The following is a 72,089-nucleotide window of genomic DNA, read 5'->3' as shown; positions in this document are numbered from 1 at the left end:
GTTATTATTCAATGGTGGGAAGTGACTAGGAAAAATAATCAAAAGAATTAATTTATTTTAATGTAAATACTTTATTATGATTATGGAATGACATTTGACTAGGTCTTTGAGTGATGGGTCAGATTTTTACTAATGGAAATAAAAGAAAGAATATGTTAAGGTTGGGGGAACCTTGTGAACAATGACTCAGAGAAAAGACATTATTTGGAGAGTGTATAATATATCCATATATTTAGTGTAGAATTTGTGTTATGGAGTAAAGGCAGGTATGAAGAAGGCTTAAAAGAGGAAGACTGAGCACAGGAAACAGAGTTGCATGCTAGGATAAAGGGTTTGAATTTTAATGTCTAGGTTGAGAACTTCTAGGGAATTTTTATGAATTAAGGTATACCATAAAAGCTGTAGATGAGCAAGATAACTTAAGTAGCACAGTTGCTTGGGTGAAGTGGAAGCAAAAGACACTAGAACTAGAGAGACCAATTATGAAGGCAGTACAATTCTGAAGGTGATAAGTAAAATGACCTGAGCAAAGACTATAATAAGGGAAAGAGAAAGGTGGGGGGAAATAGAGAAGAACTAGTAAAAACAGTATCCTGTTATGTTCTACCTTGACAACTTCTCCTATAATTTCCTTCTTTCCATCCTCACTTTAGACTGAAGAATTAAACTGAGTGAGAGTATGTTACTGAAGAAAAGTAATCTATCACTTATATTCTGAACAATATTAGGGATTCGGAATAAAAAAAGTGCCAGTCTGTAAAAGAGGGTACCACCTACAAATTTTTGCTCAAGCCTAATTTCCATGTAGGATAATCAAGAGTCAGGGCAAAGGGGATCATTTGTTTAGAAGAAACACATCTGAAAAGTTAAAGACATACAGAATGAAATTGAGAACTAAAAACATTATTATTCATTATAGGCATTTTGGGGGATGTCTCCCATTCCTGGTACACTCCCTCCTCTTTTCTCACTACTAACTACATAACTTCCTTTAAGTCCCACTTAAAATCTCATCTAGTACAAGAATCCTTTCCCAATCATTCTTAAGTCTAATGTCTTTCCTGCATTAATCATTTCATATTTACCCTGAATATACCTTGCTTTGTAGATATTTGTTTGCATGTTGCCCCCCACCCCATTCAGTTGTAAGCTCCTTGAAGGCAGGTACTATCTTTTGCCTCTTTTTTATATCTCCAGCTTTTTCAATAGTGCCTGGTATACAATAGATACTCAATAAATTTTTATTGATTGATTGAAAAGGCAGAAGCTATGAAGTTATTTGACAAATAAAAAAATTCATAGTACCAACAGAAATAAACACTGTTTATAATACCTTTAAGGAACATAAATAGTGAAGCAATAAAAGTTTACATATATAATGCAAATGCAATAAAGACAATAGAGTAAACAGTTTTAGTTTGTCCTGAATTTTGGAAGAGGACCAATGACATCATAGAGTGATGTCTTGACTTGTTCATGAGTTGAATTTATGTGAAGCAGAGTTGCACAAAGTCAACAGCCTCATTCTCTCTTCCAGAGTCATCAAAATCCAGTGGTAAGACAAAAGTCAAAATGACTGGTGATGACCCAGGATGCAGTTGATGAGCTTGGCATCCTCAATGTCTGGCCAAACTCTAAAAGCTCCACAGTGACTACTTCAGCTTCCTTAATAGCCATTGGAATAAATTGTTCTCATCAGCCCATTCCACTGGAGGAAGTCTTCACATACATGAGTTAAATAGACCCTAACTCACCAACAGGTTTGTAGCCCAATATTTGTCCTCAACCTAGTTTAGCCCATCAACTGTGATGATTTAGTGGGGTATGACTTCTATGCATGCTATAACTTCTTGGTGCAACAAATGAGAACTGAGTGCCATTTGGACACCAAAGGTGGATGAATAGCCCTGAAAAGGGCTCAGTAGCCCTCACACAGGAGGTGCTAGTCCTCCTTGAATATGCATACACCCCAGAGTAAACAGTAACCACAATAGTAAAAACATACACACTAAATTCACAAAGAAAAAAAATTAACTTTATTACAAAGAAAGATAGATAATAACAATAATAGTAGAAAGCTTTAATTTTCATTTCCAAGGGCTAAACAGAAAGATATTTTTTAATGGGAAAAATCTAGAACAGAACAAATTATTGAATAACCTAGGGCTCAAGTCTATTGGCATAAGAATCTCACCAGTCATGAAGAATGACTGCTGTTTACTCTATATCTGAGGGGCAGAGCTGTTGTGAGCTTGGGAGAGGGGCAATCCTTGTTTTGACTCCCATCTTTAAGAGAAAGAACAAAAAGTTCCAGGTTCTCTTTGGGGAGAAACGTTAGGAGTAGAGAAAGACTCTAGAAAGATATTGACATGTTGAGAAACCAGCACCATATTGGTGTCCCTAACCCCAGTTTTTTACACTAAGTATTTTAGTGAATTTTCCTTTGGGTGAGATCAGAGACTCCCTCACTCTCAGCAAGAGAGCTTGTTTACTATGTATGTTGTCTTGTATAACCTAATTTGAATAATTTCTCTGATTTCCATTTACTACTAGCTTGGACAGTTTTATTCACTATTCACTACATGTGATGATGTTTGCTGAATTGACACAGAGAAGGGAGCTGAGCCTTTGCCTTAGATTCACTCCTTCCATGTTAAAGGGGTAGTTATCAGTGGGTTAATTTGATTATAAAATTTCCATCTCTCATTGGCAAACACAAGGGGTCAATCTTGCAGCTCCAACATCACTTAATATCACCTCAAGGGAAATTTCTATGAAGTCTCTACTATTATGAATTGGGAAAAAAGACACACCTGGGGTACTAGCTCTGTTACATGTCTGTTTCTTCTTAGTGTTCATCTCTCCCTCCAGAGGTCTCTCCCTAAAGGGAATTAGAAACTATATGTGCTCTCTTTCAAAGTTGGAAGACAGAAGAACAAAGATTTCTCCTTTTCCACACTCTCAGCAAGTCCTTCCCTCACTTGGTCAAGGAGCATGCAGCAACAGTTCTCTAGTCATGAGGAGAGTTTTATGCAAATGGTCTTGGCCTCAGCTTATACTTGGGAAATTTAAAACTGATAGGATTACAGACGTGTATTTTCATAGCTTTGGAACTGGGAAGGACAGTAGAGGTCATCTAATTAAAACTTTCATTTTACAGATGAGGAAACTACTACAAAGCACTAATCATCAAAACAATCTGGTACTGGCTAAGAAATAGAAGTGTGGATCAATGGATCAATATGAGATTGGCCAAAATGACAATAAAGGCAAAATGATAAATGTTGGAAGGAATGTGGAAAAATTGGGACATCAATGAATTGCTGGTGAAATTATGAACTGATCCATCCATTCTGGAGGGCAATTTGGAATTATGCCTAAAGGACTATAAAAGAATGCATACCCTTTAATTCAATAATGCCATTACTAGGTCTGCATCCAAACGAGATTTTTAAAAATGAGAAAGACCAATTTGTACTAAAATATTTTTAACTGCTCTTTTTGTGGTAGTAAGAATTGGGAAATAAAGGGATGTCCCTCAGTTGGGGAATTGCTGTACTAATTGTTGTCTATGATGGTGATGGAATACTATTGGGCTATAAGAAATTATGAACAGGATGACTTCGTAAAGAGCTGGAAATACCTTTATGAACTGAAGCAGAATGAAATAATCAGGAATACATTGTACATAGTAGCAGCATTATTATGGAACAATTAAATTTGACAGACTTTGCTACTAACATCAATAAAATAATCCAGAACAATTCTGAAGGACTAATGAAAAAAGGATGCTACACACCTCCAGAGAAGGAACTGTTGGAGTAGGAATGCAGATGAAAGCATATGATTTATCACTTGATTATTTGGGTATATGTTGTCATAAATAAAAAAATAATGTTGGAGGCGTATTACTAAGTTTACAAGCATTTATTAATAAAAGAGAATTAAGGTTTCATCTTTTCCAACTTAAGGTAAGATCAGGTCCCAGCTCCCAGTCCAATGAGGTTCCCTCTATGCTGCCCCTTGCTAGAGATCAAAAGATGAGATAAGTGCTCAGAGAGAGCAAGTCCAGAGATAAGTACAGAAGTAAAGGGTGCTCCTCAGCTTTCTGAGCTGACTTTCCAAACCTCTTTCTCAGCCCCAGAGAGCTTCCATGGTGACATCAAGGCTGTCAGACACATGATTAGGTGACTCCTCTGTCCCTCCACTGGAGTGAGTCTTTGGTATTGATATTTAGTCTACGTACCCACCCCCATCTGATTCTTTGGGAGATCAGCGTTTTAAATCTCCCCCTCTTGGTTCTCCAGGAGATGAACATGTAGGTCTTCCCAATGAATTATTCCATATATGGAGTTGATACATTCAGGATTTTCTCATGAGGATGCATAAGAGTACAAAATATATTGTATCTTTCATGGAAGGTGTTACTATAATTTAGGTAATTAAAAGAAAGGAGAGAAAGAAAAATAATCGATAGGTTCATTAACAAAGGGCCATTAAGGGCCATTCCCCTTTTTGGCATAAGTGTTTATAATCAGGATAAATGGAGGGCTCAACCCCATTCCAGTTCAGTTTCTTATATCCAAAGATTCATTCCAAATCTCCTAATGTAGAGTTTGATTTCTGCAAGTATCCTTATAGCATCTTCTCCAGAAGGTCTGCTTTCCTGGTTCAAGGTATTGGAGATTATCTTTTCCTAAAATTGCTTTAAAAAATCTTAGAATTTGAACTTTTAGGATAACTACAGTCTAATTGACAAAGAATGTATGGCTTAGCTATAAGGTAGATTATTGATTTTTTTAAAAAACCATTAAATAATAAATGAATCAATTCTCCCAAAAACATGAAAGGAAAACCTCTCATTTCATCCATTATATTATATCTCTTCTTCTTTGTCATGTCTTAACTCCTTGATAAGGCCACTCTCAAAATCAGTGACTATTTCCTTTCCTCTAAGTCTCTTTTGAACTCACTACAATCTGGCTTTTTACCTCAGTATTCAATTACAAGTTTCCTCGTCAATGATTGCTTATTGCTAAATCTAAAGGTCCTTTCTCAATCCTCATTCTTTTTGACCTCTCTACAGTCTTTCACACTGGCAAACACTCTCTTCTGCTCAATACCTGCTCCTCACTAGATTTTTGTAGTACTATTCTCTCCTGGTTTTCCTTTTATGTGTTTGATTTCTCCTCTCTATATATGCTGAAGGAGAATTCATTTAGTAATCTTTTAGTAATCATTTACTAATGATTACTGTAAATGATTTAGTAAAAATCATTTAGTAATCAACTCCTATGGATCCAATTATCATTTCTAAACAATTAATTCTCATATTTACTTAGACAGCCTTAATCTCTCTGCTGATCTTCAATTTTGTCTCTCCAACTAGGCATTTATACCAAATATTCATAGACAGCTTTAACTTAAAAAGTCCAAATTGGAACTTTGAATCTTTTTCTCCCAAACCCTGCCTTCTTTCTAAATTTCTTCTTCTTATTGAGGACACTCCCATCCTCTTAGTTACTCAGGCTCAAAACCAAAATTTCATCCATGACTTCTCATTCTTTCATCCTTTCCCATAATCAGTGACCTAGTCTTTTTGATTCTATCTTTTCAAAATATGCTGCTTATGTCCCCTTCTTGCCATGACACTGCCACCACTCTGGTATAGGTCCTCATCATCTCATGCCTGACTATTACAATAAGCCTTCTGATTTTTCTCTCTGCCTTAAGTTTCCTATTCCATCCTCTAAGTTCTGTTATGGTGAAAATCACCTTTAAAGGTTATTATAATATTAATTTATGGTCGCCAAGGAATTTACCTGTGAAATTCCTAAAATGAAATACTCAAGTCAGAATGGAGTTTATGATGGTTTAATCACAACAGGAGTAAGAAAAAAAGGAGAGGGAGAGAAGGAGACAGGAGGAAAGGGAAAAAAGTTAACTCAACCTTCTGGCAGAGCCAGAGGGAGTTTAGGCCCGAAGGCCAAGGTAGAGAAGAGAATCAGTCCTTGACTCACGTGACAGATCTGAGGGAAAGCTGTCTGAGGGCCTCCTCCCTGCTCAAGCTCCTAGCGCGAACTTGTGTCTAGCCCTGTCCACAGGAAGTGATTGAATTCTAGAGGCTGTTCCCTACCTCACTTCCTGTGCCTCACAAGTGCCAATGGTGACTCAAGCTTGGCTTAGGACAGCCCAGGTGGGTAGTTAGTTATTTCTGCTTTGTCATTGACTAGCACATGCCTGTGTAGTGTGGGTGTGCACAATTTTGGGTGCTAGACCAAGCAAGATGGAGATTTAAAAATTCATGGTTCCACTATCAAAGAAATTTTAAAGTGTAGGTCTATCATTTTCCTATTCAATGAACTCCAATGTTGTTCCTCTGGCTATTAAAACCCTTCATAACCTAGCCCCTTTCTATCTTTGCAGTATTTTTACACCTTCCTCCTGATTGTATACTATATAGTCTAATGACTGTCCTTGCTGTGCTTCACACAAAATACTTCATCTCCTGATTTTGTGAATTTTCTCCAGCTGTCCCACATGCTTGGGATTCTCTCCCTCCTCATCTCTCCTTCCTGACTTCTATAGCTTCATCCTTCAGATCTCAGCTAAAATCCTACCTTGTGATCCTCCTTAATATTACTACTGTAGGATTTTAATTAATGTGAAATACTTCAAGTATTATTTTATAAGGTTTATTATGTGACAAAATAGAACTATGTGATTAAGTTTTTCTACATGCTCAAATAGCCGGCTCCACCAAAACCATGACAGGAAGAAAAGAGCCAAAGGCAGAACTTCAACCAATTTATATCCTGTCTACATCACACATAATGACAGGAAGTGAGTAGGGTGCTGGGAATTGTAGTTTTGCTGGGGATTGTAGTTTTTAAGGTAACAGATTCTAATTACATACTATTTTGCCACTGAGATTATCTCCAATTTATCTCTTATTCATCTTGTTTAAACATAGTGCTTTGAATATTTTCTTCCCTCCATTACATTTGAGCTCCTAGAGGGAAGGAACTATTTTTTTTTTTGGAAAGGATTATACCTACATTTTAAGGCTTGAGCAGTGCCTGGCACATTATCTTAATGAATGCTTGTTGACTTGACTTTAGTAATGGAGCACACAGAAGAAACACAAGATAGTTTAAAGAGGGTGGAGTTAGAGCTTGGGGAGGAAGTGAGATAAGAAAAGGCTTAATGTTAAAAGTGAAGCTTGAGATGAATCTTGAAGGAAACCAGGGATTGATTCCTCTATTCCAACTCTGATATTCTATAGTTCTAAATAACTCCCTCTAGTCTACTTATTCAGATGAATAAGCCTCAAAGTGGGGTCTTTTCCAAAGCCATACTTATGGGGATTTCATTAGGGGATCATCATTATGGAACAATATTGTGTTAGGTGTATATAAGAATTAATACTATATATACTGCCCACAACTATGAGCAGGGCAGGTAGCATGATTTTCAACCCAGAGACCCATTACATATCCAAGGGAAGCCTCTTTAGCTCCAGTGCTCCAGTAGAACAATGTGGCAAATGCATCAGGGGCTCAGCATTGCCTGAATGATTGTGTGGGACAAAGAGACATCACAGCTACCTTTGGTTCTGGGCTCTCATCTCTGGAGCTACCCCAATGGCCCAGTTTTCCAACAGCTTTCCAACTGGACATTCCAATCCTCTTTCACCTTTTCCCTTTAAGAAGTGGTTGTTCTCCTCATCCAACTTGCCAGTATTGCCAGCAACTTTCAAGTATGTCTAAAACCTTGATGACAGTAATTAATGTGTTCCATCAGCACCCATGTCTTGCAACCAGCTGTTTATGAAATCTGCCAATTCCAAGAATCAGAAAACTTGCCCACCCCTTCTTTGCAGCCCTCCTTACACCCTCAAACCCCTTCTGCTTCTATCTGATACAATTTTCATGTAGTGATTAGTTATTTGATTCAATCCATCAACACTGGAGAGGTGTACAGCAATCCCTTGGGCAACCAGAAAGAAAACTTACATGATTAAAAACAGTCCACTCAAGGAGAATTCCCAACCTGAGGACTGATACCTAAGGGTAATAAAAGAGTAAGCTAACAACAAAATATTTTTGATGAGGAAATACCAGTTCAGTCCTATAAGGCCATTATAATTCAGTACTGAATTAACTTCTCCAACCAAGAGGCAATGGCCTTGGAGCTACTTCCCCTGCAGAGAAGAAAGAAGAAACTGTATTCCCTCACTAGGCAGGAGCTTTTATTCATGACCTTTACTGTTAGGTAGATGCTGAAAAAGCTGTTCCATTCTCAACCAAGGGGTCATTTGTACTGATTTTTTTTTTAACTTAGAGTAGGAGGTTTTCTTTTAGAGAGTAGTGGCTGCCTTTGGAGACATGGATTTAATGCAGATGAAAATTCTAAATCCTATAAAAATCAGGACTTTATTTAATCCTGCATAACTAGTGACTGGAAATAAATATAGTAAGATAAGAACTTTGGTGGCATTTTCCCAGGATTGACTCCAAAGGCCTTCCTCCAGGATTTCAAGAAAGTTAGAGAGTAGAATGAAGAGTCACTTTCACCAAAAAGGTTTAAGTTATTTTGCATCTGTTTTGGGATATGGTAAAAGTTTAGGAAATTGGAGTGTGGCACAGGACGTGTCAAGGAGGACTTGGACTTGTGTCCCTCTGTTTTTTCTTATCCTTTTCAGATTTTACATAACCAATTCTTTGAAGCACATCCATGGAACATAAAATATAAAGCTAGAAGGAATTTTACTGATTATTTAATCCCTTTCATTTTTTTTAGGTAAGGAAACTAAGACCCACCATCACACTGATATTAAGAAGTAAAGTCAGGATTCCAGCCCTGGTTGTCTTAGGTTATGGTCTCCTGGATTAGAAACCTCAAAGAATGCTTTGGCTATTGTACTTAGTTTTCAACCTTTCAGAAAAAAAGGAAATATTTAAAATATTTTTTAAGTGGAGAAGGAAAGGCAGAAATATATCTTATAACCTAGAAATAATACATTCTTTATGACTGACAGAAGTAAACTTGCTCTTCAAGAAAAAAAAGATTAAAATTTACTTTGTGTTTAGATAAGGTTTTAAATCTAAATAATCCTGTGATTTGTCACCAATACTTTTGTACTATTTACTACATATTATATTCCAAACAATTTAGGCTATGCAGTTATAAATATTAGCAGAAGTTAAAAATGAAGGAAAAGCAAAGCAAGAAAAATATTTTTCTAAAAGTGTGAAAAGAGGTATGATTTGATTATATTCATGATGAATGTAAATAATAACACTTTCACTTGAAGATTTGAAAAGCATGATGGAAGATAGATAGAAAGATAGATAGATATAGATAGATAGATATTCACATTGATAACGAAGTAAAAGAGTGAATAGAATCTATGGAATCAGGAAGACCTAAGTTCAAGTTTAACTTCAGATATTTAGCAGGTATAAGACCCTAGATGAACACTTTCTGCCTCGGTTTCTCTATCTATAAATGGAAATAATAATATCGCCTTCCTTAGAGGATTGTTGTTTGGATCAAAATGTGGTAATATGTGTAATATGCTTTGCAAACTTTAATATAAACATGAACTACTATTATTGTTGTTAATAATAAATTATCTCAGTTGATTCTTAGAACCCTAAAATCCATGTTATATTGCAAACTGAAAATACAAGTACTTTAGAAACCAAGTTAAATTGACAGAAGGATCAAGGAATAATGATACAATAACTCTTTCCACTATGCTTCCTCACTTTAAGCTGTAGGTACACAGATAAAGAAAAGAGGGGGAGAAATATCTCAAATTCTGTGTCCATGGTATTAACAATCCCATCAGTGGTCCTATGTTGGTTTAATACATCAGAAAATTTCTCAACTGCTCAAATTTGCACTCCATTTTGTCTGTGTATGCAATTCAGTGGGCCATTGGGGATTGTGTGTGTGTGTGTGTGTGTGTGTGTGTGTGTGTGTGTGTGTTAAATGCTAGAATAATTTCTTTCTTTCTTCGATGCAGATGTAAGTGGCTTTGTTGCTGTAAAGAGATCCAGGCAGAGGATACCCAGACAATTGGAATGCAGAAGCGAAGCCTCATGCACCACCCTCTCTCCTACAAAAAAAAAAAAAAAGAAAAAAAGAAAAAAAAGACATATGGTTGGAAAAATACAAGTGGAATTTGGTGCTGACATTCAGAGAAAAGGGAGAGGAAGTCAAGAGGAAAAAAAGTCTTTTTTAGTTTGGTCGATTACGCATATGGATAATCTAATTCTTTGTGGAAGTACTTCAATGGATGTAATCTACTCAGATTAAAAAACACAACATCCACTCTGTCATGAAACTAGTATCAATCTATGCTAAAGAAGATTATTTTAAACCCTTAACTTCTGTCATAGAATCAATACTGGGTATTGGCTGAACCTTGTAGTCATCAGCCCAACTAAAAAGGACAAGTAGCCCATCCAGGTCAAAAATACTCTTTTTTTTTTAATTTTTATTTTTATTGGGTGGATTTAGTTATCTTAATGTGGGGTATAAGATCCAAAGGATTATTTCTTAAAAGCTAGGAAGAACTCCAAAGAATATCTAACCCAAGTCCTCTATTTTTTAAATGAGGAAACTAAGATTCAAGTATAGTAACTTGCTCAAGGTGACATACTAAGTATCCAAGGTATTAGTATAAGACTTTGTAACTTCAAGGCTAGAGGACAGTTTTGTTTTGGAAGTCCAGTACAATGCAATAAAACCCAACAGAGATTTATTAATTATTTTCTATGTACATCATTGTCTTAGGTGCTATGAAGACAATGTAGAGACTTGGGTTCTGCTCAAGGCATTTTTCCTGCATTTGCCTCACCATGAAGACCATGTCGATGGTGCTGTGATCTGGTCGGAAGCCACATTGTGATTCAGGCAGGTTCTGCTCTGAAACAGATGACAGGAGTCTGTTGAGTATAACACGGGTGAGGACCTTTCCAGCAGTGGAGAGTAGTGAGATGCCTCTGTAGTTGTCACAGGCTGCTCGTGAGCCTTTGTTCTTGTATAGGGCTATGATGGAGGCATCTCTGAGTTCTGGGGGCATGTCTTCCTCTTCCCATATGCTGGTCAGCACTATGTGGAATGCCTGGAGCGCCTTTCCATTTAAGGCCTTGTACACCTCGGTTGGGATCCCGTCTTTACCGGGTGCCTTGCCTGCACTCATTTTTTGAATGGCTTTTTGGACTTCCTCTATTGAAGGAGGGACGTCAAGTTGTTCAATGGAGCGGTTTTGGGGGATCTGGTCAAGGGCGCTTTGATCGACTGAAGAGGGTCAGTTGAAAAGCTGACTGAAGTGTTCTTTCCACCTGTTGCTGATGCCTTTTTTATCTTTTATGAGAGTGCCACCGTCAGAGGATAGCAAGGGAGTGGTGGTGGGTTTTAATGGCCCATAGACAGTCTTGAGGGCACTGAAAATTGTTTGTAGTTTTTCATATCAGAAAACTGCTGGATTTCTTCTGCCTTTTTTTCCCACCATCGGTCTTGCAACTTCCTGATCTCACGCTGTCCATTGCTCAATCTTAACTCAAAGTCATTAGAGTTTGGGAGGAACCTATAATTTTCTCTCCATTAGCACAACCTTCAAGAACCCAAGACAAACTATAGTATAATGTCAGAGGAATGCTTTCTTTCCATGTGTAAAGATGGAAGCTGTTTGAGTAAATCAATCAAATACTTCCACTCCATCAAAATTAAATAATAAGTTAATGCATTGCTGGTGGAGTTGTGTGAATTGATCCAACCATTCTGGAAGGCAATTTGTAACTATGCACAAAGGGTGCTAAAAGACTGCCTGCCCTTTGATCCAGACATACCACTGCTGGGTATATATCCCAAAGAGATCATAAGGGGAAAATACTTATACAAGCTTATTTATAGCCATGTTCTTTGTGGTGGCAAAAAAAAATTGGAAAATGAGGGGATGCCCTTCAATTGGGGAATGACTGAACAAATTGTGGTATATGTTGGTGATGGAATACTATTGTGCTAAAAGGAACAATGAACTGGAGGGATTCCACTTGAACTTGAAAGACCTCCAGGAATTGATGTGGAGTGAAAGGAACAGAACTAGGAGAACATTGCACACAGAGACTGATACACTGTGTCACAATTGAACATAATGGACTTCTCTACTAGCAGCAATGCAATGATCCGGGACAATTCTGAGGGACTTATGAAAAAGATGCTCTCCACATCCAGATGAAGAACTGTGGGAGCAGAAACACAGAAAAAAAAAAACTGCTTGATCACATGGTTCTATGGGGATATGATTGGGGATGTAGACTCTAAATGATCACCTTAGTGCAAATATCAATAATATGAAAATAGAAAATAGATCTTGATCAATGACATGGGTAAATCCCAGTGGAATTGCTCGTTGGCTATGGGGGGAGGGGAAGGAAAGAACATGAATTATGTAACCGTGGGGAAAAAATCCTTCATTAATTAAATAAACAAAAAATTAAATGATGAGGTATTATGCTTTTATGTATAGATCAGTTTATATCAACTATTTAACCATGTATGTGTTGGGGGGGGCATGTCAGTAGGGGATAATAAAGAATTATATCATTAGATAACCTATGCAATGCCCAATTCCTCAGTGGCTAATCCTGATGCCCTAAAGGATAGAGTAACCACATTTTGGAGACCTAATTTGCCAGGAGGAGTTGGAGTTGGGATAGTCACCCCAAAATATGTTTTATGCATGCACAAGCTACACTGCCATCAATACTATGGGGAAAGGGATGAATCACAAATGACAGTACTTACATAACTGCAATAAAATCAATAATATTCATATCCTATTGATACGAATGACTCCACTCCCCAATTAAAACATTTCTTTAAATATGCCAATACATTCTTCATTATGATCAGTTTATTAGATAGTGGCACTGCTCAGCTATTATCATCCAGGTCCTACAAACTAATTGTTTATTTGAATTCAAATTATTTTGTTTCAGACATTGAGGGTAATCTTAGTTAAAGCAGGACAAACAAATTTCCCCATTTCTAGAGGAAAAGACATGACTCCAAAGTCACTACACTTCATTTTACATAGTTTAAAAAATTATTTTTAAATATTATTCCATGATTTATTTTCTTTCCCCCCCTCTTCCCTCCCTCATTCCAGAGCCAACAAGCAATTCCATTGGGTTATACAAATGTTATCACTTGACACTCATTTCCAACATACACTATTTTAAATTTAACTTTTTTTCAATTACATGTAGAAACAATTTTTGACAATTGTTTTCTGACATTTTGAAAATCTAATTTTCTCTCTCACTGAGGTGGTAAATAGTCTGATACAGGCTGTTCCAGTGCTTTGATTACATATATGTTTGATCCTCACAATTCTATAAGGAAATAGCTCATACAACTGGTTGTTAAAAAAATCAGTTCAATATTGCTAGATAGTACAGTAGATAAAATGTTCCAAGCCTGGAGATGGAAGGACCTGATTTCAAATGTGGCCTCAGATACTCCCTAGATGTGTGATCCTGTGAAAGTCACTTACCTCCAATTTCCTAGTCCTTATGGTACTTCTATCTTAGAATGGATACAAATACAGGAGGCAAGGGTCACTGCATATATTTTCAAGTTTTTTTTAATGTGTTGACCAGTTTTGTTAATTCTTCTATCAATTTAAAAAAATTTAAAGTGAATCAATTGGCATAGCTTCTTGCAAAACAGATTTCACCTGAAGAGCAATGGAGAATGCTTGTTCACTGTTACATTTCAGAAAGGACATTTCCATCAAGTCTTATCCAACAAGTATATTATAGTTTTTAATGATGGTATTAACCTGGAGGAAAGAAATTCTGGATTTGCAATCAAAAGAGACTTAGGTTAAATTAAAAAAAAAAAAGACTCTCCTCTTTACTATCTGTGTGATCCTAGATAAGTCAGTTCATTTCACTGAAATTCAGTTTTCCCATTTGTAAAATGGGAGCAAAAATATACCCACTCTGCTTGTTGCAAGGATCCATTGAAATCATGTATGTAATTTTTATTATTTTTTGCAAGTCTTAAAGTTCCAAAAAATGATGAACTATTACTAAGTGACAGAAAAGGAGCAAAAAGAAAAGGGGAAGGAGAGAAAAGAAGAATGAGATAATAGGACCACTAATGAAAACAATATATTTGGAATACACTCTTAACATTCATCTCAGAATGGAATTGGTTTTAAGTGGGAACCCTCTTGATTCCTGTCCAAGGACCTTTAGTTATTGAAGTTATCTAAGGTCATTTTAAAGATGATTTCATCTACAGAATGGTTCCATAACAACAGCCCTAAGGACATCATTATAGCAAGACTAACATATTCACAAACAAATACATTTTGAAAGCTTTACAATAATTACCTTATTATTCTCCCATGAATGAGAGACATACGCAGCACATCTTAGCTGGGGTTTTCCAATGATCTTGGCAATTGAACTTGTCTTTGGCAAGTTCACTTTCCCAGATCATTAAAAGGAGATGTTGAGTCAGCCAAAGAGCCCCAGTTACATGTAGTTTCTGCTTTTCCCATCACCTTTTACAATAAATTTGGAAAAAAATTTAGGGTACTCTCATTCAAAAAACATGTTGACTTTTCAAAGCACTTCATTATCACTTATCTACTTTCATCTTTACAATTACCTGAAGAGGTATGTATCGATCTCATTTGTGGAAGAAGCCAAGACCTAGAAATAATATTTAGTTTGTCCAAGATCTCATGGCAAAGCTGCTTGGTTCTAATTTTGCCTTTGTTTTCACTACCAAGTATGATATCTGAATTAAAAAGAATAGAGAAAAATAGCTCAAGTTTATATCCAGTATACATAAAGTGATAAGAAGAGCACATTTACCTTCCCTTGATGAATTTAAATCTTCCCCTCCAGTTGAACTCTATCCTTAGGTAATGAAAGACCTGGGAGATGTGATTTCTTTAAATCACAGCTTGTTATTATCTAAAGGATATAGAAAATGTGGGAGGTACTGTAGGAAATAAAATAAAATGGGCAAATGTTATTCCTATTTTCGGGAAATGGGATACAGTCTGGAAACAGAATAGAGTTTGAAAATTATAAATCCATAATGAGCTTCATTTTGATCCCTGGCAAAATTCTAGGATATATATTAAAGAAAAAACTAGTCAGCCAATCAACCAACACAATTTTTTAAGTAGTCATGCTCCATGTATTGTGCTAAGTGATGACAAAATAAATATTCTAAAAGATGGGGTGGTGGAGAAGATACATTGGACCTGTTAAGTCTGTATAAAGTAATGCATGATAAATATAAGCAGTAGGTAGGGGCCACAGCAATCACTCTAGTATTTTAATATCTAAGCAAGTTTGTTGACAGAAGGAAAGAAAATGGTTATTTAAGATACATACAAAAGAAGCATAACTTTTGAAGGAAGATCTTGGGAAAAAGGTGTAGTGAATAGGATCGAGGATAGAGGAAGAAGGATTAGCTCTAGGATGGGGATACCTCTTCTGTGATAAAAGGAAAGAGAAAAATGCTGATATTGAAAAGTTTTGAGGAGGGCTGCTGAGGAAGTTCATGTTGAAGGCTTTAATCTCATTAAAGTAGCAGGATAGTTATTGGTTCTGAGAGCTAGGAGGAGAGTAGGAAAGGCTTATAATAGTCTGTGAATTAGTGAATAAAGATACAGTAGGACTGTCCAGTAGTGAGGAACCAGCTGAGGCTATATATCATTAATCTGTAACAGGCAAAACTAGATCATTTTTTTATAATTTTACTGAGAAGTATGCAATAGTTCTGTAGGAGGAATAGGGAAATTATATGCTAGAGCTAGGCAGCTAGATTGCTTAGTGGTTAGAGCATTGAGCCTGGAGTCAGGAAGACTCATCTTTCTGGGTCCAAATCCAGTCTCAGACATTACTAGCTTTGTGATCCTAGACAAGTCATTTAACCCTATTTACCATAGTTTTCTCATCTACAAAATGAGCTGGAGAAGGAAATGAAAAACCATTCCAACATCTCTGCCAAGAAAACCCCAAATGGGGCCATAAAGAGTCAGACATAACTGAAAAATGACTGAACAATAACATGGGGGAAATAAATTCTGTCTCTTAGGATCCTTGGCTTACTTCAAGTCTCAATTCAAATGCCACCTTTTGCAAGAGACATTTTTCAGTCCTCCCCAATGCTTGAGCTTTACCTTCTAGGGTTATCTTCTATTTATTCTATTTGTAATCTATATGTACCCAGTTATTTATATATTATCTCCCTCTCTAGAATGAAAGAGCAAGGACCATTTTTGTCTTCCTTTGTCCAAAGTGTTTGGCACCTACTAAATGCTCATGGATTGACTGGTGAATATTTGGATTTGGGGATTGAAAGGCAAAATATTCTAAAGTAGAAATTAGTAGGCCCAAAGGGTCAAAGATAGAATACAAGTATGCAAAATCAAAATAAGTAAGGTATGTTTGGTTAGGGGGAGAGAAATTGGATTTGAAGTCAGCACCCTTCTGTTAAATCCCTTCCCACCATTTGCTACATGGCCTATTTAGGGCAAGCTAGCCATTCTAGGCTTCTATTTCTTCACCTGACAAAAATAATCTTAAATTAAATTCCTTTTCTATCTCTAAATCTCTCCTCCTAAACTGATACCATCTAAAGTAGAAAATAGTGATTATAAAGAACTAATACAACTTTAGGAAAAAAGGGAACATCAGGCTATTTAAATACAGGTAATATAAATACAGTTTATCAAGATTTGCAACTATAATTAAGTCTTGTTATATTAGTTTAGAGATAAGAAGTGGAGAAGCTGTCTTGAGAAAGAATTGAAGTTTAAAAGAGATCTGAGAGAGAATATGTAAGGGGGAAAGGGGTTCATTTTAAGAGGGTTGGACTGGATTATTTAAGAGTGTTAATTTAATTTAATTTATTCCAAAGAGATTTATTTACAATTTATTTGTGAAATGTAGAAAGAGAGAAGCAAGAAAATCAAAGAGAGGATAAGGTAAGATATCTAAGTCTCTCTTAAGTTCTTTTGTTTTGTTTTGTTTTATTTTTTCAGAAAATCCAGCAGTTAAGAGTCAGCTTTTCACTCACCATGTGTCAGTTCAAAGGAAGGGATTTTAGAACAATCTCACCTTGAACTGGGTCTTGGGTCCAGCCTCCATTCCAAAGAATGAAAAATTGTCTCCAGCCTCCACTTCTAAAAAATGAAGAATTATCCTCCACAGGAAGTGACAGCTCCTTTTAAAGACACTTCTTTTGTATCACTTCCTGTGTCTTCCCCTAATTTTATGTCTACCAATCATAGTTGGCAGTTAGTTTAATTTTGATTCATCACTCACTATTGCACACATGAGTCACAAACCTCCCACTAAATGATTAAGTAGGATGTTTACACTTTTGGTGATTAGATCTAAAAATGGGCAAATCTCCATACTCAACTTTTAAGTAGGGCATTTACTCATTTGTGATTAAATCTAAAAATAGGCAGGGATTACAATTTTAATCTTTAAAATCAGGGGAGAGTTAATTTTAATCTTCACAAGTGCCAGTTTCAAATGTTGATGGTGTGTGGGAGAGGTGTAATGGTTTTTGTGTGGCAGTTACTCTCTCTTTGTGGCAGTTACAGGCTCTGAGGGAGAGTGACTTTCTCTGAGTGGGTGTGCCTATCTCTCAGAGTGCTGGGAGCAGGTGACATCTTCCTTTCTCTCTCTCCTCACTGTCTGTGATAGAAGAAAAGGATGGAAAAACCTGAAGGAGCAAAGTGATTTTCCTTTCCAACTTAGGAAACACTAGAGATTGTCTATTGCTCTTTCATAAATTGTTTTATCTCTGAGAAGATCAAAGAAAGATCTGGTATTTGGTTTAGACTCTGTGTCTGCTAAGGCTTAGAGTCCTAACTTGGTTCTTGCTGAGGCTCAGCCAGCTAGCCTTTGTTATTTTTATAATTTGGAGACAAAGTTAAGAAATATATACTTCTTATAAGAATAATAGCATTACTTTACTATAGAATAGGGAAAATTTGGATTACTCAGATCAGGAAGGATCAGGGTAGCCTGTGGAAACAGGAGAAGTGGTTCTTTGTGAAACCAGGGAGTTTTATTTGGGTGGAGTTAGAGTCAGAAATCCTTTTATATCCTTATATCCTCAATAAATAGTTTATTTTTGTATAACAAGAGTCTCCTTAGTGTTCTTGCACCTGGCCCTGAAGAGATGTTCATTTATGAGCTTCCCTTCACTTATATAAACTGAAGATACTTTGTAAGTACAGCAAGCAGAATTTCTAATAAGTTTATATCCATAATCAGTTCATTGCATATATTAATTTTACCCAACAAAGCTTTTGATAAAATATCCCATGGCATCCTTGTGAGAAAGATGTGGGGGTGGAGGTTACCTACCAAATAGTATAATTACATGTTTTGGAAATACTGAACTCAAATTTTTGAATACCAACTTGTATGGGAGTCTTTTTTGACCTTAAAGGAATCTGTGCTAGGCCTTGTGCTATTTAATATTCTTAGCAATGATTTAAATAAAGTGATAGATAGTATCTATATCAAGTTTGCTCATCTGGGAAGGATGGCTAACACCCTATGTGAAAAAGCCCATAAAGAGGTGGAAAAGCTAGAACATTGAGCTGAATCAAATGACATTAAATTTAATAGGGATAAGTGTCTTCTCCTTGGGTTCAAAAAATGATAGCATAAGTATCAAAAGGGGAAGTAGGATGAAATAGTAGTCTGAAAATGATCTGAGGCTTTTAGTAAAAAGCAGGCTTGATGTGAATCAGCAGCACAATATGGCAACCAAAAAGATAAGAACAGCTCAAGCTACATTATTAGAAGCACAATTTCCAGGAATGAAGAGGTAATAGTCCCATTGCATTGCATTGTGATAAAATCATGTCTGGAGTATTATATTTTGTTTTGAGTACCAATGTCTAAGAAGGACAAAAATAAGCTTAAGAATGTCCAAAGAAGAATAAACAGAATGATAAAGCGACTCTTGAGTTTCTGACATATGACAATGGAAGGAACCAGGAACACTTAGCCTGGAGAAGATCTGGTAGTGAGAAGGTTGAGGGGAGAGTTTTAGCTATATTCAAAGAATCAAAGGATCATCATTTGAAGGATAAATTAGACTTGTTTCTTTTGGCTTCAGAGGAGAGCATTAGGAGTAACAGAAATGAAAGTATGAAGAGTACTGGTTTAGACTTGCTGTTGGGAAAATTTCCTAACTATGAAAACTATTAAAAATGAATTGGGGAGGAGGGAGCTAGGTGGATCAATGGGTTGAGAGCCAGGCCTAGAGATGGGAAGATCTGGGTTCAAATGTGGCCTCAAATATTTCCTAGCTAGCTGACCCTGTATAAATCAGTGAACCCCCATTGCCTAGCCCTATTGATTCCAAGACAAAAGGTAAGGGTTTAAAAAAAAGTGTAATGGGCTGATAGTAGGTTCACACTCATTAGGAGTCTCTAAGCAGTGTAAAAAGGTTTGTTTGTGAGATATTTTGTGCGGAAGACTCTTTTTAGTGTGTTGGTTGGCCTAGATAACTACTGAGGACTTCTCTAATTCTCAAATTGCCTGATTCTGAGTTTCTGGATTAAAATTTCAAGACACTTATCTGGTGGGACAATAGGTTCCAAAGAACATTATTTTTTCAGTTAAGAAGTATCTGGCCCCTGCTATCCCTTATACATATGCTTTTTAGAGAGAGAGATGAATTGTGTGCAAATGAATAGTGTCTAGGTCTTGGGTAATTGGATTAGTACAAAATTATCTCACTTCTCGGTTTTTCTGAAAACATTTGGTTCTCTTTTGGGGTCCCTCCAGACATGTGGTCTGTGGTACTCAATGGGTAGCTTTGTGTTAAGGAAGTCAACAATAATTTAGAGGGCTATGATAAGACTGGACTAGCAGAAAGGGATCTGCTGTCTTCACTTTATTCAAGAATAGCCAGGACTTCAATGGGAGCTGGCCAGCCATAATCCTTTATACAAATAATTCAACAAATAGATATCCAGTGCCTAAGCACTGGAGACTGTACAAAACACTGAGAAAATCCCTATAAACAGTTCTTGCCCTCATGAAGCTGACATTTGACTGAGGGATAAAATATAAGCAAAGAAGGAAAAGGAGAGAGGTAGAGGTGTCATGGAGATCAGGGAAAGCTTTCTGTAGGATATTTGCATCTATATTATGCATTGTGTGTATGTATATATAGAAAAAAAGGCATGGAGCTGACTATATGATCTAATAAGAAAGGCACAGGAAGCTTTCCCATTGTTCCTCCCTACCACCTAATAAATATATGTCTTTTACCAACCTCCCCAAGTATCTTATTACTTGAGTTGTACTGTGAGGTCATCTGTGTATATAAAACTCACTGATCAATAAACGTCAGAACAATATTTTTTAAAATTTATTTGATGTTTTAGCTTCCACTTAAATACCTGAAGAAAAGGGTTCAGAGTACTTAAATACTCTTGAAAAAAAACTTGATAATCAAATCTGTCTTAGTGAGCCCAGAGTTTTCCAAAGGGTTAATTAACATCTCATTTCATGTGGCACTCCAATATTTATATCCAGTCCAATGCTTGCTGTCCATATCTCTCCGAATATCCTATAAACCCTTGAAACTCATCATGTCACAGAAGTAAAAAACTTCTTCCCACAAATTTTCCCCTCCAACAAACTTTATATTGGCACATGATCAAGAGGAAAGATTGGGGGACAGTACTCATCTCATCACAGTATTTCTTTGAGAAAAATATTCTCGCCAAATCTCAGCTACCCTTCAACTTGAGGCCAATGGAAGTCCTTTAAGCCTATTTCCCAAGTTATACATAATACATAACTTTGTCCAGGCATGTAACCAAATCTAAACCCCATTCTTCCACTCTGCCCTGAAAGATGCCACAGAATCTCATATAATGGGAATAAGACCTGGGAATTTGGATCACATTCAACTACATTCAACTCACTGAGCCTGAGACACTCATTTGGGGAATTCTTGCTACACCACACCCAAATGATGTGTTCCATATTCTGCATCTATGGAATCTCAATTGTCCTTTAAAAAAATCAATAGTTTCCTACTGCTGGAGGCTGTCATTAAATGTCCTCCATATAATTTGTTCTTCCTCCAGGCTGCCATTACCCACAAATCTTGTTGTCAGACTGAAATATTCTTTTTGCCTGCCTATTATTCTATTTCCTATTGTCTTTTTGAATTTGACTGTGCTGGGTTTTTTGTTTGTTTGTTTGTTTGTTTTGTTTGTTTGTTTGTTAGTTTTGTTTTGTTTGTTGTTTGTTTGTTGTTTTGTTTTGTTTTGTTTTGTTTTGTTTTGCCAGTTCTGGCATGAAGAACAGTAAATTAGGATAGTGGAAGAGGAAAGCTTAGAATGAAGAATACTGCGGGTGAAGTACCACAAAGGGGAACCTCAGTCACCATAGGGCATTGTTTTGAATGACTGACTTCCATAGCATAATTGAAACAGAGGAGTGTGGAGTAGGAAGGGAAATATTGTGATTTTATTGAGGTGCCAAAATCTCAAAATTGGAAGAGAACATCTAACCCAACCCAGAGATAAATAGAACAACTGTCTCCACTCCCCATTCCTTCAACACAAACATATATTTCCAGCAAGCAGTTGTCTAGCCTTCATTTGAAGACCTCAACTGATCAGGTACTTCTGCCATTTTATAAAAGTACCCAACTTTGGAAAAGCATTAATTATTTTCATATCATAGGTTTATAGATTTAAGAGTTGTAGATGACTTTAAAGGTCATTTAGTCTAATATGTATTTTTCCATAAAAAAAAACAAAACTGAGACATTAACACTTGATTAAGGTCACACAGTTAAGAAAGTCTTGGTAAATTGAGATTTAGACCAAGGTTCCCTGACTCCAAACTCAACACACTTTATACTGTCTCTCATAAGAGCTAGAAAGTTTTATTCTTGATCAAACTAAAAGCTTCCTCTACAGTTTTCACTTCTTGTTTTCAGTTTTGTCTTTCAGAAACAAGGTGAGTCCTCTTACCCACGCCCTTTGAATACCTGAAGTTGCTATCATGTCTCTCTCTACATATTGTCTTTCCCAAAATAAATATTTCTCATTTCTTCATCACAATCTAATATTGGAGACTTTTAGATTTCTTTATAATCCTGGCCATCTTCCCCTGGATAGCTTCTAGCTTATCAATGCCCATATCAAAGTGTGGCACATAATTATAGCAATAATAATAATAGTAATAATAATAGCTAATATTTAGATAGTGCCTTCTATGTACTAGACACTAAGCTAAGTGCTTTTTAATTACTATCTCATTTGATCCTCACATCAATCTTGAATGGTGGGTGCTAATGGAATCTTCATTTTACAGTTGAGGAAATTAAGGCAAATAAAGGTCCATTGAATTGCTCAGGGTCACGCAGATAACAAGTGTTTGTTACTAGATTTGAATTCAGATCTTCCTCACTCTGGGTCCAGACTCTCTATCCACTGTACCACCTCAGCAGTGTCATATTCAAGACTGAACAGGAAATTGACTATCTACTTCAGATATGATCTGATCTTTGGGCTATCCTCCTTGCCCCTACCTCATTCCACTTATGGTACATCTGTTACTTAATCAAGCTGTCTCTTTGTGATTGCTGCTGTCTTTCCTAGGTGTTCACTAACCATTTCTTCAATATTATGTTTCATAATTTTACCTGGAACCAAAGGCAAACTCATTGTCCAATGGTTTGCATCTTTGTTCTCTTCCTTTTGTTTGAACATTGGAATTTGTCCCTATATTTACTCTTGGTATCATACTAAGCGTATCTCTTGAAGAAATGAAAATGGTGTCTTTGAGAGAGCTGGCATGGATTGAAAGAGAGAGACAACATAGATTGATAGTGTCCCAAGATCAAGTTCACTTAGCTAAAGTCCTTCCTGTGGGGATATGGAGCATCCTTTTCTATCTTTTTTTTAAACCCAATATTAGGGCTCATGTGCTGTCTGCATAACTTACTACAAATGCTGCCAGCTTTTTTTGGCTTGAATTTGTAAACTGGTTTTCATTTAGCAACTATTTTCAAGTTTTTCTGCAACTGGACATGTTTTTAATGAAGAAAAATATTTGACAACCTTTGGCCAACTTGGCCATGGGGTTGGAGGGTGGGGTCCACACTACTGGTTGCAATTCATGCTTTTCTCATTTAAGGAAAGAAGGATGATGATAAACTATTCATTCTGTACTTAAGTAGAGTTAATTTGGTATCAGAAGACCTAGATTTTAGCTACAACTCTCTTACTTGGTATTTGTATGACTTTGGGGAAGCTCATGTTTCTATGATTCAATGATTTAGATGCATATTCTTTTGAGCTAAATGGCCCCAAGACTATTGAGAAAATCTAATTATTTCATTTTAAAAATGGGGCACAGAGACACATAGGATACTCTGTTTTTGGACTATGCAAAAGTGGGAGGTATTGCTAATTAAAGTACATATGAAGTTTTCACTTGTCAATAGACTACTTTGCTGACCTGTAAATATCTTTTTCAGACATCTTCAAGAAATGAGGTACATGATTCAATTTGGGGGTGCCCATGATTCTGGAGGGCAGAGGAATGCACATAATTAGCACAGTAACCACTTATCTCTTCATTTGCTGAAAGCAGATAAGACTTTATTTTCCTGCTTCTTTAGATTTGTAATAAAATGCCAAATTCTGTCAAGCAAAAAAAACTTTTTCTGCCAAAATTACATCAAATCTTAATGTCTCAGGAGAAACATATGGCTTCGATCAGGACTTAGCCCAAATTTCTCCTTCTGAAGGAGACCTCTCCTGGTCCCTCTATCCCTTTCCCCAGGTACTAGTGTCGTCCTCTGAGATTACCCCCCATCAACTGTTCATATATGGTTTTATGACTATTTATTTGAACAATGTCTCCTGCAAAAGAAAGTGAGCTCTTGAGCATATGGACTATTTTTTCCCTTTCTTTGAACCCTTAGCATTTAATAGCGTACCTTGTACCTGGGAAACACTTAATACATGCTTTTCAATTGATTGATGAATGTTATTCCTACTTATAGAATAGTTATAATGTGGTAACAAACATAGTAAAAGTGTCCTTGAGGTTTATCCAAAAGTCTCAGAAAAAAAATGTCTTTTGGCTGTGTGTGTGTGTTTGTATATATATATATTATATGTATGTATGTGTGTGTGAATTTTTAAGTTAAGGCCATTTTTAGAGACTTTTATGATTAATCATTGAGTAAAAGTTAAATCTTGAAAATAATTACATGAATAAACAAATAAACAGATCCTGGAAGTGCCTTATAAAATATGATACATACACCTAAGGGAGGAAATGAAGTAATATACATTGAATACAATTATACAATAATCAAACAACATGTTAATGATAATACTTAAAAAAAAAAAACCTTACCTTCTATCTTAGAATCAATACTGTATGCTGGTTCCAAGGTAGAAGAATGGTAAGGGCTAGGCAATGGGTGGGTTAAGTGACTTGCCCAGGGTAACACAGCTGGGAAATGTCTGAGATCTGATTTGAACCCAAGACGTCCCATCTCTAGGTCTGGCTCTCAGTCCACTGAACCACCTTGTTGCCCCCCAGTGATGATACTTTTATATAGCATTTTAAAGATGATCAGTTCATTTAGGTCTGAGAGAAGGGAGTTGCCTTCCTCCTTAACTAACGATAGAATAGGGAGTCATTGAATTTGTATTCATTGGTCCATTGTCCATCTCTGGACAATAAAAGGAAGAGCCAAGGAAAGGGTGAAGAGCTGATCTAAATTAGATGATGAGGGCCTCACAGCACTAGTTCCCCATTAGATAACCTTTCTAAGGCACAATATATTTTTGTCTTGAATATCCTGCATTAGGGAAGAGTGAAGAGACTTCATAGCTACCATCTTAGATCCTTTCACTATAAAGCAATAACCAGTAGAAAAAGAAAAATAAAGCACAATTTTAGGAAAAAAGTGGTAAGGCCTCCTCCAAAATTTTGTATAAATGATCTGCTAACTGCCTTTTTAATGACTAAATAATTGATCCTGAATTGCTCAGATAGCTGCTAACAAAGTGCCAAATAACTTTGGGGATCTTATGAGAGTTCTTTGGCTTTTTATTTGTTTATTCAGTTTATGTTCAGAACATAAAAAAACAAATAGCACAGTACAGTTAATCCTGGGCATGTCATTTAATCTTTGCCTCATTCCTTAATCTGTAACTTGGGGATGACCATAGCACCAAAGAATAGCCTCCTTTATTATTATGCCAGCTAGGTGACTCTGTGGATAGAACACCAGACCTGGAATCAAGAAGTTTCATCTTCTCAAGTTCAAATCTGGCCTCAGATACAAGCTCTGTGACCCTCCCTGAACAAGTCACTTAAACTCATTTGACTCAGTTTCTTCATCTGTAAAATGGGCCAGAGAAGAAAATGACAAATAACACTTTATGATCTTGGCCAAGAAAACCCCAAATCGGTCCTGAAGAGAAAGACATGACTGAAAATGTCGGAACAAAACATGATACCACATACTTCCCAGAAATGTTGGTGAAGCACTTTCAAAGATTAAAGCTCTCTATTAACATTTAGCTAGTATTATGATGATCATCATCAATTTTCATCTTTTTGTATCATGGACCCATGTGCTTGTTTGATGAAGATTATCTACTCTTTTGGAGAATGATATTTTTAAATAATGTGAGGGAATGCTAAATTTTAGTTAGCGTTTGGTGAAAATAAAAAGTGTATATTTTTCTTCTATCCAAGTTCAAGGGCCCCAGATTTAGAACACCAAACACAGTAGTTAAAAGAACTAGCTTTGAAGTCAAGAAGATAAGGATTCACGGCACGGATATATCTTTAAGTGAACATGGGTAAATCACTTAATTTCTCAAGGCCTTCAGGGTACTCTCTAAATTGAGAGGTAGAGCCCTTTCCCCATATGTTAAGGGCATGTCCACTGTTGCCTTGGAGCTGTCTCTTTACAAATGATTTGGTTTTTTGAAGTGTAGAAAGATTGTTGTAGTTCACAAAGAAACCCTCTGTGTTGGCATATAAAGAGAACTGGCATGATTGTCCTGGAGGGCTGAGCAGAATGTTCCTGGAAGTCAAACTCCTGGCACCTTCCACCTATCATTCAGATTCTCTCTCTCAGAATGGATAAAAGACTAGACAAGTGAGAGTGATCCTTTGCAATCTGGGAGATGACAGCAATATCCACACAGTGGGGAATATCAAAGATTCCCACAGAAGCACTAGTATTAGTAGACATGGGCTCAAGTTGTCTATAAGAGGAATTTGGTACTAGTAGACATGGGCTCAAATTGTCTATAAGAGGAATTAATAGTCAAAGAAAGCCAACATCAGAAAGAAAGCCACAAGGGAAAAGTGACAGAGAGAGAGAGAAAGAGAGAGAGAGAGAGAGAGAGAGAGAGAGAGAGAGAGAGAGAGAGAGAGAGAGAGAGAGAGAGAGAGAGAGAGAGAAGGAGGGAGAGAGGGAGGGAGAGAGGAGGAGGAAGAGAAGGAGGAGGAGGAGGAAGAAGAAGAAGAAGAAGAAGAAGAAGAAGAAGAAGAAGAAGAAGAAGAAGAAGAAGAAGAAGAAGAAGAAGAAGAAAGAAAGAAAGAAAGAAAGAAAGAAAGAAAGAAAGAAAGAAAGAAAGAAAGAAAGAAAGAAAGAAAGAAAGAAAGAAAGAAAGAAAGAAAGAAAGAAAGAAAGAAAGAAAGAAAGAAAGAAAGAAAGAAAGAAAGAAAGAAAGAAAGAAAGAAAGAAAGAAAGAAAGAAAGAAAGAAAGATGGATATTATGGATATTTTATGTGCTATGTACAAAAACACATGTATATTTTCTATATATCCTGGGGGCTTTTGTAGAATCAATGGGCACTGTATTAATGGATGCTCATGTTATCAAACTTAAAAACAGCACTTCTGCCCACATAAAAGATTGTGAGGGTTTATAGTTGCCACAGAAACAATGCAATATAGTGAATAGAGTCTTAGAAAAGTCTGGGTTCATATTTACTAACTTCATGACCTTGGACAAATCATTAAATTTTCCTGAGTATATGATGACTGCATAGAACTTATATATTAAAGTTACAAGTGGTATACTGTCTTTATTAGTATATGGTACTCCCACTCTAGCAGTTCCCAAAGTTGAGGAAGCTGGAGATCCTTCAAGTATTTGCATATAGTCATTTTCTTTGCTTTTATGATATTGTTAGTTATAACTATGATTTCATGATTTTTTTCCTCTCCTTTTTCTGGAAAGATATGATACATTTTGTGGTTTATGACAGATTCTAGGAACACAGTACAGTCACAATTGGGGTCTGCTTTTTTATGTAATCTTACTCCTTAAAGCTCATTGGATCATATTTGAGCAAATCTTCTCCCACGTGAAAACCCACATGATCATTTTTTTCTTTTACTATCTTCAATGAATTTCTTTACATGCATATTTTCTGTTATCTGTTACAGACAAAACTGTTTATTAACCTTCCCCAAGAAGACTGAGTAGTGATGTTCTGAGGATTGTTAAAAAAATCTACTTCTGGAGTAAAACCAATGACAAAACCAATGGGAACAAAAAACTTTTTTTTTAATAACAAGAAAATAACTCCCGCCTCATCTGGCACTTTAAAGTCAACAAATCACTTTCTTAATTATGCCCCAGTGAGAGACTCTGGAGAAGAGTTGTTATCCAAATCTCCTTTAAGGTCAGGGTTTTGCCACAACAGGACAAAAATAAATGAACAAATAAATAAAGAGAAGCATCTAGCCATATAATGAACCAGCTTCATTTGTCCTTTATTTTATGCAGAACAAGAAGCATAACTTGTATAACTTGCAAAGCACAGAATGCAAGAAGAGAGGAGGGAGGATTCAGTACTTTACTTCTTGTTACTCTGGAAAAGTCTTCAAAGGAGCGGTTCTAGAGTCCTTCAGATGACTAAGAGAGCATTTATTGAATTAGAGAAATGGGAAATATTTGGAATAAGAGATAAAAGTTGGGAGAAAGGCCACTCGGTTTTGAGGAAGTTACAAATTAAATTAATGAATCAGGGAAAATATAAATATTAAATTTAGCAAGGGATTTGCCAATTGGCTATGATGTTCTTGTAACCAAAATAGAAAAAAAAAATATGGCCTGGGTGATAATACTATTAGGTGCATATTTTTAAATCAGTTTAGCTAACTGGCAGGTTGAACAAAGACTAGAATGTTGATAAATGGATCAAAATCACTGTAGACTGGGGACGGTTGGGTAGCTCAGTGGATGGAGAGCCAGGCCTAGAGACAGGAAGTCCTAAGTTCAAACCTGACCTCAGAGACTTCCCAGCTATATGACCCTGGGCAAGTCACTTAACCCCCATTAACCCTTACCACTCTTCTGCCTTTAAGCCACTACACAGTATTGATTCTAAGACAGAAGGTAAAGGTTTTTGGTTTTTTGTTTATTTAAATCATTACAGACCCTAGTGACATATAACAGGACACCTATTTAGACCTGTTTTTTACAAAATTACTTCAAAGGAAACTTTGATTCTAGACATTTTGAGATAATCTGAAGTTGTATAGGAGGAAGGGATAATTAAATATATTAAATAACAAAGTAAAAATTAAAAAACTTAATCAATCAACATATAAGTATCATTAAATATTTATATATTATGCATAGGGATATAAAGAAAAAAGTGAAATAATCTCTTCTCTCAAAAAGCTTACATTCTATTTGGTGAAAGTTAGGGGAAACAGTTTATACACACACTATATCAGGTAAGCTTGGGCAGTTGGAAATAAGAAAAGACACCTTATACAGAATATGATGCCCATGATGAGTTTTCAAAGAAATCAGCGATTCCAGGATAGGGAATTGAAGAAGGAATATATTACTAATATGGAGTATATCAAAGACAAAATTACAAAGAAGGCCACATTGGCTAAACATAGAGAGAATGGAGGGAAATATTATGTAAAAAGATAGGACAGGCAGAATGGGTTTGGATTGTTAATGGATTTTTATATCCAAATAGAGGATTTTTTGTATTTGAACATTTGGGTGTGTGGTGGTGAACCTATGGCACACATACCAGAGGGAGTCACTCAAAGTTCTCTCTCTAGGCATGTGTGTTGTCACTTCAGCAGAGAACTAGTTCATCAGAGTTCATTACTAGAAAACTGGAGGGACGTGGGGCTGGATTGCTCTCCTCCCCCTCTCCATGCATGCCTGAGAACATTCCTCATATCACCCACCCCTCTAAAAGGTTCACCATCACTGATCTAGGTGATATGTAGCCACTGGAATTTACTAAGTAGGTCAGTGAACTGTTCAAAACAAAACTTTAGAAAAATAAATTTCATGGCCAATGGAGGATGGATGGGAGGCAGGAGAAATTTGAGTCAGGGAGACCAATTAAGATGTTATTGTAATAATCTTAACAAAGGGAAGAAGAGTCTGAAAGATCTCTGTGAGTAGAGAGGAGAGGGCTAAGAGAGACATCATAGAGATAGAAACAACCAAATTTGGTAGATAATTGTTACATAAATGGGTGAGAAAGAATAAGGAGTCCTGAATGAATTGAGGATTAGATGCTTAGAAGGCTAGTTGTGACTTTGGTTAAAACAGGGAAATTGGGAAATGACATTGTAAATACACACACACACACTGTGGCAGCTTTGATAAAAGTATAAAAGTATTCATAAGGACTTAGTTGAAATTCGACATAAATGTATATATGCTACATAAACATGTGTGTTGGACACAGGTAATATGGCTATGTTCACATTTCATTCTTGATTATTCAAGAGCATAGAAAAAGAATCATAAAATATGATACATAGGTGGTAATCTGAAGTTAGAAATGGATAAATGGTGATAAAAAGAGCAAGGAATTTAAAGCTTGAGGACATTGTGAAAGTGAATTGACTAAGTAAAAGGTTGAAATATTGAAGGAGGAAAGTGGAGGCAGTGTAGGGATTGTGATCTTGAAAGTAGAGGAGGATGGAGGGACTGGATGTTGTGGTGAGGACAACATAGGAGGTAGTTTAGGGGGAAGGAAGCACAGGGGGAAAGCTAAAAGGAAAGGGAATTGGGATAGAAAAGAAGAAAATCAGAGTTATGGATTAAGGAGATGGAATAATAGTAGGAAATGATGATCTCAGAAATATAATGGTCACTGGGTGAGCCTGGAATTGAATAAAATTGCAGATCATTGCTGGAAAGCACAGATATTTGATGGGACCACAATATGTAAACTGACTTCCCCATCTTTAATAGTTGGGACTGGATAGAGAATACTATGAAGTAGGTAAAAACCCTTGAGAAAGAAAAGAAAATGGTCACTAGAATTTTGATTACTCATGTTATTTAGCAAAGCTCATATCAAGGGAGATACATGCTCATCATCTATAGTTTCCACTGCCATGGACTTGATTTAGCACAGAATCTAAACTGAAGAGTGATTCTCTCAGATGACAAGGTACTCCAAATCCTCCTATTTGCAAGTGGCATTTCTACAAATTTCATTAAACATAGCACTGGAGAGCTCATTAAAGTAGACCCCTAATCATTCAAAAGAATTGAGCCTAACTATACACAAAGAGGGAAAAATAACTATTAGTAAGAATTTTGCTGGGTGACCTAACCAAATAGCATACTACGCAGAGTACTAAATGAGAGCCAAAAAACCCAAACTCTAGGCTAGAGTGCCACAATGTGTCCTTTGGTTTTAAAAAGAAAGTCTTCTTTTTCTTGGACTCAGTTTCCTCATTTATGTATGAGTGAAGCTCACCTGGACTCCACATTAAGTTAATCAATTAAATCAAATAATTTTTTAGTGTAAAGGGGTCCTGAAACCAAAAAGTTTGAGAATTGCTGGTCTAGATTACATGATACCTGCAAAATTCCTGAGGTGGCCCAAATCAGATTAAAAGTATAATTGAGAAATGTTTAACAAAATAAATTAAAAGGTACAATAAAACATAAATCATGTTAATTTGTGATTTTCTAAATCAATATGTGACATCAGGGATCCATTTCTACTTGAATCTGACACAACTGAAATGACAAACTAGGAAGCTCATTCATCAATGTGAGTGTGGTTGTATGTGTGTGTGCATGTGTGTGTATCTGTGTGTAGAATAATCTGGGTCCATTACTAAACAAGATGAAGAAAGCAGTCTTCATTGCTCTGGGGCATTTATAAAGTTCCACTAATAGCACCAATATTCTTCCTTTCCAAAAGTATGCGTTTCTTGGCCCATGACTCCAAGAAGAACATGCTGTAGTCACACTCCAATAAAACTGTCTGAACCTAAACCAGATTGAGGCTAACTGAGGCTTCAAACCTATTGATGAGTTGAGGGGCAGGTGTCTACTCCAAGCATGTGAAGATATCCCTAGCAGAACAGATGATGAGAATAATTCATTCTAGTGGTCCTGAAGGTGGTTTAAGCAGGCAATGTGAAGTGTCAATGATCAGACATTGAAGATGCCACTGTCATCCAATACATCTTGGGCCATCCCCAGTCTTTTTTCTTGCCTCTGGACTTTGATGACTCTGGAAGAGAGAATGAGATTGATGACTCTGCATCTCTGACTCATTTAAATCCAAGTCAAGACATCTACCATGATGTCACTGGTCTTTGAAAACAGAGAACAAGCAACAACAATTTCAACAATTTCTTGATTGTACAACAGTCTCCAAAGAAGAGAAATGGAGCATTGGCAAAAGCAATTAAGATGCACATGGTTGATATGCCAGTTGATATACATTTCAGACAAGAAACTTTGCAGGAAAAGAGAAAACAAAGTCATCCAAGAATTGTAGAAACTAAAAATAAGATGGTACCTTCACATAGTGAAAGTAAGAGATAACAAATGAATAGCACTTTTGCACTACTGGAGTTCTTAAAAAGTCAAAAGCACTTGAGGATGGCTTCAAGGAAATTGGATGGACCTTGTGCAGTGACATTAAAAGACAATATGGGTGAATAGTTAGGAAGGCTAAAATTTGGGCTACAATCATGAAAAGAATAGCAAAACTAATTGTTGATTGTAGGATCAAACATTTACTCATCATAAGCAGTATGTTGTATCTGATTAAAAGAGAAATATGAAGCCTATAAACAGTTTCTCGAGACATGATATAGCAAAGACAACAACAGCAAAGAGTATTTATATAACACTTTAATTTTGCAAAATACTTTCCGTATGTGAAGTCATTTGATCCTCAGAGCAACCTTAGGAGGGACATATTATTACACCCATTTTACAGATAAACACACTGAGACTTAGGGAACTTGAATGACTTGCCCAAACAGTTAGTAATGTAAGTAAGACATTATTTGAAATCTTTTCCCAACTTTACTACTCTGTCTGCTAATATCCCAGCCTCCCACTACTGACAAGTATAAGCACAATTAAGACAGAATTTGGCTTTAGCACCCAAAATATGTCAAAAGGCACAAAAATGGAGATAGGTGACCCACTGAAAAAATGTTGTACAATGATCCAGATAAAATTTAAATAATATAAAGACATAGATTTACTCATTAGTTATTGCTGTTGCAGTCAACCCGTGGTATCCCCCTTTTGGATTTTCTTGGCAAAGATCCCAGAATGGGTTGCCATTTACTCCTCCAGCTCATTTTATAAATGAGGAAACTGAGGCAAAAAGTGATGCCCAGGGTTGCTCAGCTAGTGTCTGAGGCCAGATTTGAACTAACCAAGATGAGTCTTCCTGATTCCAGGTCTGGCATTCTACCCCACTGCACCACCTAGCTGCAATAACTAGGTATTAATTCTGTAACTAAGGCTGGATGACAGATTTTGCTCTAGAGCACTACATGCAGGAGCACTACATGCAGGGATAAACTTTTGTCTTCCACTCAGTCCCATTTCCTCCTCTCCCACCACCATGCTATGGACTCCAGATCCACATCCTCCCAGTTCAATAATAAGAATACTGTATGAAGCTCATCTCATGTATGCTTTATGGTTACTTGCCAAACATATACAGTTTCTACTATGTAGTTTGGATAAGTTATTGGATATATAGAATAGAGAGAAAATATATAGAGTATGTAGTATATAGAAGTAAAAATTCTACAGTATGAGAATAGAAGAAATTGAATCAAATTGATGTGAACTATTGGCCTCAGCTCCCAGTATGATGGGATTGGGGTAAAAAAAAGTGCATGGAGTGAAAGAGAGGCACATGAGAAATAGAAGGATGTAAGGAGTCTTGAGAGAAAAAAAAAAGACATTCAGAAAATCTAGAAGGTCTCTGCTGCTAGCACTTTTCATATATTTGTAGATCAAATTCAAGTTATTACTTGACTTTATTAGAACAAATTAGGGTTGGTTTCCCAAAACTTGTCTCCATGGTCATATGGATGACAAATAATCACAGTCATTTCTTCCACAATCACTGGGGCCTTATTTCTGAAATCTGAGGCTAGCCTGACTTAATAACCAAACGAATCTTGGAACTTTAGAGCTGGAAAGAGCCTTAGAGACCATCTTCTCCAAACTTTTCATGTCACAGATGAAGAAACTGAGGCCCAGGGTGTCTTACTAGCTTGTACAAGGTCATGTAGGGGTTTTTCCCTTGGAAATCCAGGGGTCGGCAATTTCTTCTTAGATACCAGATGCATTCTTTGTCATTCCTGTAATTCTGAGCTAATCTTTTCAAATCCGTTTTTATTTTCTAGGTAAGGGTTTGAGTCCTTGTCATAAAATGAGATATTTGCAATATTTTGCTTTCCCTTGACCTTCCCACGTCCATCCTCATGGGGGGCTCCCCACGCCAGGAGAGTGTCGTGATTTCACTGTCAGTGTATAGTATTTCATTGTTGTCATTACTGCATTTATCACATTCCTCCTTGTCATGGACCATTAGCATTCCAACAAGAAAGTATAAATTCTGAAATGCAAAGTAAAGCAAAGGCTGGTCTGCTCCCAGCCTCACTGCACACATAGGAGGTAGCTCCCATCTGGCCTGACCTGGCAGCTGAAACCCACCCTGGGGGCTTCACACTGCTGTCAATCACAACACCCTGCTGTGAATATGCTGTTGTCATTATTCTCTCACATGGCCTCTCAGGCTGGCAGAAAAAGTCAACAGGCAGTCTTGGACTGGCCATCCCAAAGCCCTCATTGGCTTGGAGATAACAATGAATCAATAGACGTCACCACAATAGCATCTCTGCTCTCCTCGGTGCCCATCACCCCTAAAGGATCCTCAGACCCTTTGCAAGCTGATACTTTGCCTAAGCTGTGCAAAAGGCTTGCTTCATCCACCACTGGAGCCTGTCCGTGCACCTCAGGAGAGGAATGTAAGCAGCTGTTCCACAGCCGCCCAACAATCCCATATACCACAGTTTGGGACAGGAAGCCAGGGAGAATACCATATCCAATTAGAACTACAGGGGGGAATTTCAGGAGGTAAAACATCCTGAGCCAAGGTTGGACCCTGGCCAGGACACCTGGTTAACACCCCAGCTCTCCCCAGAAAGCATCGCTTGGTTCCCAGTAATACTACAGTCCATTCCCCTTAGCTCCTTGGTCAGCGAGGACAAACCCTTTCAAGCCCAGACATTGTGAAGGGGCCTCTTAGAATGCCTTCCTGTGAAATATTCAGGAAGGTGAGCATTAGATGTGCCACTTCTCATCCAGGCATCCAATAGCCAAGTCCTGCACTGCTGAACTGAAGATCAGAAGGAATAGGGAACAATGCTATTAGGACCATAATGACATGTTGGCATTCAGGTATAAAGTTCACCTTCTCAATATATTCTTTATATATTATATATTTATATAATTTATAATAATAAAATAAATATTATATATTATATATAATATAATATATTTATATAGTATAAAGGGAAGCTGCAGAGAAGAAGAAAGGGCAGATAGTGATGGAGTATGCACAAATCTGGAAACACTGGCCATAGCTGCCTCAAACCCTCCCCAAAGGGACAAGAGGCTATAAACCATCATAAAGCATCTATTCTCTGTCAGAAGAAATAATGACTTAAGATAGTCTCTGCCCTGGATAAACTCACAATCTAACATGAGAAACAACATATAAAAAAGAAACTGAAAGATGGAATTGAGGGCAATTCATTCAGGGGCAAATGAAGTCCTTGCAGCTGGCATGAGCAGTGAGGAGGTGAGTATCCTGAGTGCCCTCCTCAAACAGGAGATCTCATTTCTACAAGCAGAGAGACAGAGGAAGGCTCAGAGTCAGAGGTGATTGAGGAGGTAATGAGTTGGAGAGTTGATGTCATCTTGCAGGATGATGAGTTTCTGAAGATCTTGAAGTCCAGGAAAGAAGTCCTAGGACAAATGATGAGGTGAATTCCTTGGGCACCCTTTTAAAATGGTGGAAGGTCTTGGAGGAGTTCTCTGATATCTACCCTCCCCCTTCTCTCATCAGAGAGGCAGGGGAGGTACAGAGGAGATGTGAGTTCCAGAGTTGATGACCTCGTTCCAAACAAAGAGTTTCTGGAGATCATGGTCTTTGAAATTGAAATGATCAAGGCTATGCCTCATTATCAATCACACCACAGCTAACTGAGAAACCTAGCACAGTACCTCACACATACTAAGCGCTTAAAAATGTTTTTATTCTAGCATGGCAGTGTGAAAAGTCCTGGGCTATGAGGATGGGCCATGGCTACAAACCCCAGCATGCACAATGCTGGGAGCCTGCGAGGGCCACTTAAACAGATGTTACACTGGTTAACTTGGAAATAACACAGAACTAAAAAAGTAGTAAGAAAAACCACTGTTTAATCAGGATACAGATAAGTCTAGTATTTGGCCCTTTACTCAGTCTGGCGCCACAACTTTTACAGGGTTTACACCCTGGACTCTGGGGATATTTTCCCAGGGAGTGCCACCATACTAGATGATAACTCCAAGGAACAAAAGAATTTGGGGGACCTATATACCATTTGGGGGATCCAGGGGCAGGGAAAGATGATGGACATCACCATAGCTACAAGGAAATGAAAGTGTTCAAACTATACTGACAGAATACAATCAAACTTGGGAAAAGAATCATAGCTAGAGGTTAAGGTATAAAGGAAGGGGCTGCTTACAAGGGATACCAAAAGGGTAGTCCCTGCCCAGGTGTGAATATTCTTGGGAAAGGATCTCTGATACAATAGGGTTCATTATTCAGTCTGAAACTGCTAGCCTGAGAGTCCCTTCAGGGTGAATTCTCATAGGATCAGGGAACAAGTACAAATTTTGGGGTCTCCAGCTTACAATCTAGTCCTGAAACTTTGGGTTCATCAGATCTTACTAGACTATAAGTTTAGGGTTTCTAGATTCCATGAAAGGACTTTTGATTCTTCGGGCCTCAAACAAAAACCTAAACTTCAAAATTCTGACACTAATTCCAAGGGAAGACAGTGGAAAAAAGATTCCAGAATCTTGAAGAAATATTCTATTCCTCACATAACTGCACCACATTTCCCAGCTAAGAGCTACAATTTGCTCAAAGAAAATTGCCCTCTAAACCAACATGAACCCAGAAAGCTCTTGGGGATTTAAAACTTTATTGTGGGGGAATTCCATATCTTTCAATAAAGCAGCTCCTCTTTTAAGGAAAGCAACACCAACCTACCCAAATAAAAGCCCAACTTTGTCTATATAGTCTCATTGTTATGGGGTTTGGATGTGTACCCCTGGAGTTTGGGAAGGATACCTTTTTCAAGAATGCAAGACTCTAAAACTTAGCTTAAAAACAAAAAGAGAAATGTATTAATTTAGGGAGGAATGTTGAGAAAGGCCAAGAGGATAGTAAGGTGGAATTGCAAGATAGGGAGCAGTTCCTGGGAGGACAGCATGAATGGAAAGGCTGTTCTCCATGGGGACAGCATGGGTGGAAAGGCTGTCCCCCAGACAACATCAGTTCTGGGTCTTTTATACTCTTTACAACAGATACTATGTCCTGGTGTGGACATGACTTAGAGTGGTAAGGGTAAGGTAGTCATCTGACTGGGGTCTGCCTGGAGGCATAAAGATTCATCTCTTTGTCCATTTTAAATCTAGAGGACTATCAAAGAGGATAAACATCTCAGGACCTGAGGGGGGGTCATTGGGTGTTTCTAGGTTAAAAGTCAGAGGATGCAAAGGCAAGGGAGTTGTCCTGATAATAGTTCGCCTGGATTTCTGGGGGTACAGTACCCATGTCATTATCTCTACAGCAAAATACACCGGGAATTTGCTTATCAGCTGCTGCTTAATTAGTTTCTCTAGACCATATCAACAGCCAAAATGAAACCTGCCTTGTCCACTAATCTGACTCATTTGTCACCTAATTAGGAAATTTGTGCCCAGGATATTTGGTTTTCACCTGCCTTTGAGTTTGACGGATCACAAACCCTACCTGAAAAAACAAATTTCCAGATGCTACTTACTATGTGTCTTGGTAGAAATATGCCAATCATATATGCCTTCTTACCCAGTCATGTGCCTTATTTAAATACTCTTGGCCCCATGTAAAAATGGAGATTTGAATCCATGACTCCAGTCCCTAGAAGTCCTTGCTCACTTCCCAGAATGCTTTGTAATCTCACTGAATTCTCACCTGGGCGAGATCACAAATTATTATTTAAAGGAGTTCTCCACCTACAGAAGGTCTCTTTCCTACTTCCGCTTCTGAGCAGACGCGTCTCTTTCATGATGTAGGTGAGGTTGTCTAGGCCTCCCTGGGCCTAGACATGTGCTTTCTTATTCTGTATTTTCTTTAATCCTTAACCTTTAATAAACTTCATTAAAATATATTACTCCTTGCAGAGAGAAACTAATTTCTAACTGCCTCAGTTTCCCAAAATATTAATCATAACAGTTGAATTTTAACTGTTATACCCACAATCCACATGAACTTCAGTCTGGACTCTGGCTTGAGTCCCTGCCTATATGACATACTCTAGCTAAACTGGGCATTTATCATTTTATACTATTTTTCAATGATACAAACACTTATGTCTAGTTTAAGGTTCTAGAGAAGTATATATATACAAGTATCCCTTCTGTATTGTGATTTTCCCCTGTGTGGTTTCAATATATTATGGATCAGTAAAAATGGGAATTTGGGTGGGGGGGAGTTTTGGAAAAGCTGTAGATGACATGCAAAAGTCATTAGGAGACACAGAAAAAGTTTAGAAACTCAGAAATGCTTGATATATATACATATGTGTGTGTGGTATTATATCATATCAAAATATTTTACTTTTAATATCATAAATATACATAATTTCTTTTTAAAGTTAAAATATGTAAAAAAATTAAAGATTGAGAAAAGAATGTAAAAGTCAAAAAAATTGTATATGAATTTTTCCAGATCATAGGGATACCATGTCCCAAATGAGTTTGTAAGCTCTCAATGGGAGTACTCCTCTATTGGCCAATATTGCAACTCATTCATGTCTTCCTATTATCTTGCTCAATTTTCAAACTATTCTTTATATATGTCTACCACAAAGGATTCATCTAGCTTGCTAGATTCCAGTGCTAGGCACATGATAAATGCCTAATAAATGTTTGCTTGTTTGCTTTACTGGATGCGTTTTTTTTTTTGGTTCTTTTTATAACACAAGAGGAAAGAATATGGCAGAATAAAAGGTAAGCCAGAAGATAGCACCAGTCCATAAACCTATATAAATAACAAAAATCTCTCTCTCTTCTCCTGTGAGTCCAGAAGAGGAAAAATAAAAACACCTGACTTAAAAGTAGTTCTTAGAGAAAAAATAACTGAAAATTATCTCATTAGACTGGTACTTCTGGTTCTCCTGCCACTTTGGATCCCCCACTGAAGTAATAATTGTCACCCCGACTCCTCCATATAGTTGTGGGCACCAAGAGTAGTGAATATTTTTTTGGTGGCTGTAAATTTAGCATACTTTTAGAGTTAATCCTTTGGCAGATACCATTAAGAAGAGCACATCAGATTTTCCAAGACTGGGTCTATGGCCCATGAATCAGATCAGTCTTGAAGCTAGAGAAGGAATTCCTCCAAAAGTAGATTGTTATATAGAAGTATGTGGTCAGTGGCAAAGGGGATAAATAAGATTGTGTAGGATAGAAAGGCTCAATAGTGCAGAACTAGGTCATAACTATTTATATTCATTATTCTTAATATATTTATATTTGTTATTCTGAAAAAAATGGGAAGTCATCAGGAGAGAGATCATATTGCATAGGGCACCTCTCATCGTAGTATCCTGTGAGATATCTCCTAAACCTCATCATCCTCGGTTACCGAGAGACTACTACTACTATCTCCTAAGCCTTCATAGTTAGGTCCCTGGGATGGATTTAGGCACTATAGAGTCAGTAACAGAGAGGAGGTTGGACCCAGAGAAGATGGATCTGGGAAAGGAAGAGAACAAGTCCAAGGAAAGTGACCTCTCAGAAGTTTACCTGGTGGTGAGTTTCTTGGTCAAGAAAGTATTATACAGTGGGCAGTTAGATGGCTCCATGGATTAAGAGGCAGATGCAGAGACTCAGGAGGTCCTGGATTCAAACCTAGTCTCACATGCTTCCTAGCTGGGAAAGTTAGTTGGCCTCCATTACCTAGCTCTTACCGCTTTTCTGCCTTGGAAACAATATACAATATTCATTCTAAGACAGAAGATAAGAATTTTTTTTAATTAAAAAAGTCTCCCTGTACCAATATCTTAGATTTCATTCTATCCCAGTAATCTGAGAGAACTCCAAAGAAAGAAAGAAAGAAAGAAAGAAAGAAAGAAAGAAAGAAAGAAAGGAAGGAAGGAAGGAAGGAAGGAAGGAAGGAAGGAAGGAAGGAAGGAAGGAAGGAAGGAAGGAAGGAAGGAAGGAAGGAAGGAAGGAAGGAAGGAAGGAAGGAAGGAAGGAAGGAAGGAAGAAAGGAAGGAAGGAAGGAAGAAAGGAAGGAAGGAAGGAAGGAAGGAAGGAAGGAAAGAAGGAAGGAAGGAAGGAAGGAAGGAAGGAAGGAAGGAAGGAAGGAAGGAAGGAAGGAAGGAAGGAAGGAAGGAAGGAAGGAAGGAAGGAAGGAAGGAAGGAAGAGAGAAAGAAAACAAAAAAAGAAAGAAAGGGAAAAGGAGGAGTAGGGGAAGGGAATAGAAATCAGGCTTACAAAAGGGAAATATTACAATTGATAAGAAACTTCTTTTTAATGAAAACCATGGAAAATTCAGAAAAGTTACTGCTAAAGAAATATAGCTGAGTAAGGAAGTTTAAATGAGTAAAAAAAGTGAAGAAGAAAAAGTCAGCTCAATTAATAAGTACTTTACAACAAAGAAAAATATATCAAAATGTCCTTAGGAGGTCCAGTGTACTACAACAAAGCCCTTTAAAACATCAATAGTCTTAATAATAATAATAGCTAGCCAGATTTTCAAAGCATTTCATATATGTTATAGCGTTTAATCCTCAGAACAACTTTAGGAAATAGATGCCCTGTTTTACAAATGAAGAAACTGTAGCTCATCTAGCTTATAAATATTTGAGGCAGAATTTAAAGATCTTATTAACTCTAAGTCTAGCTTCTCACTGGAACAACTCTGAGAACTTCCATGATAGTTCAGAAAAGCAATAAAAGAAAGAGGAAATATAATATAATTATAGAAATTCACATTTTGACATAAAAAGTTAATTCTAATTAGAGAGAGGAAATTTAGAGCAAAATACAGCAGTGCTTTTCAAAGTAGTAGATTGTTTGGAGGAAAAAGAAATAATTTGAATATAAAAATGCAGAGGTGTTAAAACAATTTATTGACCACAATTAAAAAGACAACAAAATTAAAAAAAAAAAAACACATGAAGGCTGTACTAAACAAAAATACAGAACTTGAAGTTGTGATGGGATGAAATAGCCTAAGGATTATCTAGATCTGATTTAAATCTTCCATGAAAAATAAATCAAGGGGAAAATTCACTTGATTGCCATTCTTCAGGAAATTATGCAGGACAATTGCCCAGAATTAATGAAAACAGATAGCAAAATCCAGATTGTGAGAATCTGCAGAACAACAATTGAAAGAAATTCCAAGTTTAACTCACCCCAAAACATCATAGTTGAATTTAATAATTACAAAATCACATAGCAAATTCTGCAGACAGTAAGGAGACATCCTTTCACATTCCAAGGACAATAAATCAGAATATTATACAATTGCTCATTTATAATAAATTAGAAGAAAAATTAGAATGTTGTTCTGGAAAACAAATATGGAATGATACACAAAATAATGCTTGGCAAAGTTGATTTTACGCATTCAAAAAAGTATTAGTATATTCAGCACAAAGGAATAGTTAACTACTCAAGTCAATCCTTTAAAAGAACCAAAATATACTGAGTTTCCAACATGCAGACTGAATAGAGGAACATAAACCATTTTCAAAAAGTAAAAAAAAAATCAAGGAATCAAATATTTATTTTCATTTGGTTAGAGTTAGATTGGGACACATTATTTGAGAGATATCAGAAGGCAATGATAATATAAATAGTCCAAAGAATCTAAAAGGCAAAAGATAAAGGAAAATATTAAGAGAAGAATAAATATCAGGAAGATGTAAATCAACAGTTAATGAACAAATAAAATTCTATCCATAGCAAATCTCAAATCTCTCTCTCTCTCTCTCTCTCTCTCTCTCTCTCTCTCTCTCTCTCTCTCTCTCTCTCCATGAGAAGGTGGAAAACTAAGGCTCAGAAACATCAGATATCAAAAACAATCAGCAGCAGTAACGTAACATTAATAGTATTTATATAATGCCTATTATTCCTGAAGAATTTTGCTAAATGCTTCAAAATAATGTCTTAGTTGATAATATGAGATAAAGAGGTGATTTCAAATCCTCTTCTTCATTTAGGGTAATGGGAAGAAAAAAAAACAAAAAAACAACTGTGGAAGGTGAGGGAGGAACTTACAAATCATATAGAAAGGAATGAGAATTAGTTCTTATTAGCAGTTATAGCTGACAACATCATGAAATGATTCCACAGTAGCAGGAAAAAGTGAGTCAAGAGGCTTGCAACAGACTATAGAGGATGTTGACACTTGCATTGGCCAGCTTCTTCAAGATGGTTAATGGTTCAAAAGAAGGACAGCATTATATCAACAATGCAAAATTAGGCAATTTACAAAGAATAGGGTAAGGTCCCCTGAATCAGGCTTGCAAGCTCTCTCTCAATGTACACTTTTGCATTAATTGATGATTAACATTTCTAATAATGTTGTTTGTCCTTTATTTTGGAAGCAGACCAGTGGTGTCATGTGTCTATCTTGACTTGTACATGAATTGGATTTAAGTGAGACAGAGTTGCACAAAGGCATAAGCTTCTCTCTCTCTTCCAAAGTCATCAATGTCCAAGGGCAGGACAAAAGTCAGGATGACAGCCAGGATGCAGTGGATGACCTTGGAGGCTTTGATGTCTGACCAAACTTTAGGTGGTCCATGGTTCCTTCTTCAGCCACTTTTATAGCCATTGGAATAAATTGTTTCCATTGCTCATTCTGCTGGAAAAAGTCTCCACATGTTTGGAGTAGATATCCCCCTAATTCCCTAATGAGTTTGAGACCTGTTGATTACCCTGATTAAGCCTGGTTTATCCTGCTTGGGGAAAAGGTTTTCCTGAAGTGTTACTTCAGGGCATGCTATAGCTTCTTGGAGCCACAGATGAGACTTGAGTAACAGGTGGACAACAAAGGTAGATGAGTAACCCTGGAAAGGGTTTGTCAAACCTTTTTTTTTTATTTTTTTTGTCTTTCTTTTTTTTTAATTTTAATATTATTTTATTTGGTCGTTTTCATACATTATTCACTGGAAACAAAGATCGTTTTCTTTTCCTCCCCTCCCCACCCCCCCCCCACCTTTCCCTCTCCCATAGCCGACGCATGATTCCACTGGTTATCACATGTGTTCTTGACTCGAACCCATTTCCCTGTTGTTGGAGTTTGCATTATAGTGTTCATTTAGAGTCTCTCCTCAGTCTTATCTCCTCCAACCCTGTAGTCAAGCAGTTGCTTTTCAGCGGTGTTTTTACTCCCACAGTTTATCCTCTGCTTGTGGGTAGTATTTTTTTTTTAGATCCCTGCAGATTGTTCAGGGATTGCATTGATACTAATGGAGAAGTCCATCACCTTCGATTGTACCACAATGTATCAGTCTCTGTGTACAATGTTTTCCTGGTTCTGCTCCTCTCGCTCTGCATCACTTCCTGGAGGTTGTTCCAGTCTCCATGGAACTTCTCCACTTTATTATTCCTTTTAGCACAATAGTATTCCATCACCAACATATACCACAATTTGTTCAGCCATTCCCCAATTGAGGGGCATCCCCTCATTTTCCAATTTTTGGCCACCACAAAGAGCGCAGCTATGAATATTTTTGTACAAGTCTTTTTGTCCATTATCTCTTTGGGGTACAAGCCCAGCAGTGCTATGGCTGGATCAAAGGGCAGACAGTCTTTTATCGCCCTTTGGACATAGTTCCAAATTGCCCTCCAGAATGGTTGGATCAATTCACAACTCCACCAGCAATGAATTAATGTCCCCACTTTGCCACATCCCCTCCAGCATTCATTACTTTGCATAGCTGTCATGTTAGCCAATCTGCTAGGTGTGAGATGGTACCTCAGAGTTGTTTTGATTTGCATCTCTCTGATTATAAGAGATGTAGAGCACTTTTTCATGTGCTTATTAATAGCTTTGATTTCTTTGGCTGAGAATTGCCTGTTCATGTCCCTTGCCCATTTGTCAATTGGAGAATGGCTTGATTTTTTGTACAATTGATTTAGTTCTTTATAAATTTTAGTAATTAAACCCTTGTCAGAGGTTTTTATGAAGATTGTTTCCCAATTTGTTGCTACCCTTCTGATTTTGGTTACATTGGTTTTGTTTGTACAAAAACTTTTTAATTTGATGTAATCCAGATTATTTATTTTGCATTTTGTAATTCTTTCTAATTCTTGCTTGGTTTTGAAGTATTCCCCTTCCCAAAGGTCTGACATGTATACTATTCTGTGTTCGCCTAATTTTCTTATAGTTTCCTTCTTTATGTTCAAGTCATTCATCCATTTTGAATTTATCTTGGTGTAGGGTGTGAGGTGTTGATCTAAGCCTAATCTTTCCCACACTGTCCTCCAATTTTCCCAACAGTTTTTATGAAATAGTGGATTTTTGTCCCAAAAGCTGGGATCTTTGGGTTTGTCATATACTGTCTTGCTGAGGTTGCTTGCCCCCAGTCTATTCCACTGATCCTCCTTTCTGTCTCTTAGCCAGTACCAAATTGTTTTGATGACCGCTGCTTTATAATATAGTCTGAGATCTGGGACTGCAAGACCCCCTTCCTTTGTATTTTTTTTCATTAATTCCCTGGATATCCTTGATCTTTTGTTCTTCCAAATGAACTTTGTTATGTTTTTTTTCTAAATCAGTAAAAAAAATTTTTGGAAGTTCCATGGGTATGGCACTAAATAGATAGATGAGTTTGGGTAGGATGGTCATTTTTATTATATTGGCTCGTCCTACCCATGAGCAGTTAATGTTCTTCCAATTGTTCAAGTCTAGTTTTAGTTGTGTGGAAAGTGTTTTGTAGTTGTGTTCATATAGATCCTGTGTTTGTCTCGGGAGATAGATTCCTAAGTATTTTATTTTGTCTTGGGTAATTTTGAATGGGATTTCTCTTTCTAGTTCTTGCTGCTGAGCTGTGTTGGAATTATATAGAAATGCTGATGACTTATGTGGGTTTATTTTGTATCCTGCAACTTTGCTAAAGTTGTTGATTATTTCAATTAGCTTTTTGGTTGAGTCTCTAGGATTCTTTAAGTAGACCATCATGTCATCTGCAAAGAGTGATAATTTGGTCTCCTCCTTGCCTATTTTGATGCCTTCAATTTCTTTTTCTTCTCTAATTGCTACTGCTAGTGTTTCTAATACAATGTCAAATAATAGAGGTGATAATGGGCATCCTTGTTTCACTCCTGATCTTAATGGGAATGGATTTAGTTTATCCCCATTGCAGATGATATTAGCTGATGGTTTTAGATATATACTGTTTATTATTTTTAGGAATGACCCTTCTATTCCTATGCTTTCTAGTGTTTTTAGTAGGAATGGGTGTTGTATTTTATCAAAGGCTTTTTCTGCATCTATTGAGATAATCATGTGATTCTTGTTGGTTTGCTTGTTGATGTGGTCAATTATGTGGATAGTTTTCCTAATGTTGAACCAGCCCTGCATCCCTGGTATGAATCCTACTTGATCATGGTGGATGACCCTTCTAATCACTTGCTGGAGTCTTTTTGCTAGTATCCTATTTAAGATTTTTGCATCTATATTCAATAGGGAGATTGGCCTATAGTTTTCTTTCTCTGTTTTTGGCCTGCCTGGCTTTGGAATTAGTACCATGCTTGTGTCATAAAAGGAGTTTGGTAGGACTCCCTCTTTGCTTATTATGTCAAATAGTTTGTATAATATTGGGGTTAACTGTTCTCTGAATGTTTGATAGAATTCACTGGTGAATCCATCAGGCCCTGGGGATTTTTTCTTAGGCAGTTCTTTGATGGCTTGATGGATTTCAATTTCTGATATGGGATTATTTAAGAAAACTATTTCTTCTTCTGTTAGTCTAGGCAATTTATATTTTTGTAAATATTCATCCATATCACCTAGGTTGGTATATTTATTGCCATATAGTTGGGCAAAGTAGTTTTTAATGATTGCCTTAATTTCCTCTTCATTTGAGGTGAGATCCCCCTTTTCATCCTTGATGCTATTAATTTGCCTTTCTTCTTTCCTTTTTTTAATTAAATTAACCAGTACTTTGTCTATTTTGTCTGTTTTTTCAAAGTACCAGCTTCTAGTCTTGTTTATTAGCTCAATAGTTCTGTCACTTTCTATTTTATTAATTTCTCCCTTAATTTTTAGGATCTCTAGTATGGTTTTCTTCTGGGGGTTTTTAATTTGTTCATTCTCAAGTTTTTTTATTTGCATTTCCAATTCCTTGGTCTCTGTCCTCCCTAATTTGTTAATATATGCACTCAGGGATATGAATTTTCCTCTAAGTACTGCCTTGGCTGCATCCCATAAGGTTTGAAAGGATGTTTCGCCGTTGTCATTTTCTTCAACGAAATTGTTAATTGTTTCTATGATTTCTTCTCTAACTATCCGATTTTGGAGTATCATGTTATTTAATTTCCAATTAATTTTTGATTTGGGTCTCCATGTACCCTTGCCGATCAATATTTTAATTGCCTTCTGATCTGAAAAGGCTGCAGTTAATATTTCTGCTTTTCTGCATTTAAGTGCCATGTTTCTATGACCTAGTATATGATCTATTTTTGTGAATGTGCCATGTGGTGCTGAAAAGAAGGTGTATTCTTTTTTGTCCCTATTTATTTTTCTCCATATGTCTATTAATTCTAATTTTTCTAAGATTTCATTCACCTCTTTTACCTCTTTCTTATTTATTTTTTGATTTGATTTATCTAAATTTGATAGTGGTTGGTTCAAGTCTCCCACTAATATGGTTTTACTGTCTAATTCCTCCTTCAATTCTCCTAGTTCCTCTATTAAAAATTTGGATGCTATACCATTTGGTGCATACATGTTGATTAGTGATATTTCCTCATTGTCTATACTTCCTTTTAGCAGAATATATTTACCTTCCCTGTCCCTTTTGATCAGGTCTATTTGTACTTTGGCTTTGTCAGATATCATGATTGCAACTCCTGCCTTCTTTCTATCGGTTGAGGCCCAAAAGGTCTTACTCCAACCTTTAATTCTAACCTTGTGAGTGTCAACCCGTCTCATATGTGTTTCTTGAAGACAACATATGGTAGGGTTTTGGGTTCTAATCCAATCTGCTATTTGTCTGCGTTTTATGGGTGAGTTCATCCCATTCACGTTCAAAGTTATGATTGTTATTTGTGGATTCGCTGGCATTTTGATGTCTTCCCCTAGTTCTGACCTTTCTTCTTTAGCTTTCTCCTTTTGAACCAGTGATTTACTTTAGGTCAGTCCCCCTAGTCCCCTCCCTTGAGATGCTTCCCTTTCTAGCCCCTCCCTTTTTATGCTCCCTTCCCCTCCCCCCTCTCCTTCCCTCCCTTTTTGTACTCCCTCCCCCCTCCCCCTCCTTAATTTTCCTTTCTTTCTTGCCCTAATGGATAAGATAGAATTCAGGATCCCACTGGATCTAGATGTTCTTCCCTCTCAGATTTGATTTCACTGAGAGTAAGGTTTAAGTAATTCCACTTCATGCTCTCTTCCTCTCCTTCTCATATGAGAGTTCTTCCCCTCCCCTTCCCATGTGTATCTTTATATGGGAAAGTTTATTCTATTGATTCCCCCCCTATTTCTTGAAGTTAATCTTAGTATTATCACGGTTCCCCCCTCCCTTTTCCTTTTTTTGCCCCAACTTTCCCCAAATCTTCTTAATTCCCCAATCTTTCCCTATGCATGTTTCTTCTAACTACTCTTATGATGATACAATTTATGAGAGTTACACAAAACATTTTCCCCACATATTAATATATATAATTAGATGTAAATGTAGTCCTTATAGAAGAGAGTTTGACTTAAAGAGAAAGATAAGATTTATCTCCTTTTCCCTTTCTTTCATATTTACCTTTTCATGTTTCTCTTGCTTTCTGTGCTTGGATATCGAACTTTCCACAGAGCTCTGGTCTTTTCTTAGCAAATGCTTGGAAATCTTCTATTTTGTTGAATGCCCATACTTTCCCCTGGAAGTATATAGTCAGTTTTGCTGGGTAGTTGATTCTTGGTTGGAGACCCAGCTCTCTTGCCTTTCTAAATATCGTGTTCCATGCTTTGCGGTCTCTTAGTGTATTAGCCGCTAAGTCGTGTGTGATCCTTATGGGAGCCCCCTTATATCTGAAGCTCTTCTTCTTGGCTTCTTGTAGGATTTTCTCCTTTACTTGGAAGCTCTTGAATTTGGCAATTACATTCCTAGGCGTTGTCTTTTGGGGATTTAGTATAGAAGGTGTTCTATGAATCCTTTCTATTTCTATTTTGCCCCCTTGCTCCAGAACGTGGGGGCAATTTTCTTTTATAATCTCCTCTAGAATAATATCCAATTTGTTGTTTACCTCTGGTTTTTCTGGGAGACCGATGATACGGAGATTTTCTCGTCTTCCTCTGTTCTCCAGGTCCGTGACCTTCTCAGTGAGATATTTTATGTTTTCTTCCAATTCATTAATTATTTGGGTTTGCTTTATTGATTCTTGCTGTTTTATCATCTCACTTTCTTCGAGGTGCTTAATTCTGGTCATTAGGGACTGGATTTGCTTTTCAGCCTTGTCTGCCCTTCTATTGGATGCTTCGAGTTCTTTTTCCAATTGAGCAGTCTTATCTGTCAGACAGCTGATCTCTTTCTCCCATTTTTCTTTCCAGAAGGTTTCCATCTTTTGGATAAGTTCCAGTTTGAGATCTTCCACGGCTTGTTGATAGTTTCCATTTTGGGAGGCATGTTCTGAATTTTTTTGGATTTCCTCCTCATTCTCCTCTTTTCCTTGGGTACTTCCACCATAAAAGTTTTCAATAGTCACTTTTTTCCCTTTCTTCCTGGAGGCTTGATTTTGGGCCATGTGAGCCATCCCTTTGGTGGTTTTATTTCCCTTTCCTTTTTGGTCTGGGGTCTGGGTTATAAGAGCGGTTTTTCTGTGAATTTAGGTTGCTTCAGACTAGTTCTTCCCAGCCTCCGAGCCCAGGTATTCAGCTCCGCCCAGATAATCAGCGCGCATTGTTCAGTGCAGCCCGCCCCAAGTCCAGGTCCGCTGGATTCTCCAGTGAAAGCGCCCTGAGACGTTTTTTCCTGGCAGTCCCCAGATCCCAAGGACCCTGGAGTGCCCCCCCAGACAGAGATGCTCCCCACTCACTCGCTGTCCCGGTGAGCGCTCAGGTAGCTCACTCTGGTTTAGTGGGGGAGGTGGGGTGGGGGAAGGGCGGCTCAGTTCACTTTTCTGTGCAAGCTTTTCCTTCTTATTTTAGTGTGGAAATGTTCAAGCCCCACGTACCTTTGCCTCTGTGGGGTACTGGGGAGTCCTTCTGTTCCTCCAAAGGTGATTTTATGCTCCTTTGATGTAGTCTATTTCGTTCGGTGCTGGGGAGAGGAAGCGTGCGGCGTCTAGATTGCAGCCATGATTACCCGGAAGTGTTGTCAAACCTTTTTATAAGACATGGTTGGTGCTCCCTACACACCTTATACACATTTTATTTATAGTGTAAATAGAAGCAAGGCTCCCTGCCTTGGGGAATAGGAATAGATTATATTCCTTATCTAGGACAGGTTTTTAGGAAAGAGACTGAATGATTTACTCTTCCCTCTTACTCCTTCCCCATGCACTCTTATCCTTAAAAGGGACTGCTTGCCAAAGAGGATGGTCACTAATGAGTTCCTGATAATTCATCAGTCTATCTACTTCTCCCCTTCACATTATTCCAGTCATGTTGAAGTACTTAAACCTCACAGATAAAAAGTCTTGATGAAGTATTTAGTACCTTCAAGTCTTGTATACCAGTGAGTCAAGCTTGAGATTTATAATTGCTACACCAGTTAGTGATTCATTGAGGAGACTATGCTTAGTGCCTCTGAGGCTACAAACAGAAAGGGAAAATATAGTTCTTAGACTCAAAGAGCTTATATTATAATAGATAAGACAACATATGTAAGATACTGGTAGCCAGGAAGAAGTACCGTTTTCATGGAAGTCACAGCAAAGCAATATAGTAAATAGTGAGTACAGTCACTAGTAATCATAGCATTGGAAATGTTGATTAGAAATGATAATGTTGAGAAATAAAATAACTATAGTGTGCTTAAAGCCATCAAAAACAATGACTAAATTTCATTATTAAATACATATAAGCTAAATGTTATAGTCTAAGTTAATCAAAGAAATGTTAGAAGAATTTCAAAAAGACATCCATAGTCACACACTAATAGTTGGAATAATATACCATACTTATCTTAGAATTGGATAAATCAAACAGGAATATAATAATGAAAATATAAAGCTGAACTGATTGTTGGAAAAATATATTTAACTCATATACTATGATTTCTGAATGAGGCCACATAATGTCAGAGGTCTTGAATTTTAATAACTTAAAACTTTAATAAATCTATTTTATAAAAAGATTTCTTAGAAATACCTCAAAAATAGAAAAGGATATATTTGTACAAAAATATTAATTGCGGTTCATTTTATGGTAGCAATGAATTGGAAACTGAGGGAAGGGACTGTTCATCAATTAGGGGATGACTGAAAATGTGGTATATGATAGTAATGGAATAAGAAATGACAAGCAAGATGATCTCAGAAAAATCTGGAAAGATCAACTTGCACTGATGCAATGTTAAATGAGCAGAACCAGAAAAATACTGCACATAGTGATAGCAATATTTCTTGATGAACAGCTGTGAATGACCTAGTTATTCACAGTAATGTAGTGATGCAAGACAATCCCAGAGACTCATGATGAAAAATGCTATCTTCCCTCCAAGAATGAGCTGATGGACTCTGAATAAAGACTGAAACTATATTGCATTTTCTTTTTTCTTTGAGATTTCTTCAAAAAAATGATTAATATAGAAAAATGTTTTACATGATTGCACATATAAAATCTATATCAGATTACTTACCATATCAGGAGGGGTGAGAGCAAGGAGGGAAGGATAGAAGAAGGGAGAAAATTTAGAATTCAAAGCTTTTTAAAAAGAATGTTAAAAATGTTTTTACATGTAATAGTGAAAAATAAAATATTATTTTTAAAAAGGCAAGGATAGAAGACATTTTGCCAAAACCATTTTATGTAATAGATATGTTTCTGATACCCAACTCAAGGGAAGTGAAGAGAACAAACACTTATTAAGTATCTATTATGTATCAGGCACTCTGCAAACAGGTCTACAAATTATTCAGCAACCATTTATTAAGCCTCTACAAAGTGTGAGGATTTGATAATAAAAAAAGACAAATAGAACAGTTGCTTTCCTACAGAGAAAAAGAACTATAGACCAATTTCACAATATGTTTTTTTTTCCCCTGTTCAATAAAAATCACATTCTTTTGAAGTCTTTTTATAGATAAGAATTGTGAGTGAGTTAGTTCTAAGGGAATTAACTACTGTATAAATCATGTTACACATTTTAATGCAAGGTTTTTTATTGTTTTGCATAGCACATGTCTGGTCTCCTTATTAATCTGCCCACTGTGTTGATGATGAAAATAGGAATCAATCATGGAGATATTGTTTTGCATCTAAACGTGTCAATCATTTTAACCATGTTGTGAAACTGGTCTTTAGCTCTTTTTCTCTGTAGGGAAGCAACTATTTCATTTGACTTTTTTATTATCAAAGTCTAACACCATATAAGGACTTAATAAATGTTTGGTAAATAATTTGTTCTCTTCCCCCCCACCCCCATCTGGGTATCAGTATTCTTGAGAGGAAATGGTCCAGAAAATAATTTCTTATGAGAAAGTTGGATTCAAACCATATCTACAAGGTTAATTCATTACTACAAAAAATTGGTTTAGTTAAATATAATGATAGCCAACATTTATATAGCATTCAGTATGTTCCTGGCACTCTTCTAAATGTTTTACAATTATTGTCTTATTGGATAATCATAGCAATCCTGGGAAGCAGGTGCTATTATTCCTTCCATTTTACAGATGAGGAAATTGATTAAATGACCTGCCCAGGATCACAAAGCTAGTTAAGTATTTGAATCAGGATTTGAACTCAGGTCTTTCTGATCACAGGCCAGCACTCTAACCACTGTACCTAAAACAAAAATAACAAAAAAATATTATTTTAATAGATGCAAAAATATTTTGAAAAAATACAACAGACTTTTCTTTTAGAAAACTCAAAATCTAGAAGAAAACATATGATTCATCACTTATTTGTATGGGTGTATGATTTGGGGTTTGTTTTAAAAAAGATTACTTTATTACAAAAAAAAATATGGAAATAGGCTCTGAGTGATAATATATGTGTAACCCAGTGAAATTGCTTGTCAACTCCAAGAGAGGGGAAGGAAGAAGAGAGGGAGACAACAAGAAGCATTTAACCATGGAAAAAAATTTTTAATAAAATACATTTTTAAAAGTCTAAAAATAAATAAATAACAAAACATACACATATAAAGACCTTTTTAAAATATGATTCGAAGCCTATATTTAAAACCAAGGGATAGCATTATTTGCTACTAAGAAACGCTAGAAATATTCCTATTACAAATATTCCCACTACAAAACAATTTTATAATAGCTGCTGGGTGAAAAATAACTCAAGAGACTTTTAGCAGGCTGCCTCTGTCCTCATTGTTTCCCTGATAATTCAGAGCTATGATATCACTGGATTCAGGCCCATTTCCCAGACCTCATGTTGGCTTCTGCCTTCCCTGGCTCATTATTTCTCCAGGGACCCAATGGTTTCTTGTCTCCTTCTGCCCAGTTTAAGATGGGATGCCAATTTCATTTCTTTTTGTCTGTATTCTTGATCTTCGTTCAGTCTAGTGTTCTTTTAGAGCTTTGCTGGCATTTATGTGGGAAAGTGGAGATTATTTGGAGCCTTTTGCATTGTCATCTTCACTAGAAGTTGTCATGACCTCCAGCCCCTCTCTCCCTCTCTGGCCCTTGGTCCCTCACTCCTGTCAGTGCCCACTGTCAGGGATTCCCTAATACTTTTGGAGTCAAATACAAACACATACAAAGTTTGGCATTCATAGTCTGATTCTAACTTATCTTCTAGTTTTATTTTATATAATTCTTTTCCACACAGTCCACATTCCAGTCAAACTAGACCACTCTTTATTCTCTGAACTTGACATTCCATCTCTTGCCACTTGTGCATTCCTATAAGACATAATCCATTTGTGGAATGTACTTCTTCCTCAATCCCCTCTTCACTCTAATCTCTCATAGATTCTTTATCTCATATACATTGTCTCAGAGATTAATCTTTCTCTGAACCCCTTAGCAATTAGTTCTCTCTCCTTGCTCCAGCTTACCTTGTATACAGTAATTTGTGCATAATGGGAATAAATAGCTAATCTTCTATTCAGCTCAGATGTAGATAGAGCTCAAGGTAGATTCCTTTCTTCTTTAAGGGACCCTATTCAACTCTGGTCCCAGGCAGAGAGTATTTTGTCTTGGGGGAGCCCAGTCCTTAAAGAGCTCAGAGAACAAACTCGTTTGTCTTTCTGTCTCTGATGCCTTATATCACTTCTCCCCAATTCCCCTTCATCAGCCACAGAGTGGGGGAATAAGGGATTATCCATGAATGATTCAAATTTTTTCATGATGAACTCAACAGACATGAATGTTTCCATATACAAAAGAAACCAGAAAAAAAGATCCTATATGAAATAGTGAATCTCTACTATCAGGAAGATGCTTTCAGAGCTAAAAGGCATCTTAGTGGACAGAATGTCCACCAGAAAGTCTCTCCCTATCTTGTTAGACAGGTTTGATTAACTGGCATATTTGGCATCAGATAACTAAAGGGTCCATCCTAAGCAAGACTAAGTATGATTTTTAATTGAACAAAAATAAAAATGGAAAGTGCATTATGTGTGTGTGTGTGTGTGTGTACATTTGGTATATTTTAGATACCAAGTAATTTGACAGCAAAGGTTTCCATTTTTTTTCTTCTTTTTTTGGTTGGAGGTGGTGTGAAGTTCTATACAGAATCTAATATGTATTCTGTGACAAAAACTGGGGATGGTGATAGTCTCCATGGCTCACAACTAAAGGATGCCCCAATGAAAACCTAGTTGAGGGATCATACTCATGTCAACCAAACTATGTGCCATGCCCTGTCTTTGCCTTAATGACATTTTGAACTAATTTTCAAATAATGTTCTAGTTAATTAGATTCCTACAGTTTCTACCACAAATAATATTTTGGCCAACTACTCATCTAAGGAGAATTATTCTCCTAACACACAACAATTCCATTCACTTTAAATATAGAGATTTAATAATATGGTAATGCAGATTAACAAATTCTTGGGCTATGGGAAGCAAGGAGACAGAAAAAGCCCAGATTTAGTTACAGTTGACTGTAGAACCAAGAGGTGTCAGTGACCTTTCCCCCCTCTGCCATTTCCACATTTCTCTGGTAGAATTATATTGTTTTTAAAAGCCTGGAAATGCTGCCATGATAGAGCTGACACTTTGGTAATTGACATTAATTGCTATTTTCCTTAAAAGGCTTCCCACAGCTTAAATGTGGGTATGGAAGACTGGGACCTCCCTACTCGCAGTCAGTCATCATCATCATAATAGCTTACATTTGCATTGCCCTTTAAGATGGACACTAATGTTCCTCCCAATTCAACCCAGGGTTTGTACACTCATGGAGTCAGAGAATCACAGAATTGGCAAGAATCTCCAGCACAATTAGGCTAACCCATACATAGCCCCCAAAAGGCAAACTCCTCTACAACACACTCAGTTAGTGCTCAGCCAACACTTGCCTGAAAACTACCAATGGACACGGGAAGAGGATGGGAGCTGGAGCCAGAGCTACCAACTCCAATATGACCCTAGAGAGGAAGCATGGATTCTGGAATAAGAAAACTGAGGTTTAAAGCCTACCTCTAACACCTGGTGATTTGGACAAGTCACTTAACCCTGTTGCACTTTGGTTTTTTGTTTCTTTGCTTTTTTATTTAGATTGCCTCAGTTTTTTTTTTTTTTAATTCTAACTCCATAACTTTATTCCACATTGGGCAGCCCTAATTGTTAGAAAGCTTTTTTTTTTTTACTTCAAGATAAAAGTTGCTTATTTATAGCATCTACTCATTGCCATCAGTTCTGCACACTCAAGCTAGATATTATTATTATCATGTAATAAATGGGGAATTTTCTCTGAAAGATGGCATGAGTTGTTCAAGACCACATAGCCAGAAGCCAGAAGCTACCTGAGGTCTGAGGAAGTTCTCAATTGTTCAATTATTTGTCTCTTTATAGGTGGTCCAAGAGGGCTTGGAGATGGGCATTATTCAAAATGTAACTATGGGAAGAAAAAGAGAGAAAGCTATATTGGACATGGTCCAGATAGTGATCTATCTTCTCTCTCTCTCTCTCTCTCTCTCTCTCTCTCTCTCTCTCTCTCTCTCTCTCCATCCATCTTTTTCTTCCTTCCTTCCATCTTTCCTCCCTCCATCTGTCTGTCCCTCCTCTCTTCCTTCCTTCCTTCTTTTCTTTATTTCTCTCTTTTTCTTTCTTTCCTTTCTTCCTTCCTTCAATTCTCTTTCTTTCTCTTTCCTTCTCTCTCCCTTTTATTTCCTTCTTTCTTTCTCTCTTTTTCCTTCCTTCCTTCCTTTCTTCCTTCCTTTCCTTCTTCTTCCTTTTGTTCTCTCTCTTTCTTATAGGTCTATATGCCTTTCTATCACTTATGTATCTGTTAGTTTATATATCTACCTGCTTCTGTGTATCTATGTGTCTGTGTATCTATCTGTCTGTTTGTCTCTCTGTCTATTGTATTTACTTTAGAAATGGTAGAGTAGACTCTCAAATGGCCTAGCATCCTGAAAAATATTGCATGTTTTCCTTCAAATGACTCTGGCTAAAATAACATTTCAGGCTGGAAAGGTGGAACCGATTTTCATCTGGCTTTACCATATCAAGGAAATTTTCTGCTACTCAAGAAAACATCATACCAAAAATATTTTAAATTCATCAAACAGGAGTTTGGGACCCCCTCGTGTGCTGTGACCCATGTGGCCAGGTGTATCTTGAAAATTTATAGACCAGAAAAAATTGGAAAAGATTTACAAAAAGAAAAACCCAAATTCTAATGATGGAGATAACATGAGTTTCAGGCTAGATCAATGAGTCACTGGACCAGATCAGTCTGACTCAGAGATCTGGTAGGCCCATTGAAGTTATTTATTCTACCTAGTTCCACAAATATTTTGGAACTCAAGAGTGTTTTTTGTGGTTGTTATTGAAAATGAAGTTTCTATAAGAACATAATTTGGAAATACACAGTTTTAGGGTGAGACCAGTTCTACCATAATATCTATAGATTCAGTAGGAATGTTGATTGCTAATTATGAAAAACAAGGAACCCTAAAAACACTATAAAGAAATAGGAGGCATCTAAATGGCTCAGTAGATTGAGAACCAGGTCTAGAAATGGGAAGTTCTGGGATCAAACCTGACCTCAGGCACTTCCCAACTATGTGACCCTAAGCAAGTCACTTAATCCCCATTGCCTACCCCTTTCCAGTCTTCTGCTTTGGAACCAATGCACAGTATTGATTCTAAGACAGAAGGTAAGGGTTTAGAAAAAAAAGAAATAAACTATCTAACATGCACAGGCAGTTCTCAGCCAAAGAAATCAAAACTATTAATAAGCACATGAAAAAGTGCTCTACATCTCTTATAATCAGAGAGATGCAAATCAAAACAACTCTGAGGTATCACCTCACACCTAGTAGATTGGCTAACATGACAGCTATGGAAAGTAATGAATGCTGGAGGGGATGTGGCAAAGTGGGGACATTAATGCATTGCTGGTGGAGTTGTGAATTGATCCAGCCATTCTGGAGGGCAATTTGGAACTATGCCCAAAGGGTGATAAAAGACTGTCTGCCTTTTGATCCAGCCATAGCACTCCTGGTTTTATACCCCAAAGAGATAATAAGGAAAAAGACTTGTACAAGAATATTCATAGCTGCACTCTTTGTGGTGGCCAAAAATTGGAAAATGAGGGGATGCCCATCAATTGGGGAATGGCTGAACAAATTGTGGTTTATGTTGGTGATGGAATACTATTGTGCTAAAAGGAATAATAAAGTAGAGGAATTCCATGGAGACTGGAACAACCTCCAGGAAGTGATGCAGAGCAAAAGGACCAGAACCAGGAAAACATTGTACACAGAGACTGATACATTGTGGTACAATCGAAGGTGATGGGCTTCTCCATTAGTGTCAATGCAATGTCCCTGAACAATCTGCAGGGATCTAAAAAATACTATCCACAAGCAGAGGATAAACTGTGGGAGTAAAAAACCGATGAAAAGCAACTGCTTGACTACAGGGGTTGAGGGGATATGACTGAGGAGAGACTCTAAATGAACACTCTAATGCAAATACCAGCAACAGGGAAATGGGTTCAAGTCAAGAATACATGTGATAACCAGTGGAATCCTGAGTTGGCTATGGGAGAGGGAAAGGTGGTGGGAGGGGGGGGGCAGGGAGGAAAAGAAAATGATCTTTGTTTCCAGTGAATGTTTGGAAATGACCAAATAAAATAATGTTTAAAATTAAAAAAAAAAAGAATACATCTCTTGTCCTGTTGAAGGGAAGGGACTGCTTGATTCATGTCTTTGTATCTCCAACCTAGCCCAATATCTGGACACCGTGAGTACTTAATAAATGTATGGTATTTGAAAAAAAAAAGAAAAAAAGAAATAAACTATCTAGAGGAAACTAGCAGGTCAGTTATCCTAATTCCAGAAACAAGATGAGTTCTCTAAGATCCATCTATATTTATTAGCCTATGATTACAGAATCATATCCGTAAACTCACCAAAATCACCTTTTCTACTAGTAGTTTGTACCTTCATGATGAAGTATACTAGAAACTTCTTGACAACATGAATTATATATTTTTCTCAAACTTGTCAACTGACAGGTTACTTGCCATATTCACAATATTGGACCAGCACAGAAGGTATTAGAGAGAAGTAGAATCTAATGTCCTAATTCTTGAAAAAATTCCACTCTAGTTTATCTATGTCCTTCAACCTCGTCCCAAAATATGAGGTATAAGACTATGCATTCATGAGAACAGTAATTATAGGAAGAAAAACTTAAATTCTTACTCATTGTTGGCCCTCATTTTGATTGCTTAGTTTACCATTTATAAGTATTGTAAAAGACAAGCCATTCACAGAGAAGGTCTGGATTGCAGCCTTTTCTGGACTATGTAGCTCAAATGTGTTTGTAATAAGATGACAAGATTTTTCTAAGATCAGTAAGTAGTTCTGGGCATGCAAGCCTTTAGCCAGGAGGCTAAAATGGTAGAGTGGTAGAATTAGCAAATCTATCTTTCATTTTTAATGATTATTATTTAATGGAGGCTATAACCTTTTTTTGTGGAATGGCCCATTTAGGGCCCCAAGAGGGGGAAGACATTAACCTTAAGCTGAGCAAGATGGAAAGTAGTTATTAAAAAAAAAAAACAAAGTATATCCCCATGTGAAGGAGACAATTTTAGTTTTGTGATTACTAAGAAATAGAACAGGATTCCCTAGGATCTGTACTGGGTTTTTTCCTTCTCCATTTTGTGGATTTAAACCTTCAAATGACAAGAACTAGGAATATACTGGAGAGTATGAAAAAATCCCCTTCTGGTGTTTAATGGCATGAGCAATGCACATTCCTAAGACAGGAAATGGCAAGTAGATTTCTTTTAGCATTTCATAGGGATCTGTACAATTTAATAAATATCATGAAAGGTTCAGCTGAAACTACTCTCTCCAAAACTGTCCATGATGTCTAATCTAATGGACTTTTCTCTATACTCATCCTTCTTGAACTCTTGGCACTGGAACAATTTGGCTTCTGGAACATTTGGCACTGTCAATGACCATCTCCTCCTGGATATTCTCTCCTCTATAGGTTTTTATGGCACTGCTTCCTTCTAGTTCTCCTATCTATCTGTCTGACAACTCTTCTGTCTCCTTTGCTGGATCATCTTTTCCAGATCACACCCATTAACTATAATTGTCCCTCAAGATTTTATCCTGGACTTTCTTCTCTTCTCCATTAGAATATGAGTTCCTGAAATACAGTCACTTGTTCTTGTCTTTCTATCTATTCATAGTACTTATCAATGTGCCTAGTATACAGTAAGCTCTTGTTTTATTTTATTTTATTTTAAAAAGTTGACCTTCTGTCTTAGGATTGATACTAAGTTTTGGTTCCAAAACCGAAGAGTGGTAATAGCCAGGCAATTGGGATTAAGTGCCTTGCCCAGGGTCCCACAGCTAAGAAATGTCTGCATTCAGGCTTAAACCATGGTCTCCTGTCTCCAGACCTGGATCTCTATTTACTGAATCAACTAGCTGCCCCATTAATCTCTTAGTAAATGCTTATTGACAATTGACTAAGGATCCAAGATCTCAAAAAGTCAAGACCTCTCAGTTGACAAGCTTTTCTCAGCTAGGACACTATGTTTTATTTTCCTTTAGCTCTCTCTCCCCCCAAAACCTGTCTTGCTCAGTCATAATAGGATACCTTAGCCTCCACTTTAAAAGGCATGAATCTCAGGTCACCATATGAAGAAGCATAAAGGGACACATCAAAGTAGAATCTTCAGACAATTAAAAAGAAAAGTGAGCTCATTCTTATAAATCAAATAAATCCATTGCTACTTCATTGTATTTTTTTCTTCTACAAGCTATTTGGTCCAAGAAATGAAACACATTTCCATTGTTTTGTTTGTTTTTGTCTACTCTTGTCCAAAAAGTTTGCAGAGGGACAGGCCAGAGGCCAGGAGGCCATGTGCTTCTGGCTAAAGGAAGCATGCCAAAATAGGGCTGGAAAGGACAATAGCCTGGTCCAAGGACACCCACTGCATTTCCTTAGGCCAGATATAAGCTCCTAGACTACAGGCCACTAAAAAAGTCTTCAGTCCACTGAACCAAGGCAAAAAAAATTCACCCATCATGGTGCCATGTGGACTGGGGCCACACACCAGTGTTCTCAATGACAGGGCCCAAAATGTGTGATTCGGTGGCTGCAAAGCTGCACATAAGCATCTCAGGAGACTTCCCAGCAGTGAACCATGGCTCTCTGACAAGCACAATGACTGCCAGACTGGCTGGGAAGGGAGAGAAACAGATAATGTTTACTCTCTCAGATGGGAAAAGGGGAAACACTGATTCATTGGCAGATGGGGTTTGGAAAAGGAGAAATTGCTCCAGTTGTGGCGACGAATGCTTCCCCACACTCTTAGGCTGTAAATTGACAAATGCCTAGAGTCAGAATTCTCATTAAATAACTCACACATTCAGATGACCCATGTGTCATATGGCCACCCACTCAAAAAGTCAAATGCTTCCATCTTCCTGGAGCTGTTTAGCAGCACATAGTCAACCTGGGGAAAGTCCAGATCATCTCAGTATTTATACAAGGTAAGCATCAAAATTGATAAAATATAGAAAAATACTCTAAATTAAATAAATAAATAAACAAACAAACAAATGAATGAATGAATGAATAACTGATGAAACTTGGCTTACTTGGAAATGGAAATAGACACTCTAGATGGGACCCAAAAAGCATCAAACTTAGTATGTACTGTTTCTCTGTAACATCTCTCTTGCATCTATCCTCTTCTTTCCATTCAAACCAATAGTTCTCTATGAACTAAGGTTCAGGTCCTCCTTACCTATTACCTGAACAGTTTCTGATTTGTGTGCCCTACTTCTAGCCTCTCCCTTCAATCTGTCCTTTAAAAGTTTCCAAAGTGATTTTCCAAAAACACAGTTTTGACCATGTCCTTACTCAATAAACTTCAGGAGTTCCTTGTTACATCAAGGATCATATGCAGCCTCCTCTAGCTGACATTTAAAATCCTTCATCACTTGGATTCAAACTTACTTTTCTAACCTTACTATATGCACTCCCCCTTCCATCGCTCTTCAGTACAGGTAACCCAATTTTCTTGTCATTATTCAAATACAATTTTCTATCTCTCATCATTCTCCATACTTGGAATGTTCTTCCTCCCTCGAAGTCTACCTCATATATAATCTCCCAGCTACTTAGACCTCTCTCTCTTCAAAATAAGCTTAGATTTATCAAATTTTATACTAATTTTGTATATATTTTACATATTCTTATATATGTACATATTGATTACCTTTATAAAATATAATTTTAAGGTCAGGGACTGTACCTTTTATCTCTAGTATTTAGTACAGTATCTGATACATACATACATACATACATACATATATATATACAATGCCTAATAATTGCTTGTTGATTAATTAATCAATGACAGGTTCAACCCTGCCACTCTTGTGCTTAAGAAGCTTCCCTCTTGCTCTTAACATAAATCTGAAATTCCTGTTTCCTATTGAAAGTCTTTCCCAGTCTGTCTTCTGCCTCTCCTCACAAGCTAATTATAAATTATTATTCCATCTTACACACCATATGTTTCAGTCAAACTGGTTTATTTACTATTTGTACACACCACTCCAGCTTCCATGCCTTTCCTTAGGCTGTCCCTCACATCTGGAATGCACAGCTTCCTGACCTTCACCTCTTTGAAGCCACCGGCTCCCTTCAAGGTTCAGCTCAAGTGTTAGCTTCTACAAGAGCACTTTTCTGAATCACCCAGCTGTTAGTGAGCCCTATTGAAATTATTTACATCTTAAAAATATAGTATTAGTTTACTTATTTATGTACATATTGCATCCACCTCCAGGATAATGTAAGTTCCTTAAGAGCAGGAATTGTTTAATTTTTTTTAAATCGTATCCCCAAAGTCTAACCAGGTGCTTGATATAGAATAAATAGTAAATAAATGATTGCTGAATTGGTCAGAATCAAAATCAGGAAATGCAAAGCATTGTAATAAAGGGACAGGGAAGAGGAAAGGGTAGAAACAAAGTGACTTAACATCTTTTCTGATAGGAATTCAGGATAAAATAAAAAGTTTTGCTCTTGATAAAATTGAAACAGCATTTCTCCCAATGTCCAGAGAGGACCAAAACAAAGTCAATAAACATTTATTGAAAACAGTATGAGAGAGATTAGCTTTAGATCAACATACCCTACAGCAAGATAAATTCAGAATGGGTGAATGACTTAAATATAAAGAAGGAAACTATAAGTAAATAAGGTGAACACAGAATCGCTTACCTGTCAGATCTATGGGAAAGTAAATATTTTAAGACTGAGCAAGATATAAATAATATTACAAAATTTAAAATGAATAATTTTGATTACTTTAAATTAAAACGTTTTTGTACAAGCAAAACCAATACAACCAAAATTAGAAGGAAAGCAACAAATTGGAAAAGAATCTTTACAACAAAAACCTCTGACAAAGGTCTAATTACTCAAATTTACAAGGAGTTAAATCAATTGTACAAAAAAAAAAAAGCCATTCCCCAACTGATAAATGGGCAAGGGACATGAATAGGCAATTTTCAGATAAAGAAATCAAAACTATCAATAATACATGAAAAAGTGTTCTAAATCTCTTATAATCAGAGAAATGCAAATTGAAACAACTGTGAGGTACCACCTCATACCTAACAGATTGGCTAATATGACCACAAAGGAAAATAATAAATGTTGGAGGGGATGTGGCAAAATTGGGACATTAATGCACTGCTGGTGGAATTGTGAATTGATCTAACCATTCTGGAAGGCAATTTGGAACTATGCCCAAAGGGCGTTAAAAGACTGCCTACCCTTTGATCCAGCAATAGCACTGCTGGGTTTATACTCCAAGGAGATAATAAGGAAAAAGACATGTTCAAAAATATTCATAGCCATGCTCTTTGAGGTGGCAAAAATATTGGAAAATGAGGGGATGCCCTTCAATTGGGGAATGGCTGGACTAATTGTGGTATATGTTGGTGATGGTATACTATTGTGCTAAAAAGAATAATGAACTGGAGGAATTCCATGGGAACTGGAACAATCTCCAAGAATAGATGCAGAGTGGAAGGAGCAGAACCAGGAAAACATTGTACACAGAGATGGATATAATGTGGCACAATCGAATGTAATAGACTTCTCTACTAGCAGCAATGCAACCATCCAGGACAAGTCAGAGGAACTTAAAAGAAAGAATGCTATCCACATCCAGAGGAAGAACTGTGGAAGTAGAAACACAGAAGAAAAACAACTGCTTAATCATATGGTTTTATGGGAATATGATTCGGGATCTAAGTGATCACCCTATTACAAATATTAATAGTATGGAAATAGGTCTTGATCAATGACACATGTAAAACCCAGTGGAATTGCTCCTTGGCTATAGGAAGGGGGTGGGAGGAGGGGAGGGAAAAAACATGATTCATGTAACTATGGAAAATATTCTAAATTAATTAATTAAATAAACTAAAAATAAACATTTATTGAGTGCTTATTATGGTGAAGATCTGTGGATTCTTTGAATTAGCACTTTGTTTTCTCTGTTTAGAAATTCTGGGCAGTTTTCTCATATTACTTCTTGCGTTATAATATTTAGGTGCTTTTTACTTGTTCTGTTCTTCTGGGAGATCTGTGTTCCTTAAGTTGTCTTTATGCATCCTGTCTATAAAATAATTGTCCATAGAGTTTCATTTTCTTTTAACATTATTTCTTTTTGATAACTATATTGAAAATCAATAATATGAAAATAGGTTTTCAGTGTTAAAACATGTACAACACAGTAGAATTGCTTGTCAGCTTCAGGAATGGGGAGGGAAAGGGTAGGGAAAGACAGTGAATCATATAACAATGGAAATTTTTTTTTTAATTTTAATTTAAGAAATTATTTCTTTTTGTTTCTTTTTTCCAGATTGTCTTTTACTTCTGTGTATTTGCATTCCCAAACAGTTGTTTTCTCTTTTGTTTCTATGGTGAGACTATCTACTGTAGATTCATGGTTTTTTATTCTGCTGTTTTTTGGGGGTTTTTTTGCTGAGAAGATGATAAATTTTGCTTTCACAAAGCTTATTTGCTCTTTAAAAAAAAAAACCCTTACCTTCCATTTTAGAATCGATATTATGTAATGACTCTAAGGCAGAAGAATAGTCAATACGATTTCAGTAGTTGGGACTGATGTCTTCATTACAATGGATCTCCACATTTCTGTGACACAGGAGTTTTTTTTTTTATCCCAATGGATAACTTTCATGCAGAACCTGCAGTTTTGCAACAGATTTCAGACAATACTGCAGAATGGAGGAATTATATTATTGTATTCATGCTTGATGAGCAGGTGCCAATGGAGCTAAAAGAGTGAAGTCAATTGCTCATGATTCACAAAGAAAGAAGGTCTATAAAGTAAACAATATTGTTTTGGTTGGTGATGTTAAGAATCTTGTAACCATCCATATATACATATATACATATATACATATATAAATAGATAGATAGATATTATATGCATGTAGCATGCTATGCATTGCTCTATGAAAAATGAAGCACTGCTCTAAAATCCAGATTACTGACATTTTAGTGATACTGATTGAAGCAATATAGAAAACACACAATGATGAATCAGCATCTTACCTGTGCAATTATGTTCCACTTTAACTCTGGATCATTGCATGCATGTAGGCAATTCATAGTCATTTTTGTTTAATTATTGGGACTCAACAGTATAATAATTAATGTTTATTAAAGTGTCAGTTGTGTTAAAAAAATAAAAATGCTATCAATATAGAGAGAAGTGGTGTCTGAATGCAAAATGAAGCATATTATTTTTCACTTTCTTTGTGAGTTTCAAAAAATGTCTTCTTCTAAACATGACCAATATGGAAGCATGTTTTAAGTGATCATATGTATAACCTTTGTCAAAATATTTACCATCTCACAGGGGAGAGAAGAAGAAAGAGAATTTGGAACTCAAAAATTTAGAAAATTAATGTTAAAATTATTTTTACATATAATTAGAAAAATATATTAAAAATAAATTGATCATCATTGTAGATGTATATTTCTACCACTTAGAACAGAGCCTGGGGCATAGTAAATAATTAATAAATGATTTTCTTTTATATTCATCATTCTCCCCACCTCAAAAATCATAGGAAATAATTTGGATAAGAAATGATCTGAAACCAGGTTTGTGTTTGAAATGTCAAATTGATGAATCTGTATTTTATCCTATATATGATAAGAAATTGATGAAGAATTTTGATTGCAGAAATAGTAGAGTCTTGTGGTTTAGGAGCATTATTCAACAGTTGGAAGATAAATGTGAAAGAAGAGAGATTGAGAACAGGAAGGACAATTAGCTTCTGTAATGCTTCTGTAATAGTGAAAATGAGAGGTGATAGCATCCTGGACCAAGGGAGTAGTTACATGACTAGAAAGAAGACATCTATGAGAGATGTTGCAGAATCAAGATTTGGAAATTAATTGAATATATGGATAAGGCACCTTGAAAATTGGTAAAGATGGCAAAAGATGGGAAGAGTTGATTTTGGAAAAGTTGTGAGAAGATAGATATAATAGTGCATGGAGCTGTGACCCAATACTATCATTTTGGAAGATAATTTGGGATTGGACAAAATAAAGTGACAAAAATGTTCCATATGCTTTGCCCCAGAGTTCTGGCTATTAGTTTTATACCACAAGGAGACAATTGAAAAGAAGGTTCCATGTACACCAAAATATTTATAGCAATACTGTTTGTGATAGCAAAGAATTGGAAACAAATTGAATGCTCATTGATTGGGGAATAGCTAAATAAATTGTGGTATATGAATGTAATGGGACATTCCTGGATTGTAAGAAATGATGAATATGATAAATTCTGAGAACCATGGAAAGATTTACATGATTTGATGCAGAGCTAAGTTAGCAGAGCCAAGAAAACAATATGAATGTACATCATAACAATGGAAATGGAAATAACAACCACAAAACAATCAGAACTGAATGTTGCAAAATTACAAAGAATAAGCTTATCCCAAAAGAAGAAAAATGAAAAGGCTTTTCCATCCTCTTTTCTAAGGTTGGATGTATATGGATCTTGAATACTATCTATATTTTCAGTCTTTTTCAATGTATTGATCAGTTTCACTAATTTTTTCTTTTTTTTCTTTAATTTTTTTATTTAATGTATGGGATGGTTTCTTGGGAGAGCACTGGGAAAGGGGTATTGGAAATTCTGGTAATGTAAAAAACAAAACATACCAATAAGAATGCATTTACAGAAAGAATGTAGGGTGAGAGCAAAAGAAAGGAAGACAACTGCACAGCCAATGCATAGGTCCTGAAAGGATAGTGGTAGCCCCCCACCCCCATGGGTAAATTTACAGTAGGGTCAAGTTCAGGGAGTGTCATGAAGTTAATGAATGATGCTTAATTAATACAAGTTTACATTATGTCCAAAAATATTGTTGAAAATTATTTTTTTCAAATGTGATGACAAAATCCAGATATTGCACCAGATTTTATCAAGATATAATGGGACAGATCACTGAAGGAGTCTATCTAGCCATCCCTGGAGAAATATCAGGACAAGAAGAAACCTTACAGATTCTCTAGCCAACCCAGCTAGGAAATCAAGACCTAGTGATGGAATGTGATTTGTCCAAGGCCATGTAGCAAATTAAAAGCAGGAGTTAAGACAACAGTTCAGATGGATCATTTAATTAGATGACATTTTCAGACCTACATCTTAGGTTCAAATTAACATGGGCAGTGCTCATATAGGGAGGAAACTAATAGAATCTCAAAGGTTAGAAATATTTTACTTCTCTAGGAATATGGTTGGCATATGGATACACTGTAGACTTTGGATGAGGAAGATGAGTTTGAATCATGCTTCACTTGCTAGCTATTTAAACTTGGGGAAATCACTTAATCTCTGGGCTTTGGTTTCCTCATTTATAAAACAAGAATTGGATTCTATATCTTCCAACATCCCTTTCACCTATAAATCAATGATCCTATGACCTAGGAAGCTGTCCACTTCATGGATCATTTGACCAAAGAGTTGGAGCTAGAAAAGATCATCTAGGATCAACTTGTCTAACCTCCTCATTTTACAAATGAGGAAAACAAAGCCTAGAGAGGTAAACTTACTTGCTGACACAGTTCCAAGCTAATAATAGGCAGTCAGGTTTATAAGGAGCAAATGCTTCAGGTCGGGTTTATATTAATAACCTTTGATCAATTACTTCCATATTTCAATTTTCCAAGATCTGTTACTATGATATATGTCTTTGGACAAAACTTTATTAAGGAGCAAGCACCTCATTTAGTCCATCCATTCCAGAAAAAAATATCAGCATAGTACAGGGGAAATACTCACTTTGCAGGCAGAAAACTGAATTCAAATCTACTTCTTCAGTCTTGTACAATTCAGTTTGCCTCTCTACAAAATGAAAGATTGAATCAAAGAAGAGTAAGATCTGATCTTGAAGTTAGGAAGATTCAAGCTTGAGTCCTGCCTCTAATACTCTATAGCTTATTCCTCTACAAACTTCACTCTGACTTTCCTCTGCCATGCCTCAACTCTTCATTCTGAAGCCTCACTCCAGTTCCAGAATTCACAAAGCTAGGGTATTCTCAATCCCTATATCTTTCTCTGATTGAATGACTCCTCCCAGAACTTCCATTAAAGGAGGGTGCTAGGGTCAGCCATATCTGTCATTACCTTCCAGTTTGTACCCCAGACTTTCTCTATTATTTTCCCACACTAGGCACTTTTGCCTCCTCACACATACCTCTTCCCCTTTTTAACTTCCTTTTTATATATATATTGTCATCCTTCACTCAAAAGTCAACTCCTGAAGGACAGGAGGTGTCTTTCTTCTTTTATATGAATTCCCAGCACTTAACACAGGGCTTAACACATAGTGAGCATTTAATATATGCTAGCTGACCACTGTTATGTCACTAAACCACTCTGACTCAATTTCCTCACCTGCAAAATGAAAGGAGATGGCTAGATGGCTTTTAAGCTTCTTCAGTCTCTAAATCTATGATCCCATAATCTTATGAACATACTTTCAGTGACCCTGGACAAAACTCCTAGGCATCAATTCACTATTATCATGAGTTGCAAAAAAGGATACAGATCTTCATCTGTTTGGCATTTCTTGCATCAATGAAATCACAGATCTGGTCCAATTTTTTTTTTAATATCCACATAAAATTAGATGGTCTTTGAGATCTTTCTAGCTGAAAGATCTGTGACCATTTGTCCTTAAGTGCTTTCCCCATGCATTAGGAATCACTCCTCCATTTAGGGACCTCCCCACAAACAATTGAAGAGTTCCCTTAGGCAGTGACTATGCCTATGATTGAAAACAAAACAGCAAAGTCCTTAAGACTCCTTCTCATTAGAACCATAAGGTCCAAATTTGCTGTGAAAATACCTGAATGGCCAGGAGGATCACAAACTCCACTGCAACAAGCACCATTTAGCACAGAATTTAGAGCAATGGTAATGAGCCCTTCTGGGGCCATTTTGTAAGCCAGTCTACATCCTCCAAAGCCCCAAATGAAAATGAATATGAGAATGACCTTGATAGGGCTTTTGTGAGGGATGCCTAATCACAATAATTGTGGAATATTCATTCTCTAGTTCTCCATTAAATGATTGATAAATGATGTATTGCCTTTTTTTTTTCTACAACCAGACTAAGGCTGGGCAAACCCAGATGCATTGAACTTTTTGCATATTTCAAAATATTTTCAAATGTTTTGGGCTCAGAAAAACCCCTAGTGAATTTTTGCCAAATAGCCTTTTTTCCTCCATTAATTATTCGATCCATTTGTATTTCAAGGGAAATTCAGTCCACATGTTTCTAATTCATTTAGCACTAACTCATCAAAATATTGTTTCTCTCAAATAGTCTTCTCCAAGAAACTTTTCAAGCCCTTCCCTTTTTTCTTCTTTCTTTCTTAGAAACAAATTACTTTATTTCGCCAGAGGTAAAATAGTCCAATTAGTAAAAAAGTTCAAAGTTGCTACAAAATTTGAGCCTCAAATTCTCATTTCAAAGGCCAGAGTCTGTTCATTCCTGCCAATAGCACTCAGACCCTCCTGGAGTGTCTCACCTTTGGCATTTTCTCCCACTGCAGATTTCATGTTTTCTCCCTCCATATGCCTAAGGCAGTCTCCTTCATTCATCCAAAGCTCCTCTTTCCCTTCACAGAAAATCTTCCCAGGCTAGGCAGGTCACTAGAATTAGAAAAGATCTTAGATATTAAACAGAAGTATTAATATCATTGATAAGGCCCTAACCTATATCTGGACAAACAAATAAACCACTTGGGAATATGTGAGATAATCTTGGTTTCAAGACCTATCTTGTGACCTTGGGCAACTACCTTACAGAGTAGTAAAGCAAATCACTTCTTAAAGTAACTACTATAAGCCAGGCATTCTTACAAAAGCAGACTTAATGAGAGCAAGAGAGTTCCAATCCAATGGGTTTTGGGAGGGAGTTACACAAATATTAACTCATTCAGTCCTCATAGCCATTCTGCAAGATAGGTACTATTATTATCACTCATTTAAAGCTAAGGAAACTGAGGCATACAGAGGTAAAATGACTTGTCCTGGATCACACTAGTGTATCAGACAGTATATGAACTCAGATCTGTCTGACCAGACAGCGCACTATCCACTCTACTACCTAGTTGCCTATACAAAATGGCAGACAAATGGGAGTTGTATGTGCAACTCCAATCACATATACCTTAATTCATAGGGATAGGAATATATATATATATACATATATATATGAGTGTATATGTAGAAGTACATACACATGTATATGCCAAGGGTGGAATATGTATTTGTAGATATAAGCTTCCATTTATATAATATATATACTTCCATGCAACACATACACAAATATACTCATGCCCATGGAACATTTTATATGCCTACATACACTTATATTTATGTATGTATATACACATATATGTATACCTTATCCACATATACATATCAAATGTATGATGTATGTGTGAGTATATCACACAAATTATATATATACACACACATCATGGCTGCTTTAATCATATTTTACAATAGCATTGCCATATATTGCTGCTACCTTTCTCCTCTCTGTCTCTAGCATTTTATAGCCACGCGTTCTTAAATTTTTTAAGCTTTTCATTAAAGAGTGTGCCCTGACCCGTAACACACACTTGAATTTGTAGATGGAACACGTGAGTTTGAACCCTCATCCTAGTACTTATTGGTTGTGTGATAACCATAAGCAAATGACCTGATTTCTCAGCTTTGGTTTTCTTCACCATAAAATGTGAAGAAGGGAACTTTCCAAATAAATAAATAAAATAATAAATAAAATAAATTTAAATTTTTTTAAAAAGAAGGGAACTTTCCTTACTTTGCAAATAGATGTTAGGAAAGATTTTTGTGAATCTTCTCCAAAAATGTAAATTTTTATAGAATACTTAGAGGGAGGAAGTGTGTCTTTCTCACATAATAGAGTCCAAAACAATCAGTGGAAATACAGACTGGTGGAGTTGTTACATACTTCTTCGGATGGTGACTCTCACCAGCCAAACTCACAAAGAAATGGTCTCCTTCTCTACTTTTCCCTGATCCATCCCTGCAAATAATATTGGGCCACAGCAACTTCCAGGAAACCACAGAGTATTATTCAGACCCCTTTGTAAGCTTTTCAACATCTTTACACCTTAGTTGGGAGGAGGGGGAAGGGCAGGTATGAACACAGACTGTTCCCTGAGCTAGTCAGCCCCTGAGCAGGAAGGTAGGTGGAGATTATGGGAAGGAATTTGCCTCATTTTATGGGCCAGAACACCAGAAGCAGCTCATAGAGGGCTCTCCAAGTAAGTCAGTATTGGGGCTGGAAAAAAAGAGCTTTCCAAGCCTCATACATTTGAAAGGTTGCAGCAGGCAGCCCCCAAGAGTATGAAATGGGAATTGACAGGGCTGCCTAATTAATTTCAATGTCCTTCTTCTATGAGAATATGAGATCTGCCTTGGGATCAGATCTTGATCCATATGCCTGGATGTTGTTCTGTGGAGAGAGAGGTATACAGGATAATTCTGCTTTGGCTCCAGATCATAAAATGAATTCCTTTTAACAAGTTATTCTTTTATGCAGTTTTCCTATTGGTAATGTCTACACTGTGGAGATTTCACTTATACATGCATGTTTCATTTTCCTCCCAAGAAGTCTGCCAGGTTAGCATATTTATATACAATATTCTCTTGAAATAAGATTATTTTTTTCTCAGAAGCACCTGTCTGAAAAAAGTCAAAGTATTAGGGCAGCATCCAAGAAATTTATAGAAATTTAGGGCTGAACAGACCCCAAGATGTCATCTAGTCCAGTCTCTCCACCTATAGATAGAAAATGGAGGTCCAGTGAGAGGAAGTCAATTGACCTGAGGATCTGACAAAGCTAAGTTGGAAACCCCTATTCACAGTCTCCAAGTTGTTTCTTTCTCCATAACTTCCTCATCATCAATAACATTTATTTAGCCCTCTAGCCTTTCACAAAGTACTGTACTAATATTATCTCTTTTGATCTTCACAATAACTCTGGAAAGCAGATATTATTACAGATTCCCATTTTGCAGATTAGGAAACTGAGGTAGATGAAGGTTAAGTAACCCAGGGTCACAGAGCTGGTAAGAGTCTGAGGCCATATTTGAACTCATGTCTTCCCTGACTCTCTAGCTTTGTATGTCACTTATGGAGCCATCTACCTTCCTTTCTTTGTCCCTACCTATAAAATAATAATAGTAACTAAAATGTATATAGTGCTTTACATATGCATACACTATCTCCCAGAGCATCACAATAGCCTCAGGGTATAGGTATTATGTCTAGTTTCACATTTTAAAGTTAAGAAAATTGAAAGCAGAGAGGTTAAATGATTCATCTGTGATCACACAGCTAGCAAGTGTCAGAGGCAAGATTAGATATACTGTCTTCTTGACTCCAGGTTCAGCACTCTGTGCACTCTCTTTAAAAAGTGACTCTTCCTAGCAATGACCATAAGATCCTCCCAAATCTTCAGATGCCTACAAATTTCTCAAAGAAGGAGCTAATAAATTCATTAGAAATGTAGTATTATTGCCCTTTTTTTCATATGTGATTTAATCCCCATAGGGATCTCCTCTGTGTAAATTCCCTCTACCAATGCATTTCCATGACCCTTCTACAATTTACAATCTTAGACCTGCGGTGTCAAATATTACGACAATGTCCTAAATTCCCAAGTACCTTGAAACTAGATGGAAATTTAATTGGGAAAT

Source organism: Monodelphis domestica, chromosome 2 (assembly GCF_027887165.1).
Source record: "Monodelphis domestica isolate mMonDom1 chromosome 2, mMonDom1.pri, whole genome shotgun sequence".
NCBI lineage: Eukaryota > Metazoa > Chordata > Mammalia > Didelphimorphia > Didelphidae > Monodelphis > Monodelphis domestica.
Note: the sequence above shows the minus strand (reverse complement) of the source record.